Source organism: Ambystoma mexicanum, chromosome 11 (genome assembly GCF_040938575.1).
Source record: "Ambystoma mexicanum isolate Mex_15411 chromosome 11, UKY_AmexF1_1, whole genome shotgun sequence".
NCBI lineage: Eukaryota > Metazoa > Chordata > Amphibia > Caudata > Ambystomatidae > Ambystoma > Ambystoma mexicanum.
In genome coordinates, this window is record NC_090934.1 from 999,214,691 (window position 1) to 999,286,779 (window position 72,089).

The 72,089-nt window shown below is 45.4% G+C and overlaps 1 protein-coding gene across 2 annotated transcripts; it reads left to right on the forward strand.

Annotated features, from left to right (window-relative positions):
• Positions 1 to 20,830: 20,830 nt before the first annotated feature.
• Positions 20,831 to 56,687, forward strand: WDR76 (WD repeat domain 76). Of its 2 annotated transcripts, XM_069624189.1 has the most exons (13): positions 20,831 to 21,139; positions 28,726 to 29,019; positions 36,845 to 36,937; positions 38,311 to 38,369; positions 39,493 to 39,622; positions 44,324 to 44,413; positions 47,549 to 47,595; positions 49,211 to 49,364; positions 49,682 to 49,840; positions 52,415 to 52,632; positions 53,582 to 53,734; positions 54,452 to 54,508; positions 55,609 to 56,687. In XM_069624189.1, the coding sequence occupies exons 1-13, from the start codon at positions 21,062 to 21,064 to the stop codon at positions 55,862 to 55,864; spliced, it is 1,788 nt and encodes a 595-aa protein (XP_069480290.1). In that variant the 5' UTR covers positions 20,831 to 21,061; the 3' UTR covers positions 55,865 to 56,687. The 2 variants fall into 2 exon arrangements, with proteins under 2 accessions (XP_069480290.1, XP_069480291.1); XM_069624190.1 differs by lacking the exon at positions 28,726 to 29,019 and having other exon boundaries at positions 20,933 to 21,139.
• Positions 56,688 to 72,089: the final 15,402 nt, after the last annotated feature.

Here is a 72,089-nt window from a genome sequence, read left to right on the forward strand (position 1 = left end):
CCATGGCGGACCCGTTACAACACTGGTACCAACCATGGTGCTAATAGCGCCATGGTTTAGCGCCGGTGTTGTAATGAGGGCCTATGTCTGCAAAAAATATGGTGGAAAGTAGAGGATTTGACTGGAAGGAAAAAATCCATACCAGCTAGGTCATCCATCTGGATGAGCACGAAAGTGTATATTGATGGGAAGCCTGTTTTCTGGCCCCACTGGTTCTTGTGTGGGGTACAATGGATAGGGGATCTGCTTGTGAACAAGAAATGGGTGCCTTTTCACACATTGGGCCTCATTACACGGATGGCGCTAAGGGATTACCGGCCCCGGTAAGGGCACCGATGCCGGTAATCCCTTAGCGCCATACTACAAGGTCCCTCAGTGGGTCCCGTCCTTAACGTGTGGCCAGACCACACGTTAAGGAAGGGACCTGCTGAGGGACTTCAGGGCAAATAACGGTACCACTAATAGCGGTACCGTTATTTGCTCCTTCCCCATTCCCATTGAGCCCTATGGGGGTTCAAATGGGAATGGGGAAGGGCCTTGGTGAATGGGGAAAAACCGCCCCGCCGACCTTGGAATGGGGCGGTAATTCCCCCATTCACCAAGGCGGAATCGGTAAAATACCGGCGGCAACCATGGCGCTACTAGCGCCATGGTTACCGCCGTCCGTGTAGTGAGGCCCATTGTCTGCGTTGAAGAATCTCCAGGACTGCCCCTATGGTGAATATCGGAAATTGGGAGCAGCACTTGGCGAAGTGGAAGTAGAAGAGGATGATGTTCTCAGAACGCAGCAGAAGGTTCTGAAGGGTCATTGTGCATCGGACATGTATAGGTTCCTGAAGGCCTATAGGCAGCCTAATGAGCACCTCCTTGTTGCTTGGTCAGAATCGCTTGGCACAGAGATCACAGTGGGGAGGTGGGAGAAACTATGCGGAAGTCTGACCTTAACCTTTCCGAAGCTTGGAGAGAGGGTACATCAAATTAAAATTCTAAACAATATTTACTGGATCCCTGTTAAAATGTATGCAAGAAGGTTGGTTGACTCTGATGCCTATTGGAGTTGTGGCCACAGGGTGGGCTCCTTCGAGCACATGATATGCAGTGCTCCAAGGTGAGGTCATTCTGGCTGGAAGTCACAGGGTCTTGGTGACAAACCTTGATTTCGATTTTCAAACTGTAATTCTGGGGGATTATGTTCTTTTGGAGGATATGTCCTATCCACAGAGATGTTGTTTTTTTTAGAGCTGCACTCTCTGCAAAGAAAATGATACTGAGGGAGTGGGGGAGTGTTGATTTTCCCTGCAGTTAGGCCTGGGATGAGGACCTAGCAGAATGTCCCTGCTGAAGAGGGTCATTTTCTGTAAGCAGAAGAAAATGAATTTGTATGAGGGAATCTGGGGGAGGCTTTTGGAACTGGAGTGACTTATTTTGATGTGTGCTCTATTTACCTTGCCTGTTGTTTGTACTGTCTTATTGTAAAAATGTTAATAAATATGTGAATTCAAGAAACAGACATGAAGGAGGTGGGGCTGGATTTTCGAGTGATGGGGATGCTCAGAGATAGAAAGGGAGGGACATGTAGTTATGACTGTTTTTGTTGTTTTAGCTGCGCCCTAGATAATGGCTGATGATGATAGTAGGGAGTTTATGCAGTGCAATGCAGGAATGAATGGCTTTAAATGCGTTAGAGCATACATTAGTTGCCTTGTTTTGATAAGGTTTTTTATTTTGCATTTTTATTGAGTATGTATACAACATAATCGTTTTATTGTAGTGTGCTTTTTGTAGTGGGTTGGAGATTGCAAACAGGCGAGGATTTGGACAGCGATTATAATGGATTAGAGAGAAAGAGAAGAGAAAACAATGGGCATGTTACAACTCTTGATACTGCATTTTCTTTTGGTTTCTGAGCCCCATCTGATGCGATGAGACTAGATTAAAGCTGAACACCCTTGCCAAGCAAGGACGCAGAGCTGTGAAATGCATGTTATTCCTCAGGCTGTCCGGGCTGGCTCATGAGCCCCTCCTGAGAAGTACACAGCTGACGACACTGCTGGATCGAATCCCCAAGGCTAGAGGCTGCCTTGCAGATATATTTCTCCGGAATTGACCTTTTTGTTATTATATGTGCTGTTTCATGGGTGGAGAATGGGTTTAGCCACTCCATATGTATATAAGGTTGGGCCAGGCTTGGGGGAGGGGAGTGCTGAGCAGTAAGCAGTCCTCTCATGCACGGGTCTGCTTGCATTACAGGCCGTTTCGCTCTACTTTTGGTCTCCTGTGTATTATTTGTGTCCAAGTGGCTGAGGTGTTGTGGGGGAGCAGGATGAGCCTACAACAGAGGGTATTCGAGAACCTTCAGGTTCTCGGCTTGTTGGTGTGCTGGTGGGTGTGGCTAAGTTGCCTAGTCTGATTCTTTGAGTGCTGCTCACAGGTAGGATTGACACCATCTCAGAATGTAAAGAGAGGCAGAGTCTCTTGTAGAGGAGACTGTGGAGGTGATCACATGCTTTTTTCTAATGGTCTGTGACACAATTACATAGACACAGGTAATTGTATTTATGTTTCTTTATTGGCGAGACCCCGCAGCCTCTAGCTACAGCTCCCCTCGCTCAACGGCTCCTGCGGAATGTTGATTCTGAACGTAGATCAACATTCCACACGATGCCTATGCACGAGCCCGTGCGTATTACAACATATCCTCTTCCCTTAGATAAAAATATTTACAATTTTCTTAGCAATGGAAGATGAAACAACATAACCTGACATGTCATAAATGCCACTTCTTTTAACCATATAACCATCCAAGAATCATGGATACTATTCAATGTCCTCCACTCTTAACAAACATAATCCCTAAATTTTATGGGACGCCCACAGCTCCTACCCACGCGATCCCTATTTTGAACTAGATCAGGTTCCTGAGACATAGCATTCTGAGCTTCCACATTTACCTGTGGATCCACAGGACCTTGGCTTGGTACACCCTCTTGCTGTTCACTCCCAATGGATTGAGACACCACAGGATTATAATCCATCGCTGTTTCCTGTGTTTCCTCCTCCCACTCCACACCATCCTTATCCTCACTTCCACGTCCATCCACCGCCACACGCCTCTTACTCCACACAGAGCCATCCTCCAAATGCACATATCCTTTTCCCACTTTAATAACCTTCCTCGAGGGCATAAAAGTGCTGTACCCTTTATGAACTAATCTAGGATTCTTTATGTACACCTGATCCCCAGGCTTTACATTCAACTCCTTCCTACTCCTTTGTGAGGATTCCATAGTCTGCTGGCGCTCTATAATGCTACGATGTATTGCTTGCAAATCCATCTCGCATGGGCCACCGCCCCCCATAGCCAATGTCCTCAACCTTGTACCTGCCTTCCTGCCCCTCATTAGTTCAAATGGAGATCTTCCCGTTAGCACGCCCGGAGTCCTCCTATATGCAGCCAAATATTGTGTCACAACTTCTTGCCACTTCCAACCATTGGCCAACGCCAATTGTATGGCTGACTTAATCGTGCCATTAGCCCTTTCAACCAGCCCATTTGCCGACGGATTATACAAAGCTGTCCTATAATGCGAAATGGCATGCTTTTCCAAGAATTCTCTCATGGCACTAGAAGTGAACTGCACACCATTATCCGTAACTAAACTTGCCGGTAAACCCTCACGGTCAAACACTCTTCTCAGAAAATCAATTACCGTACTGGTCGTAATATCTGAACACGCCGCCACCTCAATCCACCTGGACGTATAGTCCACCAACACCAACATGTACCTGGATTCAGGCTGCAGACAGTCGAATGGACCCATAATGTCCAACGCCAATTTCGACCATACCTGCTCTGGAACCTCAACAGGATGCACCGGTTGTGGATGCAGTACCTTACTCTTATCACTGACAGAACACGCTTGACACTCTTTCACTACCTGTTCCACATCCCTGTCCATTGACGGCCACCAATACTCCTCTCTCAATCTCCTTTTAGTCAATGATCGGCCCAAATGACCTTCATGTGCCAACTCCACCATTCTCCCCCTCAAACTTATCGGGGGTATCAATCTACTACCCCTCGAGACACCCCAAGGACCCTCTGCTAATTCCAGGAGAACCTGACCATAGCCTTTCCCTTCCGGCCTCTCCTTCACAGTGTGCCACCCCTTCACCAAACCTTCCTTAATCCACTTTAACTCAATGTCACCCTCAGACTCCTGATCCCACACCGACCTCTCCACAGCCGAGGTAACCAAAGCAACCTGACACTCCTGCACATCATCCTCCTTCCCTACTTCCCCTTCATTAACCTGCTCTACAACTGGCAACCGGGACAAACAATCCGCTACCACATTCAATTTCCCCGGAACATACTGCAAAGAAAAGTTGTAATCTTGCAACTGTACCGACCACCTCGCAATCCTCGGGGATACTGCCATGACTCCCTTGGAAGAAAATACCTGTACCAACGGTTTATGGTCCGTTCTGACTACATAAGGTATACCCCACACAAATGTCCTGAAATGTTTTGATGCCCACAACACTGCCAGAGTCTCTTTCTCTATTACCGAGTACCTGGTTTCCACATCTCTCAAGGTCCTCGAAGCAAAAGCCACCGGGACCCATTCCCCATTGATGCATTGCTCCAACACTGCCCCTAGGCCCACCTCACTTGCATCCACCGTCAACGCAGTTCTATTTTTTGGGTCAAATGATTTCAGACATGGAGCCTTCTCCACCTCCCTCTTAACCAACTCAAATTCTGCCGCACACTCCGCAGACCATACAAATCTTACGCACTTCCTCATAAGAGCTCTCATGGCCACAGTTTTTTCCGCGTAATTTGACACAAATTTAACATAATACTCTGCAAGACCCAGGAAAGCCCTCAGCTGATCCTTATTAACCGGAGCTGGCGTATCCCTCAACACTTGTACCAACTCCCTTTTTGGACTTACACCTCGTGAACTCAAAGTATGTCCCAGATATGTGACCTCCTCCACCCCCACCTGACACTTTGTTAATTTTACTGTTAGGCCACTCTCTTTAAGAATTTGCATGACCTTCCTTACCCTTTCATCATGTTGCTACTTGCTGCTGCCCCAAACCAAAATGTCATCTTGAAAATAGCTGACACCCACCACCCCTTCAAACAAATGCTGCATTAGCCTCTGAAATACTGCCGAGGCCGAAGCCAAACCAAACGGCATACGACAAAATCTGAACGCCCCAAATGGAGTCACAAATGAAGTAAGAGGTCTCGACTCAACATGTAAGTCAATTTGGTGATACGCCGTTGACAAATCAAAAGTCGAAAAATAATTAGCCTCACCCAACGTCAAAAGCAACTCATTAATATTTGGCAAAGGATGCCGATCCACCCATATGCTGGCATTCAACTCCCGGAGATCCACACACATTCTGATGCTGCCATCACCTTTCTTCACTAAAACCACAGGAAACAACCACTCCGAAGCCTCAATGGGTTCTATTATTCCTGCCACCTGCAACCTAGACAATTCCGCCTTAAATGCCTCCCTCACTGCAACTGGCACCCCCCTCACCTTATGAACTCTAGGCACTGCACCCTTCTTCAACACAATGCGATGCGTAAAGCCCTTAAGCTTTCCCAGGATGTCAGAAAATACTTCCGGAAACTCGCTCATCAGCACTGTAGGCGTTACTCTTACATCCTTCTCTTGCCTTCTCTCCCCGACACTGAGAACCGGTTCTTTTTCACCAGGATGAATTTGTATTTTAAGTGCAGCCTGCTCGTCCCAACCCAACACACTTGTCCCTTTTTTAGCCACATACAATTTACCTAAAGTTTGCCTTCCTTTGAATGAAAAATTTGACCAATCATAACCCAGTAGCTCAATGGAATTTTGCCCATATGCATACGGTCTAATATCTGGAGCCAACAAATTAGAGATCGGCTTACCCAAAACCTCTTGATACATTTCCGGAGACACAAGTGTATAAGGTGATCCGGAATCCACCAACATCTCCACCTGGTGCTGGTCCACCAATACTGACACCCATGGACCCTTCCGCCCATCACCTTCCACATGTAATATGACAGTCTGTTTGGGACCCCCACCTGAAACTCCCTCCAGGCCCCTAGTCAACTCTTCTGCAGATACATTTGCGACCACCTGCCCTTTACACATACGTGCAAAATGGCCCATCCTTTTACATTTCCTGCACTCTACATTGCTAGCCGGACAGAATTTCGAATCCACTGTATGACTTGCCCAACCACAATTTTTTGCACACTTCTTTACTTTTTTGTGCTCTATTCCCTTGTGCAACCCCTTTGTCCAGTGCCTTCTTGCATTTTGACACCACCGCATGCACCGTCTCCCTATTTCCATCCCTTTCGGTAACCATTTGTACACTCGCCTTGGAGGCTTCAATAGCTCTAGCAATCTCCAAAACCTTATCCAGTGACGGATCACTCTCAATCCACAATCTCTCTCTGATTTTTTGATTTGACGTTTTCATCATTATCTGATCCCTAATCTGTTCCTCACCGTTACCCGGGAACCCACATGTAGCCATGAGCGCACGTAAGGCAGTAACATATGAATCTATGCTTTCCGTGGAACCTTGTGCCCTAGAAAAGAACTTATACCGTTCTAAAACCACATTTACTCTTTTTCCAAAGCGTACTTGCAATTTCTTCAAAGCTGTCTCATATGCACTTACAACCATTTCCCCTTCACCTCCCCCTTGAACCATTACATTCTCTCCAGGCAGGTGACGAAAGACTCTCAAGCCCTCCGTACCAATACAATTAAGCAAAGCAGCCTCCTTTTCATCATCGTTAAACTTTGCCCCACCAGCAGCCCGCAAATATACTTTAAAAGCATCTACCCACTGCTCCCAAGGCACCACTGGTTCTCCCGGGCTAGGCAGAAATGCTGGTGGAGGCCTAGCTGCTGTATGCAACATGGTCAACTTTGCTGGCTAAGAACTTGTGCCCACCCAAAAATACTTATATCCACTTTTAAGTGCCCCTAAAATCAGAGACACTTCAAGCCAGTAGGCTCCACATCAACCCCGATGACGGCACCCGGATGTCTTCCCTTGTGGCCTTGTGCGCGTGCACCCCCACGCATATGCAGTACAACCAAAATCCTGGCACAGGGTGAGTCACAACCAAATCCACGATGTGGGATCCACCTTACCAGCAGCCCCCCCGGCCACGTAGCTGATGTTATTCTCCTCTTGTTTATTATTGTTCCATCCACCAACGCGACAGGCAGCTGCTTCCTGAATCACACTGCACCTGCTCCTGCAGCCCCTCCTGCTTCCCTGGAGCAACCGCAGGCAGCTCTGATCATGCAGACGTCACCATAGCCCCGCCTCGTATCTACGAAGACACTATCGAGGCGGAGCCCACTGCCGGAAGAACTGCTGGTGCCTGTGCTCCCGCCGGGCCCCCACTCAGGCACGCCACCGGGGGCGGGACCAGCTGCCGGCGGACCTATCAGGTCGGCGCCCACTGCCGGGCGAACTGCTGGTGCCCGCCAATGCCTGTGCTCCCGCTGGGCCTCCAACGCCGGAACCAACTGCCGGCGGACAGCGAGTACCGGGCCAGCTGCCGGCGGACTGCAGGTGCGCTCGCACACCGGCCTCCGATCCAGGGCACCACACCAACTGCCCCCGGCCAACCGGCAGCGACAGTTCCTCGACCTCCGCGCCTGACGGCAACTAGCGGCAGCCCGGCCGCACCCCGCCTGGGCGCTCGAGCGGCTCCTCAACCTCCACCGGGGCTGGACCAGCAACTGCCTGTGCTCCCGCTGGGCCTCCAACGCCGGAACCAGCTGCCGGCGGACAGCGAGTACCGGGCCAGCTGCCGGCGGACTACAGGTGCGCTCGCACACCGGCCTCCGATCCAGGGCACCACACCAACTGCCCCCGGCCAACCTGCAGCGACCGTTCCTCGACCTCCGCGCCTGACGGCCACCGGCGGCAGCCCGGCCGCACCCCGCCTGGGCGCTCGAGCAGCTCCTCAACCTCCACCGGAGCTGGACCAGCAACTGACGAATGCGGGGCGAGGCGCCCGCGGACAGCCGATGCAGGCACGCTCACCTGCCTCCGATGCGGGGCAGCAGCTCCCCGCCCGAACTGCTCCTCGACCACCACACCTCACGGGCAACCACCCGCCCGGCCTTCAAGCCCGCAGCAGCAGCTCCAGACGGTCCAGCGCCAGTCGGCCCCGTCCGCACCGACTGCGCCACAGACGATGGGGAGCCAGACAGCAGGCTAGCACACGCGTGGAACAGGGTCTCGACCACAATCCCGGTCCTCGTCGCCAATGACACAATTACATAGACACAGGTAATTGTATTTATGTTTCTTTATTGGCGAGACCCCGCAGCCTCTAGCTACAGCTCCCCTCGCTCAACGGCTCCTGCGGAATGTTGATTCTGAACGTAGATCAACATTCCACACGATGCCTATGCACGAGCCCGTGCGTATTACAACAGTCTGCTCTATGAAGGAGATAGTTAGGCCGTTCCCTAATTCCTTGGTGTGAAGTATGTTAGAATCCATGTGCTGAGGGGCTGTGATTTAGAATCTTTTATGAGGTCTCTGGGGCTGTTGCGTCTGTAAATGTGTTAGTGAATGTTGTAACTTAAGCCCCGCCTGGGCTTGTGGAAAAGTCACATGCACCATGACATGTGGGAGACGGGTCATCATGCTAATAAAAGGTGCGCATGGCTGTCCGTGTGCCAGTGTTCGGACCACCATGATTCCTGCCTGCAGCGTTTTATTGCAGCATGTGCTACCACTGCCCAGCCAGGCAGAGGCCCTGCCTACAGAGCTTTGCATTCGAATTGCCGGTCCCTAAGCAATATAACAGATGGCGACAAGGAGCAGTACGGACCCGGCGTGCTGCACAGCCGTGGTGTGCACACCACCATGGGCGTCCGCTTTGCGAGGCACGGTTGCTAGGCAGACCGTGCCTGACAACCGCCGGTCATCTGACGACATTCCGCCGGGTGCAGGCTCATGCTGCTTGATTCCCCGTAGCATGCTACGTAATGAGTGAGAGAAAAAAAAATCCCCCCAAAAATTGTCGGATCCACCCGCCGGCGAGGCCCAATCTCATATGTGTTGGCGCTGCCGTAGAGCCCGGAGTGCTTCGGGTAGTGAAAGAGTGATGATGCGGCCACCACCGCATGACGGAAGAAGCCACGCACACCTCGCGGGGAGAGGTGCGGCAAGGACCGGTGCCGCAGTCAAGGGTAATGCTCCTGCATGGGGGAGAGAGATGCAGCAAAGACCGTCACTGTGAGGTTGGACAGTGTACTCCTGCATGGGGGAGAAAATGGGCGTGGTACAAACCGCTGCCACTACAGCTGTCGCACAAACTCCACAAATGCCAGGCCATGCCTGACAACCATTGGCCACTCCAGTGAGGTCCTGCCCGATGCAGGCCAATGCTGCCAGAGAGCCAGGAGCACTATCATCCATCGACCTGTCCATCCTATCGGCCCCGCTGTGCAGCATGGGCCAGAAGTGGTTCTGCCCCTTATACTTCTTCACTGTTCTCCCTGTGGAGAATCCGGCCGGAGGCCACCAATGCCTCCCATGGTCGCTGCTACCAGCCACTCCGTCAGCAGGGACTACCGTCATTCAAAGACCGGTATCGCAGAACAGATTTGGCCCCTGGTAACAAGGGCGCGGCTTGGCCTGCATGCGGTCTATGGACATGTTGCTCCAGCACTAATAAAAGTGTTGCCCCTTTTATGTGGGTCCCCCAATGCCCCATAGACAGTGAGATGTCTTGATGCTGTGCTCCGGCCCGTCGAGTGGGCTTAAAATGGGCTCAGTAAAAGATAATGTCAGTGTCCACACAAATCTATGTCTCCCAGTGGGCAGTGATGGACCTTGGTTCTGTGCTCCCCCGTCTAGTGGGCATAAACTGACCGCAGTCCAAGAGAACATTGTTGTCCGCAGCCATTCAAATGTGTAATCAGGGACGTCATTTCACCAAAATGCTAGGGGTAGCGGAAGTGACATCAAACAACCCTTGACTGCTGATGACATCATAGGAAGCGATGTAATTTGATCACACCTCGAAGTGACATCACAGGAAGCGATCTAACACGATATTTCACCCCTTGACAAAACAGGTAGTGGTATCACATAGCAACTGTTCCTAAGTACACTTCGAAGAATATGGTAACGATACCACTGTAATATGATATACATTTCATACAAGAATTGATCACCACATGTATCAGTAATATCAGTGTGTATAGGCCCATATTACCAAATCACTGTAAATGCAGGCAGACGTCCAAGGCCAATGATAAGGATGTGTTATTATATGGCACTTACGCTTAAGTGCTTGATATAGAACAAATATATATAAAATATCACCCAACCTGTGTTGGTACTCATTTATCAACCTCAGAAGGATGAAAGGCTGAGTTGGCCTTGCTGGGATTCGAACCTGCAGATGACACACACATCGCAGCAGGGATCGCTCAACCCACCGAGCTATCTTACCAGCTTTTGCTATCTTACAGACTATAGAAAAATAAGCTATTACATGTCTGAATGTAACAAAGGATGGTAACTGAGATTTAACAGCAGGCCAGTTCATCTGCAGGTCTGGTGCAAAGTTGGCCACATGTCAAGCCTGCATGGATCTACTTTTCAGGCTTCAGAGGTTGGCAAAATGCATGCCATTGGGAGGGTTCCTAACTGTGCATTAAAGAATTTAGAGTAGCACAGGGAAAGCAGGGTATTCTGATCACTCATTACCTCATACATGCAAACAAACATCCTAAACAGCATGCTATGGCGATAGGAAAGATAGACACATTACAACAAAGCATTAATTGTGGCACAATGAAATCAGGGGCCATTTATGTTCTATGGTCAAACATGTCTACACTGTACACAAGCTTTTGGGCACAAGGATTTTGTCAAGGGACCAAGGACACCGAGATGGAATGTCTTGTAATGATTGTAACAGAGACAACGGCAGAAAAAACATGTATATGTGCAACTTGCAAAAAGCAAAGTACATAATCCGAAATGGATGCTTATTCTACTCTCAATGCTTTTTGGAGGTTTTTGTCTGGATTGTGAATTTGAGGTGTTTAAGAACAGACTAAATCAGTGACTCACCCACTGAAGTGTGCCTGAAATAAACCTTTAATGAGTCTAGCAATCATTGTATAGAATTCCAGAAACACAAATTATGTGTTATGCCTATTCTTTCGTATTTAGGGTCACTGCTCAAATTGTTAGACTTGTGAAACCCCCTGTTTTTTTAAAGAGGCCGTACAAGAAAGCTGTCTGCTCCAGAAACAAAGACCTGCATGGTGCTGTCCACAGCCCAGCAGCTTCAATTAAAACAAATAATAATAAAGACATTTTTTTATTTTTAGGGGTAGCAAGGGAGTCCTCAGAGGTCTCTGGTGCCACCGCTGGCGACCAGGAAATGACGTCCCTGTGTGTAATGTATTGTCTGCTGCTTTGTGTTTGCCTAAGGGTGCATAGTCCACAGAACCATGGTGTGACTTTTAAAAGCTGTCACCCCGCATGTAACAAGTGGATTAAAATGGTCACAATAAAAGTTGGAAGTTGGGATCTCGCATGTGTTACATGCTTAAAGAAGACCCAGCAAAAGCTGTGTTCCTTCATGTCTAACATGCTTAAATGGACCCAGTAAAAGCACAGGTCATGCACAGGGATGGACTGGGAACCAAAAGAAGCTATGGAAATCATTTTTAAAGTGGCTCCAAATTGCACATTTTCAGCAAGCCTAAGCCTTTTCCTATAAGAACATGTGGAAATAAAATAGGTTACCACACAAAAGAGGCCCAAGGTGCAGAGGACTACCAGGAAATCCCCAGAGTTCCCTATAGGCCAGTCATGGGTACTCCACCACTCTTGGACTAGTAAAGGGTTTTACATGGCTGCGCACTGCCCAGCGCCCCATTGACTGAGTACTAACGTATGTGATCAAAGAAACAAAATGTGAGCGCCCTGGCAGAGTGCTGTGGGTGAGTGCTGTCTCGCTGTCCTGCCGGAGCTACAAGTGGCAAATTTGATATTGGACCAATTTTCTTCTTGCATCGTTTCAACTTTAACATCGCTGCAAGTGCTGGTTTCTTGTGGATTTTTACTGTTCTCCGACATTCATTGAATCCATTGGCCCAAACAGTAAGTCCCGCCGCCTGGAACCGGAAGCACATTTAAACGGTGGGGTGCACGCGCAGTAGCAGAGTGCTGTGGGTGAGCGCTGTCTCGGTGTCTGCGAGCCGGGGAGTTGGAGCCAAGGCAGCTTTGTTATTGTGGGTACACCTAATTTACTTTTTTGAACTAAGTTGAAAATGGCAGCCAAAGGACAAAATCTATTAGATATAAGATTTTTTTTTTTTATTTGTATTTGGTTAACTTAATCTTTTACAATGATACAAACACAAACCCTCAACAAACAGTTCACATTGACAAACATAAAATCCTAAATCATAACACAATTCAATCAGACAAGAAACACTTAAAACACTTAAATATCAAACCCATCAGCACCAATTTTAAAAGAGACTTTAAAAGAACACCATAGAATACCGAGAGAACAAAATGCATCAGTCTCCTTACAAAAACATTTAAATTTCTGACCTGAGGCACACAAAGTCTTAGTCCAAAAATTATAGAACAATCTCACATCTTTCTAACATTTGGATTACCACTATTATTTTCTGCTGCAAGTAACCTTCAATCAGACTTTCCCAAAATGATTCTTGCAGACAATATATATGCTTGGGGATAAATCTATTAAAGAAGAGCAATCTAGCATTCCTTGTGCCATCACAGGACATAAGCAGGTGTTAGGTGTATTGAGCTTCCGGGTTTTTACAAATATGACAGAGTTAGATATAATTTTAGGGGTGGCCAGGAACCATCACACAAGAAATTAATTCCTGACAAAATGTTATGTATGTATTTGGTGCTATGTTTATTGTTCCACCATGTCCTTTGTTTTAAGTTACACCCTTGGCATGGGATGCTGTACCTTAAGCCCCTCTTGGACTCGTGGAAAAGTCATGTGCACCATGACACGTGGGAGACGTGTCATCCTGATAATAAAAGGTGCGCTCATTGGACAAACATCTAGCGAAGCTGAGTAAGAACTTCTGCCAAGGACTCGATCAGAACCCAAACCCTCTGACAGTGTTTCCAGGTGCGCTTATTATAAGCGACTTTGGGCTTCTTTTTGCCTAAAGTCGCTTATAATATTTGAAGGTTGTTTGTCGCGTTTTTTGTCCACTTGTTTGAGCAGATGTACGCGTGTAATTGGGCTTGTTTGCATGGCAGCCAAACCCATTACACGTCGCACCTCCACATCGCGTCCTGCACGGGAATGTGAAGCGGGTTCAGTAATAACACCCCTGGAGCAGCATAGTGTCCTTTATGGCCTGCAATTACACCTTTGTCTTCCTCGAGGGCTGCTCTCTCCTTTAACACATGCTTAGACATTTGGCACTGATGGGGAATTCGCATCTGAAAGGCCCCTCACGGATCGTTACCTCAGTGCCCCATCAATGCCAAATGCCTGAAAATATGCAGAACAGAAAGCCTCTTATGAAAGGAAGCCATGAAAAAGGATTGTTCTGCATTTTTCACAATAGCAAGCAAGAAGTTTGTGACAACCATTTCAACACAGTAGTGGAAAAAGAAAATGTAGTTCCGACATGCATTACTTCGCATTGTCATACTTCTAGTTTTCCATTAATTCAGCAAAAAATAAAGCTGAACCAAAAATCTTTTGACTGAGCATTTTATTTCTCAGAATTTATTTATTAAATGGTTGCTTTAAACTTTGGTAGATTGCAAATACAATTATCAGAGCGCTCAGTTACCATCCCTTTGCTTGAGAGAGCCCTCCAGTGCAGGAATCTGCTATTTGACGGTTTTCCCCCACATGTAATTTAGGAAAACTACAAGTCCCAGAATTCCAATCAAAAACAGGACTGGATGGCTTTCCCGCAAATGGTAATGGAAAGGTTTAGCGCTCTGCTCTGTATGGCAATACTAATTTGGGCCTTGAAATACAATTTTTTTTACAAGGTGCAGCATGAAATATATGTGTTGTAATGCCCAAACTGTACAGTCGGTTAACATTCCAGCTTCACTGTTTAAACTGTGTGATCCTGGGAAAATAAACCCTTCTAGTAAACAGCACTGGCCTGAGCAGAGCCAACATTAATTTCCCCCCTTTTTTCTGCCAGTCAACAATGAGCCTTCCAGAGTACTGCCACACCAGGGAATGGGTGAATCTTTGCTATGCCCTGTTATGCTATGTCTTGTATAGCATACAGTCTATCACTGTCACGGTTTCTTGGAATTTCAGGATCTGCAGGAGGCGTGGTATGGGGCTAATTTAGGAGCAGGCAAGGTTGCTTTGTAGCACTGTTTTATGGCTGCAGATATGAGAAGACAGGGCTCTCTCTATTCATTTAGTGAGCTGTCTGGAGCAGTAGACAATTTCATATGATATGATACGGCATTTGTAACACGCTTACACACAAGTGTTTCAATTTGCGCTAACGTAAATTGTTTGATTGTAGTGCAGGCCGGACTGGTGTTTGAGGAGTGTGGAGGATTGAGTTTGTGCATCTGTGGTGAGCTAGGTTACTAGGGATGTTCAGTTTGGACACATGCCTTCTGGTGGTGTACATTATATTGTGTAACCTGTGCTGTTTCTACTTAACACAACTTAACACTATTGCTGTATTCTCTCTATGTATGTTTATGCTTTTGTGTTAAGTTTCTTACTTTTGAGACCTTTCTACAGCATTTTAGGTGTGCGCTTGTTTTTTTCCAGCTTCTTTTGATGGGAGGCAGCTTGTTTTGGGCTTCTTTTGGAAGGGCATTCGGCTTATTTTTTCTTTCCGACCTGGCAACACTGCCCTCTGATCAGAAGACTCACTGCCACCACTGCAAACCCTTTTGACCGCTACCTGCGGCCTATCGCGGCGAAAACCCTGTGAAACCAGCCCTACTGTGACAAGACCACTGTAAAGTGAAGCGATCCGGACAACATTAAAAGCTTCAAGATCCTTTATTCAGGTCAAGACTGTGGCGACAGCAGGCACTGCCTTTCAAGGCAGAACTCAACTGAAGCTTAAAGAACACACGCAAATAATAACACTCTGAGAACCCACATCCATCACCGTGGAATCAGTCATAAAGCAAGTGAATGGAAAACTGTGATTGATCTACATCCACATCTTGAACTATGTTACATGTAATTCATTGCCCAGTGCGTGCTTACTAATATAAACATAAATAAGTAAACTCAACACATCTCCCCCCTTCCAATGACATAGAGTTACCGTGATACATAGTCTCTCAACCAAAGAGGTTTTCCTCTCCTCCTTTCTGCACTGGTATTAACATCTCTGTCTTGTTGTACACTTTTATCAACTCCTCCGGAGTCATATACCAACTCACTGTCGTTGCCGTTGTCATTATCATTAACATTTTGTTCATCCTCTACTGCTTGACCATTGCTATTACATTTTACTAATCTGGACATGGACCAGCATTCTCCACCTTCCATTCTGACCACATTTCCTCTTACTACAGCTATTTTCTTAGGCCCAATGAATTTGCTTTCGATGCATTTAGGGGACAACCTGGGGTTTTTTACATATACAAGTTTGCCTTCTTTCCATACCAAACTCTTGGATTTCTTTTCCATGTCAAACCTTTCCTTGTATTCACTTTGGGCTTCTTTGATAAGTGTCATAATCTTATTCCTGTCAACATTCACACTCTTGGCCAAGTTAAGCCACCCTGGACAGAGTTTTGTGCCCGGCTGTCTGCCCTTGAGAGACATAAAAGGTGAAACTTTGGTAACTGTGTGGGGTGTCGTGCAATAGTTCCAAACCATCTCTCTCAACACTTTCTGCCAATCCAAACCAGCTGCCATTTCTAACTGCAAACCTCCCTTCACAAATCTATTAGCCCTCTCTACCAGCCCATTAGCCCTGGGTTGATAAAATGCTGTTCTATAGTGCCTTATGCCAAATTTTCTGAAGAACTCCACCATCTTGTCAGAACAAAATTGGACACCATTATCTGAGACTAGTTCCGTGGGGAAACCTTCCCTGTAAAATGTTTCTTCAAAAAATGATATCATTTGGGCCGTGGTAGCCTCACCAATTGCCTTCCACTCTATCCACTTCGAGTGGTAATCTACTAGCACAATCAAGTACTTGAGATTCTTCCCCAAATTCTGCAGTGGGCCCATCAGATCCACAGCCACCTTTTTCCAGGGTTCATCCGGAACACTCACAGGTCTCATGGGTGCTTCCCTAACCACTTTACTTTTATCCCTCCTCTCGCACTCTCTGCAGTTCTTAACACACCTCTCTACTTCACTGTCAACTGCCGGCCACCAAAATAATTCCCTGATGTATCTCTTGGTTCCTCCCATCCCTAGATGGCCTTGATGGGCTATACTCACCAATTTGGATCTAACGTTACTGGGTGGGATCACTTTATTACCCTTCCTGAGTTTTAGACCGTCTTCTGATAGGCTCAGCTCATCCTTTATACCATAGAAGCAGTCAAACTTCTTTTCCACAACATCTTTGTGAGACCACCCTGTCCTGGTCCATACTTTGACCTGCTTTAATACAAGATCCTCACAATCAGCAATCTCCCACTCATCTTTACTTATGGCATTGTATTCAATCTCAGAAATACTCAAACCTTGCTCTAAAGGTACTTCCTCAGCATCTTTACCCTTCACCGGTAGCCTAGACAAACAGTCTGCTACTACATTGTCTTTACCAGCTATGTATACTACCTTGAAATCATAGGCTAGAAGTTCAATCATCCATCTAGATATTCTAGGTGATCCTTTGGCCCATTCCACACTACCTAGTAGTTGAACCAAAGGCTTGTGATCAGTTTTTACCGTAAAGGTTTGACCCCATAGATAGAACTTGAAATGTGCCACAGCCCAAGAAACTGCCAGTGCCTCCCTCTCAATAACAGAGTAGTTTTCTTCTGCTCCCTTCAATGGTCTAGAGGCAAAAGCAATTATATGTTCACTTTTACCAGAGTCCACCTGAGACAAAGCCGCACCTAGGCCCATATTGCTTGCATCAACCGATAAAATAGTTTTCCTTCCTGCCACAAACCCTCCCAAAGAGGGTGCTCGTACTATGCACTCTTTTATTTTTTTAAAGGCTTCTTGGCACTCACTCGACCGCACAAACTTCACATTCTTTTTCAACAACTCTCTCAACGGAGTGGAAATGGTGGCAAAGCCATTTACGAATTTATGGTAGTACTCCGCCAGCCCCATGAATGAACGTAACTGATCTTTGTATTGTGGCTGGGGAGCACTGCTAATGCTATCAATAAGAGACTTTTTAGGAGCAATGCCATCACCAGAAATTCTATAACCTAAATAGTTTACTTCTCTAACAGCAATTTTGCATTTTTTTCTTTGTACAGTCAAACCAGCCTGACTAAGACAGCCTTCAAAATCTCATTGTGTTCTGCCTCATTTTCAGCAAACACTAGTATGTCATCTTGGAATACCGTCACTTTCCTTAACCCTCTAAGAACTTCCTCCATCACACTTTGAAAAACAGATGCAGCGGAAGCTAATCCGAATGGCATGCGACTGTATTTAAACACTCCCTCAGGAGTGATAAAAGCAGTAAGATGCTGACAATCCTTGGACAAAGGAACTTGATGATATGCTGCTGACAAATCAATGATGGAAAATATCTTCGGCTCCCCCAGGGTGGAAAGGGTCTCGGATATGTTGGGAAGGGGATGTCTCTCCACAACAATGTTCCGATTGAGGCTGCGCAAGTCAACACATAGTCTCAGATTCCCATTTGCTTTGACTACCAGAACAATAGGCGATAACCATTCAGTTGCTGTTACTGGCTCAATTACTCCTTTGTCCACCAAATCATTTAACTCATCACGAAGATTACTTCTCATCTTCAATGGCACTTGCCTTACCTTGTGTACCACCGGTTGTGCACTATTTTTAAGCTTAATGTGGTGTTCGAAATCTCTGAGCTTCCCTAATTTCTCAGAAAACACCTCAGGAAACTCTCTGGTCAAGACATCTTCCACTTCAGCAATAGTTACTGGTTGAGGGGCATTCGCCTGTATTCTTACACCCAAGTTCTTTTGATCCTCCTAACCTAATAGAGAGGCTCCCTTTTTTGCTACCAGAATGTTAGCCTGGCATTCTTTTCCTTTGTACCGTACATTTGCGGAAAATTCTCCCAATACCTCTATTGTGGATTCTCCATATCCACAGGCTCTAACATCAGTGGGGCTGATTATGGCATCACTCTTTTTCAATATGTTCACTAAGGTATCCCGTGACACTATGGTCCAAGGGGAGCAAGTGTCAACTTTCATGACCAAACTGCGCCCATCAATAAGGAAGGTGTCTGCCGGTCCCTTCACCTCACCTGAAATGGCTGAAATTTCAAAAACAAACTTGGGGCCTGGTTCCTGAGTACTCGATACTTCCTGAATATTGTAATTTCTCCTGACCGATTCTTCATTGCTGGGCCTGTTCTCCACTCTGGGTTCAAGAAGATTGATGGAAGCAGCTTTACACACATTTGCAAAGTGCCCTCTACTCTTACACTTAAAGCATTCAGCGAATCTGGCAGGGCACGACGGAAAGTTGGCACCATGTCTGGGGTTACCACATCTAGTACATGCATTCCTCGCAGTCCAATTTCCTTTCTTCCCTGTGGGAATGTTTGCCCACTTCTTCTGATCTATGGCACAGACCGACATGGCTGGTGGAATTTGTTTGTCACTCTTGAGCTCCTTGACATATAGGGACGTCTGTTCAATGCTCCTCGCTAATTCAAGTGCCTCATCCAGCTTCATATCTTTGGCCAGTAACTTCTCTTGGATCCTGGCGTTATTGGTGCACCTGAGCAACTGATCCCTGATTAGAGAATCAGTCAGGTGCTCAAATTCACAAGAGTAACTCAGCGACCTCAAGCATGCAACATAGGATTCAACAGACTCCGACTGTTCTTGTACTTGCTGGAAGAATGTGTGCCTTTCGAAGCTGATGTTTTTTCTGGGTTCAAAATGGTCCTGTAGTTTTTTGAGAGCCAATGCATACTCATCCGCATCACCAGCCTCCAACACCTGGTCCCCAGCTAGCCCGTCGAAGATCCTGCGTCCTTCCACGCCCAGGTTGTGGACCAAGAGGGCCTTTTTGCGAGCTGAGGAAAATCTGTCTCCGCCCATTGCCACCAGGTAATTTTCAAATGTGTCCTTCCACCTGTCCCACCTGATGGGGGGACGGCCTGGTTCATTGAGAAACGAATTGGGTGGCGGAATTGATGCAGCCATGGTAGACACTGCCTGAGCTTCTCAAACTGTGATTCCAGGGACTTCTTACAATTCAATTATATGAACTGCGGGGAGTCTTCAACTGTAGTGTTCAGCCTTGTGTGCACTCTCACTGTGTAAGGGCAAGAAAAAAAAATATTTACTGGGGTCCTTTAAATCCAGCCTGAATGCACATATAAACAGCTTTGCTGTGCGAGCCCTCTTGGAGCAGCTGATCAACGCGAAACTGGCGCTCCTACGCCACTCCCAGGCGTGGGAATGAAGTTGCTAGGCAACGTTGGTCACGAAGGGAGGACCTGAGTCCACGGAGGCTGACACGCCTCCAACAGTGCGTGCGTAACTGCACGCGCCGGCTCCCAGGCAGCTCCCCCTTGCCAAACGCTGACTTGCCTGCTGCAGTTCTGTTGGACGCTTCCCTTCCGCCGCCGTCCTGCTTCCAGTGGGCCGCCTGCTGTCGCCGTGCAGGAATGAGCAGTTGAAATGGGAAGCGCGTTGGGGCTTCAATCAGGATCAATCAGCACAACAAAACCAAACGAGGCACCCAGATGGGTCCGCACATCCCATGCTTGTCGCCAATGTAAAGTGAAGCGATCCGGACAACATTAAAAGCTTCAAGATCCTTTATTCAGGTCAAGACTGTGGCGACAGCAGGCACTGCCTTTCAAGGCAGAACTCAACTGAAGCTTAAAGAACACACGCAAATAAAAGTCATAAAGCAAGTGAATGGAACACTGTGATTGATCTACATCCACATCTTGAACTATGTTACATGTAATTCATTTCCCAGTGCGTGCTTACTAATATAAACATAAATAAGTAAACTCAACAACCACACAGACCATGAAGAATCCTAATCCAGACTACACACTCAACCCAAGAAGATGGAGGCAGTAATGCTTATTTTGTTGGCAAGACTACCTTGTAGACAGTTAACACTTTTGGCGTTTTAGTCATATGCACGTGCTGAACCGGTGACCTTTTTCTCTCGTCATTCATGATCATTTCACGGCGTCATGCCATGTACTATATTATATATCCCGTACCTTTTAAGTCTCCCCTGGTCTTCGGGCCACCCTTTGACCACTGAATGAATGAGTGATCCTGAGCGGCGCTCCCACGTGCCTAAACTCCTTTCCCCTTTTCAGCAAAGACTTCATAGACTGAAACAGCAGGGGAGCCTGGAAATGTACGGGGTACCAAAGGTTACCTAACACCGGCATTTTTGTCAACAGCACTGCAGCATGGCGGAACCTGCAGGCGTACCATACCCATACCGTTTATACAATTGGGGTTCTTTTATTGCTTTTAAAGTCCAGAGCTGAGTGAAAAGGCCTTGCTTGCCTGTGGGGGTGGGGGCGGTGCATTCTTGGGTGGGGGCGGGGTGAGGGCTGTTAGGTAATGTAACACATTCTCGGTTATGCAAGAGCAGAGTGGTTTCCCTGGAAACTGTTCTCCCGCCCCTGCGGGCAGGCTTGTGACGTCACTTTCGGGGCCGGCTCGTTATGAAACTACAAACCAAGCTGGCGGGAAAAAGAAGGGAAGATCGGCTCAGAGACACGGTCCGAGACAGGGAGGCTATAGCGCGAGCTCCTGCATCCAGAGAGAAGCGTGAGAACGACGAGGAAGAGGAATAGAAATAGAAAGAACAGCGAACATGGCCGGTGTGATGGTGGAGCGGCTTCCGCTGGCAGAACAGGAGAAACTCTCCCCTGCAGGACTACAGAGGTTTCAGGTAAGGTGGCAACTAGCAAGACTGACCCTGCCCTTCCCCAGCCCGCTGCTGGCACAGCCCCGCCACCAGGGCATCTACTTAACCCGCTCTCTGCCTTCCTGCCCCCAGTTCCGGACAGCTTCCGCCATGACCGCCCCTTTTCAAGTACCTATCATCCTACCTGTCATCTCATCGGCTTTTGGCGGGTGACACTCGCCATGGAGTCAGTTCACCCACCCGCCCGCCAATCCCCGTGCCCACCCATAGGCGTCAATGGGGAACTCGGGTGAAAACAAATGTTATATTCTACCGCCATGGCACCCATGCTCCTACTGCACCCCTCAACCACCCCTGCTGCTCAAACCGTGGTCCAATATATCAAGCCCAGTGTGTTCTGCTCACAGCAGCGGCAGCCCCCATTCAGTGTCGTGCCCGAGCTATGTTGCCTCCTCGCCATCCTACAGAGCCCTACACCCCCGCCCACCCCCCCTCGTCCCATTTACTGGGTCATGCATGGTCCCTTCTCCGGCTCTTCTTATGGCGCTGCAGCCCACCCTGGCCCCAGTTGCGTCCCTGGAAATCAGTATTGGGGGGGGGGGGGGGGGTGCACAAATAAAACAAGGCGGGAGGGGTGGTGGCACATACAATAAGCGTCAGCAGGCCACACGGCTTAAAGTGTACCTATATTTTACCGAGCTGGTTAATAAAGATGCATGTTCAGATTAGGTTTAATGCAAGTTTTACATCAAGTCAATATACGTCCTAAAAGTTAACTTGTGTTCACTAGTTGGCAAAATGCCCTTGCACTTTGCCAGAGTAAGAGATGGCCTTCTTTTAATTGAAGCAGATGTCACTCCCAGCAGAGCTTCAAATAATGTGTGGTTAGAGGTGGTATTTAGCAAGAGACATCCCTTCCAGCTCAGCTTTAAATAACAGCTAGTCAAAGAGTCAGTTTAACAAAAGAGATCTCACTCATACTTCAGTTTTGATAGTCAAGGCCAGTCTAACTTATGCAATATCACACAAAGGCGCTGCATCCCGGGGGGGGGAGAGGAGGCAACGGCTCCCTTGTTTTTTTTGTTTTTTTTAGAAATGGTTGCAGGAGTCTCACTTTGCGCCTGTAGAACTGTCTGGCTGTACATCCCAGTGGTGGCTGGTGACATTTTTAATTGGAGGGCTGTAAATATTCCCCCAAATATGCTAGTGTGATGGATGGAGAATAGCGAGTATTAGGGGGGGGGGCTTCTCACACCCTGAGCACATTTTTAAAATAATGGCTTAACATTTTGCATTTTACTGCACACTTTCTTGAAAAAATTGGTTTAAATGCTAACATTTTGCAATTGGTTTTGTAGGGTAACTCATGAAAAAATCCAATAGATGTAAGTTACCAACCATGCAGCCGAGCATTTCGGCGAACACATTTTCGTGATGCCTTTGCACATCATAGATGCCTGGATTAAAAAGCATCTTCACACTGGCTGCACCAATAATGCCAGTATTACCATATAAGCACGCATTCCTCTTTTCTTAGCCACGCAATAACACTTAAGTTGCTTGCTTTGTCGTGGATGCCCAGTAAAAAATGCCATGCCTGCCCTCTAGGCCGCACAGCGCTTCGCACAAGAATGTTTATTTTTTATTATTGGGCATCTATCATAGAGCTCACACAAAAAGTACAGGTCAACATTCTTGATTAAGTGAAAGGGGTGCTAATTAATTGCCTATCATGCCCTCCAATTCTGTCCCCTCAGTGGTGGTCTATCCCTAGATTACATTGGTGTACCGCCTATCTAGGGTGAGGGGACAGAAGAGGCTGACCTTATTTAGACTACAAATGTTTAGCCCAAGCCCAGAGCTCCACACGGAAACGACACTATCAATCCAAATCCTGGCAAGACGGTGTATGTCTGGATAAATAGTTTAAACAGGAGAAATAGGATATTTAAAACAAAACGTAACTTGGCAGAGGGTGACCAGTTATCAGTTGGGCATCCCTTCTAGTATCCGGTTGACTGGTTTCAGTGTCTCAACTGGGTGCCGCCACTTTCTTTAGCACCTTTAGGGGCTCTTATTATTGATGGGGGGGGGGGGTGAGTGCAGGGGGGGAAGCACCATGAGTGCAAGTTGGCACAGTAAGTTTAATTTCCCTCACCCACAGGGCATTCACTACCTAATACGATGGGTTCTACTTGTTTCTAATCAAGGGACGAGAAAGGTGGCCTCATCGGGTTTTAGGGTGTACATTTACAACTCTGATATTGAGTCAGTCTCGTCTCTAGGTGCAGACGTGAGCGTCCTCCGATGACGCAGTATTTATTCCATCAAAGGTGGCCGGTATTCCATCAAACATACCATGCCTGCCCCCTTGTCACTCCCAGCGCCTCGTCCACATACATATACTTACGCATACTTAAATTAAATGTACCTTCTACCCCAGTCGTGATATTTTCTCACATCGCCCACGTAGCACAAATAGGAAACGGGAAGCAAAGAGCACTTAATGCGGCCAAGATCGCTGATGAGGAAATGCCCCACTCTATTTGTATGTGCGAGGAGGCGCAGACGCTCCCCCTCGCACATACACAAATGCAATCCCTCAGCCAGCATCCCCAATGGGCCATTCAAGGTTGGGGAAGCACACTCCAGACGTTGCATGGCTCATTGGACATGCATGGATGAGGAACAGAACACAACCAAATGGAGCCCCTTTTCCCTTTCACAGTTCAAGCCAAAAAGCAGCAGCAGGAGTGTTCTGTGTTTACACTGGGCTGGCTCCTAGGCTCCTCCATAATGGGCGAGACTGCCTGTGGGTCAGTGTCCCCTTACCCATTATGGAGAAGCGGATACTGTCTATGTACAGGGTCAGTGTGGCTGGAGATGAAATACGGTTGTCATGTACACTAACTGCACTATTAATGCATTGATTTTGAACATTAAAAGATCCATAGACATGACCTACAGTAGAAGGCTACCAGGGTAGCTCAGCAGGTTGAGTGATTGTTGCTAAGATCTTATATATTTAAAACTAGCTGTAAATGTTATCACTTTTTGCAATTGCCTATAATTTAAAAAAGAAGTGCTATAAAATGTGTTCAGCCATGGGCTGGTAGCTTGCTTCTATGCAGAGCGAGGACATTTCTGCCCCCATAATGAAAATCAAAAGTTGGCACCCATGAACCCACGGTTTAATTTCCTAATAATGGCTGTCGGCGCATTAGAAGAATTCTTTTGCGATTAAGCAGTTTGATAAGCATATAAAAGCTTTAGAAATATATCCAGTGGAAGAAAAAAAGGGGGCACACAAATCTCAGGGTATTTTGTGTGGCAGTCTGACAAAGTAATACATTTGAAAGAAAAAAAGCGAATATAGGTTTGAGAGGCATGTTTCAGTTTGGAAATGTCTTTTTTTTTTTTCTTCTTTTCTTGACAAGTGTAAGCTGCACATTTGGAAAAGTCTCCCTCGCCTAGCATTGCACCAACTCAACGCTCACTGCAAAGTTCTGAGCGCCACCTGCAGTTTTCTTTTGTTTCAAATCTGCATTTGCCACTTATTGGTATTATAGTTGGGGCCGCGGGTATCGATACATAGACTCCTATATCACTGGAGGGAACGTCGACTGGCTGTAATGGGGAGATGGGAGGGCTGCCAACACTTTAATATAATTTAAAAAAACGCATGCCTACATGGTGAGCAACATGACCTAGAAGGTAGGAGAGGTCATTGTGCAGGGGCATTTCTTCCTCCTCTTTGTTGTTCTTCCTCCCTTCTCTTCTTTTCTTCTTCCCAAACTCTTCCAACTAAAGACCTACAGTCCAATAAATACCACCTTGATAAACCCCACCACGTTATTGCCCACACAGAGCATCCCAGTCCCACGTTTGCCCTCCCAGGGACACCTTTCTTCCTGTGCCCTAATTACCCAATATCCTACCCAAAAATAGAAACGCCTATCAAGCTCCTCTGATGATTGATTGGGAGAGCCAAAGTCTGCAAACGGGACACCTGGGCTCCTAAGGTGCACCCTCAGGCTTGCCTTTTGTAAGTGTCCTGCAGAACACCAAAGCTGAGGTCTATAGCTTGAAAGGGTGGGGGGGGGGGGGGGTTATGTAGATGGGGGGGGGGGGGGAGGGTGGAGCTTCCTTAGTTGGTCAGTGTTATCAAGTAGAATGGCATCGGGGCAATCAAATAGTGTATGGGGCACCAAGATGTAGAGAGACTGGCCAAAAGGTCTCCCTATTGACTGCTAGGAGCATGGGATGCCAGACTACAGTGGCACTGCTCACGTCACATAGCGTAAATTAAGCTATCCTGGAGATTGTAGTAGGGTGTGCAGGTGTAACCTTACACTTTTCCAATCCATACAAATATCCTAGGGGCTAGGAGAGTTCTGGGCACGTAGTTTAGGAACCCACCGTTGCAACAGGTGAGGGTAGTGGTCACTACCAGCGGAAAACGTGCCACATGACCTCACAGGTTTCCCTAGGGGTGGCGGCTGGCCTGGTGTAACAGGTTCGCACAGATAACCTTTTTACATCCAGTTTTCGCCCAAGCCTCCTCTGTTCACACGACCTGGGGTTTTATCTCCACGCAGGTCCCGTGGTACCCGGCTGCCATGAGTCCTACCCGGGCCTTTGTTTATACCAGCACCGCCACACCTGCCCCCTGATCCTCTCCAAATTCCAATTGGTGGTCAAATTGCTTTCTCCTACCCATCAGAAAATCCTAGGGGTTGAACAAATCTGAGGCCAATTCCCAGCGTAGCTGGGAGCAGCGCCATGGAGGTGGCGTAATCTTTGTTTCTAACAATGCATAGAGCACTTTGGTTGAGGCCAGAGAGCCACTATCAAAGCTATCTACATTTGATTTATCATGGGAATGTTCAGATGGTGCACTTGCTCACTTGGCAAGAATAAGAATTATTATTATTATTTTTTATCGGTGCGCTTGCATTGACGTTGCACATTGTCCAAGGACATTAATAAAGATGTGAGGTTTCTGAGTTCTTCAGGTATGCTGGCCGCTGCCAAGTTCCAAGGAGAATTTGGGGTACCAGCAGAACTCTTCCATCAGACCAATCCCTGTCGGAGCCTTAGAATCTGTCTGAGATGTTCAGAAGGAGGTAGGCTTTAGTAGAAGTGGATAGCATCAGTACCAACTTTATGGGCGCATATGCAATGCCAGGGTGTGGCAGGGAGAGTCTCTAATGCTTGTCTCCCCCTGAGATACTGAACTGCTTCTGAGTAGTGACTTTTCAAGTGTGCTCCCTATACTCTGGCACAGTGACTTGAAGCTGGCTTCCTGGTTGTAGTGCGCTCTTGTGCTGTAGCTCACTTCAGGATTCATATAGCTACGGTCTGTGCTTGCATTGTTGAAGAACTTGGTTTACCTGCTTTTAGTGGCTTTACATACAAAGATTCTAAATGTATGCACGTTTCCCCATATGAATATTAATGAGGGATATCTTGAAAACCTGTCAGGAATCCGGCCCCCGAGGACCGGAGTTGTACAATCCTGGGCTATGAGATGGAAGCATTAATAGCCTGCACCATCTATCCAACCAATTCTGCCGCCTGCGTTTACTCCTATTAAAATATTTGTATTTATTGAGCGTAGAGCTAGCTTCAGGAAGTAATAGAACACTTTACAATCATAAGTGGACGAACCCTGTGAGGGGAGCTAACTGGAGGGGGGGGCGGGCAATTTGTCAACAAGGGATCAACAAGCAACCAGGGAAGGAAACCATGGTGAGCAAATCACTGAGTCTCGGTTTGTCTCCAAATCTCAGTGAATTTCATGGTTTCCTAGATTTCAGAGATCTTGCCAGTGAAGAGGTCTGTCTTTTCCTAGTTGGTTACTTCAAAGTAGGTACCGCTCTCTGATTCACTACTGGGGATCCTGCCACACTGGGTGCCAGTAATCTGGACAATGGCCTTCGCCCAGGTGGATAAGAATATGTAGGTGCCTTCAAGACACGTCAGAGGCCGGGGTTGATGGGAATAAAATCTTAGGCTGAATACAATCTTAGACTGAATATAGGGGCCAAAACCCTATGTAGTTTTAAATCTTATTCTAACCCTTTGGGTCGGCCTCTGGCCAACTCGTAGAACTGGGTTAAAATCTTCGAAATCTCTGTGCTGTATGGTTGGAGTTAAGAGGTCGAGGGTACCATGTGGCAGGGGGCAGCCAGAGTGCAGGATCACTATAAAGAGTGTGAACCACACCAATGAGGGTTGTGCAGTGTGCAGGTCTTGCTTAGAGCACTGCCCTAGTCCATCTTTATAGGCTGGAATTGCTGGGCCTGTAGGAACATAGTAAATCTATGTTGTGTGGCAAGCAATCACTTCAGGCAAAGGGGCCTCTGCGCATTCTCCTGTTGTGCAGAGAGCTTAGCAACCCATTGAACAGATGATGTTCTTGGCCAGCAAGGCTGGTTTAGGCCATCAGAAGACATTAAAAAAAAAAAAAACATGGCCAGTTAATTAATGCAAAAAACCGAAACATTCTGGCGCAGTGATGCCACTGAATCCCACGATGTCCCTACTTCTGATGCATTTGTGTAACTTGGAGGCCACTGCACCAAGGAGTCTTCCTGGTAACACTGCCAATGGTGTTCCACCTAACTTCACCACTCCTGCTCTCAATCGGGCCTCCCCGCTATACCCCTCTAGTCGCCCTTACCCACCCTGCCATCCATCTCCCCAGTTGGTGCAACAATTGACCTACCTACAGGACTGAATCTTGTTATATACCGTCATCCACCATGATGCTCCCCTTTAAAGGAGTGTTGCCCCAACTCCCCTCATTAAACTCTTGAACATGCTTCCAGTTGCATTGTCTGCCCCCTTCGTTTCACCAATGCCGGGTAGTTCCATCTTTAGCATCCTTTCCAAATCTCCCTCCAACGTCTGAGGTTGTTTCATCTCGGGCTTCCTCGAGACAGTTCAAGCCACTGCCTCTGCTTTCTAGGTCTCCCTCGCCCTAATGTGATTCTTGTTCATTTGTGGATCCCTTCATAGGCAAAATCCCTCATAGCAGTTTTGTGATCTTGTCTATAGGTATTGAGCTGATGCTGGCCACCCTCTTTCAAAATACTTTCCTCTTTGCTTTCTTCTTTAAACACGACCTAAGGATTTCCCAGCACCTCTACATCCTCCTCCACAATTCTGTCCAGGTCAGAGATCTTTCTTTGGCGCTGGTAAATAGTTGAATATTTGCCGGTTGGGAAGTGGGGGGAGCAGACCTTCTTTTGTTTCCTCTATTGCAGACAGATGTGGTGGTGATGGGTTTCCTGAGCTCTAATAAATCTCTCCATTCTCATTGTGTGCAGATCTTTCAAAAGCGGTTGTCTGGCATTGCCAGCCTTTTATCTGCAACTCTTGCCATACTTTTTCCTTCAACACCTGTCTCGCAGCTTTTCCTTGGCTGAGTGCTGTTTTCTTGCTGGTGGATTTGCTGCACTCTGTTATTCCAGCCGTGCAACCAGAGTGTCTTAGTGTACTTGTCGTGAAACCCACAGATACCTCCACCCTCAATTCTGACCTGCACTAGTATGTATGCATTCCCCTATTTGAAGACCCTTCTTTTTCTGATTTTGTTGGAACAGGAACAAACTCCCAAAGAAAATCCACCTACTGAGAGTACACCCCGAAGGTCTGTGCGCATTGCCCTGGAGAGACTACCTGCTGCCCTCTCTGGCACGCCAGGACAACTCGCACAGAAACGCAAACCACAGAAACGCCTCCTGGAGGAGTACTCCAGGAGTGAGGAGTCTACTTTGAAGAAGATGACAGTCCAAGGTCTGGGCAAGGCTCAGCCGGTTCAAGAGCAGACGCAGAGTGTAAACGAAAGTGACAGCGATCCGGATACTGAGGACTGTGATGCAGAGGAAGGCATTCTGGTAAGATGGCTCAAAGGTGGCATTCCCAGACAGCCAAAGGGCAATTTGATATATTTTTGATTTTTTTTTCTCCAGAAAAAGCCATGCAGGACTCTTCTCCCTCCTGATCCTCCGCCCCCCCACCTGATGGGTAGAACTATAGGGTTAAGTCCCATCTTATTTGGAGCATCATTGGCCGTCCATATGTGACAAATCAACTTCCAGGGCACCCATGGTCCAGTGCCGAATATCTAAACCATCAATCAGCCCCACACCTTTAGTACTCCACAATCGTAATGTTCAAGGATACTTGGTCTTAGCAGAAAGGGAGCAAGGAGTCGTAAAATGTCACTAGGGACTTCTGAGAAGGACGAGGGGAACAGAACTACACTGTTTTCGTAGAAGCTCTTGGTGCTTGACGGGGTTGAATCAGTACCTGGGCACTTTGCAGCACCTAAGACAGATTTCCAGACGGGAGGCAGTGAGGCTGGACAGGCGGCTGCATGCTGACCTACACAGCGGCTCAGGGTCGGGAATAGTCTCAGTGCTGGTTAGGCGGGACAAACACTGGTCGAGGCGTCTTGGATGATGTTGGCGACAACAGTCAGTGCTGTAGTTGTTTGCCATTTGAGGGGCTCGACTGTCTCAAAACTGTCCTTTCAGGCAGACACTGGTTGATGCTTGTCGATGCACTCCTCCTAGCTTCTTTGCTGGGCTTGTGCCATCCTTTAAGGCGGACGGCGAGGAGATGAGTGTTGCAAGTAGCGGCCTTGTCCTTCCAGTTTTGTTCAGAGACTCTCGAGCACTTCCCACCTAGTAAGCTTGTTGCAGCGCGTGCTGGCTGGGTACCGGTTCTGGAGCTCCTAGAGGGTCCTCTGGATTCATCATTTCCCTCTGTTACCTAGGGGATGCTTATGGGCGGGATCTTGCTTTGCTCTTTGAAATCCTGGCCTTCCTTCTCTGGCGTGGTAAGCTGTAAGGCGGACTATACCTTCAGCCAGGGTTCAAATGAGCCCTTGTTACTGCTTGCAAAGTCTTCAGATCTGCAAAAGAGTGACTCAACCCTCTTTTAAAGCCAAATGGGCCCCAGTGATTGGTTCAGGCTAAGCCTACCTTAATGGACCAATTCTGGGTCCCGACCAACAATCTTCTGTTATGCGTGAAGTCATAACCAGAGTGATTTGCAACAGGAAAGGTAAAGGGGTGAAAACATGTGCTACTATGTCCGACTCATCTTCCTGTCTGTTACGGATCAACGGGTCTCTAGTTCATTGACCTGTGGTTCCTGATCAAGCGCAGGTTTCCCTTGAAGTTGTGGTGAGAACCAAATCATTCTCCTTCCCTCTGAATGGGTTCGCCCTGCACGGGTTGCCTAATGTAATGTAAACACATGTACCGGACATGACGGCTCACTGTCATTGATCCTTTAGGGTGGGAGCTGGCTTCAGGTTGACACAGATGCATCTCGAAGGGGTGTTGGTGTTCCTGTCATTTGTATTTATTTTATTTGTATAGTGCACAAGGCTAGAGGGCATATCTTAGATCAGCATGTACATGTTTAAAGTTACAGCAAGCAAAAATATTCACAAGAATAGATAAGTTACAACAATCTGATAACAATCATAAAGTAATGTACGTAGATTTGCAGTGTGATGGGCAATAGGTAGGCAGGAGATGGGATCAATTGGCATGGTGAGGCTACTGGTCACATGTAACGGAAAGCCAAAGTTTGGCTTTATGTTTGAATAGTGTGGAGGAGGGTAAGGTTCTAATGGTGAGTGGCAGTGTGTTCCAGAGTTTGGCAGCTAAGACAGGGAAGCTAGCACCTCCAGCTGTCTGTAGTTCGTATCTGGGGATCGTGAGGCCTTGTGTTTGGGAGGATCTGAGAGATCATGTCGGTACTTGCTGGGAGAACCGGGAGGCTAGGTAGATAGGGGCTTGGTTGTTAACACATTTGTGAGTAATAACCAGAGATTTCAGTGATATCCTCTGGGCAACTGAGAGCCAGTGTACACTCTTCCTAGTTTCAGTGATGTGTGCAGATCTAGGAATGTTAAGGGGTGCTCTGATAGCATTATTTTGGGTGATCTGAAGCTTGTTGAGGTTGCGTTAAAGATATAGAGCATTGCAATAATCAAGTTTGGACATAACCAAGGTCCTAGCAAGAATAATGCAGTTCTGAGTGGAAAGGAATGGGCGGCAGGCAGTGATCAGCTTACATGTGTAAGGAGAGGTGGCAACGACCACATTAGTTGGTCTGTTGAGCGAGGGTGTGGAATCGAGGTAGATTCCTAGTGTTTTTGTCTGTTGAGCGAGGGTGTGGAATCGAGGTAGATTCCTAGTGTTTTTGTATCCTTGGATACTTTGATAGTTACCATCGATATTAAAAGTGTTGAATGAAGGGTCAAGCTTATTGAGTCTTTGTTGGGTGCCAAGGATGAGGAGCTCTGTCTTGTCATTGAGACAGAGCTCTTGTTGAGCCATCCAAGCTTGGACTTGTAGATGTTATTCAGGGCTTAGTCTGCGGTGTATTCACCAGTGATGGGGATGTGCATCTGGGTGTCATCAGCGTAATTAGTATAGGTGACGCCCAGATAGTCAAGCACGTCAAAAGTGGTTTAGTAAATACATTATAAAGTGTGGGGGATACACAAGACCCTTGTGGGACACCACAAGAAACCAGAGTTGGAGCTGCCGACGCGGTAGGGGAGAATACTCTCATATGCCTGTTGTCCAAAAAGGAGTGGATCCAGTCAGTCGCTTTTTCAGAGAAGTGGGCAGCTGTTTTCAAGTGATGGCAGAGGATTTGGTGATTGACCAAATCGAAGGCAGCTGACAAGTCTAGCAGTAGAAGGAGGGCCAGTTTGCCTTTCTCTTAGATCCTCGATTGGAGTTTTGAGATTTAATAGGGCTGTTTTAGTCCCATGCTTGGGTATAAAGCCAGATTGTCTTGTGCCGAGTAAGTTGTTGGTTTCACGATTCTTCTGTATCTGGATTTAGGCTGCTCTATCTAATATTTTTAGGAGGAAAGGGACAGTGGTGATGGGTCTGTAGTTGGATGGTGTCGCAGGATCCAGTGTGGGTTTTTTTAGCAAGGGGATGACCCAAGCGCCCATAAAGTTGTTGGGGACAATTCCAGAGTGAAATGAGGAATTTATGAAAGTGGTGATGAAGGGGGCAAGGTCATGAGCCGATTCCTTGATAGGTGCGGGGCAAGAGTCACCTTGGCAGTTCGAAGGTTTGAGGTTACTAATGTTTTCCACCTCAGGAATAGTGAGGGGTACGAAACTAAAAGGGGTGTGGGTGAAAATGTTGGTGGCTGTCTTAAGTGTAGGGAGTTTAGATTGGGATATGGCCGAGAGGGAGTTTTGTTTGGCATTGATTTTGGCTTGTAAGGTGGATATTTTAGTGAGGAGGGCATTTTGGATATTATTGCACCATGTACTCTCTTTGCTACATGTGTCAATGATAGGCGAAGGGGATTCTAATTCTTTAAGAATTTTAAATAGCTCCTTAGTGTTGGATTCTTCTTGTGAGATACACTGGTTGTATGTCTTTTTTTTTTTTTTTTTTTTTTTTTTTTTTTTTTTTTTTGCTTGTAGGATCGCTTCTCCAGAGTGCTTCAGCCTTCCGTTTTTCTTTACCCAGGGCTCTAAGTTGTGGTGTAAACCAGGAGTTCAAGTGGGCTCGTTGTTTCGCTTTCCGCAGTTTGAGCGGTGCTGTGGTGTCAAAGGCTTTGAGCAGTGTTTGGTTGAAGGTGTCCACTAGGACGGTGGGGTTGTTGTGCTGTGAGGCACAATTGTTGAGAATAGGTAGGATGAGGGGGGGTAGTTTGTCCATGGTGGTGTCCTTTATGTCCTTGTAGGAATAGGGGGGAGCTATTTTAGGTTTGGGAGAAGGGCTGGTGGCAGGTATTGAAAGATTATGATGTGATGGTCAGACCAAACACAGGCGGAGTTGGAACTTATTGATGTGCTGCAGTTAAGGTCTGCAATCCAATCGAGCGTTCTGCCCTTGTTATCGGTGGGTTCGAGGATACGTTGCTGGAAACCCAAGTTGGAGGTGATATTGTCAACCTCGGTGGCCGTGAGATCCTTAGGATCTGAAAGGCCAAGGTTGATGTTGCCTAGTAAAAGCACTTGGGAGTTAGGCTTGGTATTGTCAGTAAGGACCGATGTAATATCCTTTGCGAAGGAAGCAATGGGTCCTGGTGGTCGGTAAATGAGGTGTAGTGTAGCTGTGTTGGTCGGTGACAGGGATAGTTTAACTGATGGGGATTCTGCAGAGCTGAATTTGTTGTTGGGATGAGTCTCTTGTGCCGGTCTATAAATGCGACGCCGCCCCCTTTGGAGAGGTTGGATTGGCGGTCGTTCCTAATGATGGAGTAGCCCTCTGTGATGGCAAGGCCCAAGAGTGGGCTTTAGGTGGCATGAAGCCATGTTTCTGTGGTGGCGATGAAGTCGAGGTTTTGGACGGTGATGAGGTCTGAAATATCGAGGGCGTGGGCAGTAAGGGACCTAGCATTGATGAGGGCTCCCTTTAGTTCTTTGGTGTGGGCGGTCGCATGGTGGTCAAGTGGAGTATGCAAGGTTGGCTGTGTGGTGATGGAGTGTGCTGCGCTGGGTGTAAGATATGTGAGGCAATCTGGATCTGAGTCTGACGTTCCTGTGTTGGAGTAAACACGGTTGATTAGGAGTGGGTTTGGTTGCGAAATGTTGAAGCCGCAAGGCAGGTTCATTGAGATATGGGTTGGTAGGGTCGATAGTAAGTTGGTTAGTTATACTATTTTGTGTGGATGTGACGGTAGGGGAGAGAGGGTGAGAAAATGGTAATGTGTTTTGGAGCATGGTGGTGGGGTATGTACTGAGGTGGTGATGGAGAAACTCAGCAGTGGCGACAGGGTGTACCCGGAGCGCAATAACTATTTGCCATGAGATGATCATGTGTGAAGAGGAAGCTGGCAGTGTGCTGCAGCATCGTATCCCGGCAGAGGAGGGCTAGTGATTAGACTAGGTAGTAGGTGTTCGCTATGGAGGCGCAAAGGGACATATGCAATAAAAACAGTGCTGTTGTACCGTGTGTCTCTAAGGAATCTGAACATGCATACTAGACACATATAAATGAGCATGCCATGCAATGCAATGCAAGGCAGTACGGATGAGATGGGAGAAGGCCCAATAGTATGGTTACTAACTTCAGTTGTTAGGGCGTGGCTATGGGCTAGTTGCAAAATGCAGATCGATGACTAGGTGCAACAATAAACATAATGCTAAATTCAAGTATCACGCACCACAGTAGGCTAGGTGCTTGATGCAGAATGTCTCAGCACAACGGTTCACAGCAGGGCGACAGGCTAGGTCCTGAATACCGGTGGTTAGGCACAACAGTGAGCTTAGAGCTGAATTGTCAGGGCACATAGGCCATAGTCGAGGCACAGCAGTAGGTTAGGTGCTAAATACAAGTGACTAGACACGACTGTGTAATAGATGTTCAGTTAGGGTGTCAGGGTGCAGCAATAGGCCAGATACAAAATACATATGATTAGGTGCCGCAATGAGCTTGATACAAAGTGAAAAGTGCCAGGCACAGCGATATGCTAACTACTAAGTACAGCAAGTAGTGACACGTAATCTTGGTGCTGAATTTAAGTGTTAAAGCGCCGTGGCTGTGGCTCAAGGACGGACAGTAAGTAATGAAGCAAGATAGAATAACAGCGGTCTGCTAGGTTAGGAATCGTACAATCACAGTGACGCACTTTACAAATTACAAGGTACATAGAGTATGGCATAGGATGTAGGCACATGTAGCAGGATACACCAAATCGGGTATAAGTCAGAAATCGGGGCATGTGCTAGTACAATAGATATTACATGGGGTACGTTTGTTCGTATTTAAATTGGTCGTAACATAGGCCTGGAGGTAATGCCTCAGTAGTCTTCACGTAGTCCTGAAGTGAAGGTGGCGCAGTGTGGGTGTGGGGGCGAGTATGGACAGCAAGTTAGTGAAGCCACACGTGAACCTTCTGCTGCGAAGTTACAAAGGGGATGAGGTGGTGTAGTGTGATCACGTAAGAAGCGCAGGTACAAGGCTCTTACCTAGATACGATGATGATCATGTGTCGGGAATATTAGGTTAGGTCTGTGACCAGGCCTGCTTCAATTAACTCATCAGTATGTGCTGCTACCAACAGAACTGACAATGAACAGGGCAGATCCATTGAGCCATTGATATTTAAATAGGGTGCCCCACCCTCCCCTCCCGGGGTGCTTTCATGGGCTCCTGGCCGTCACATTCCAACTAATGGGGACTGGGCGAGGGATGGAGCTGTAGGCCGTGTCCACCCAGAGTACATGGGTCTGTTTTTGTTGTGAGGTGAGCATGAGACAATCTGTGCGTATTAGCCCCACCGTTTTTAATCTATCATCATTCAAATTTCTTAAATAGAGGCGAGTGCACGTTCGATATGGTGGTCGAATTCCTCACACCATGTACTCGAGAGTACCTCACAGACCGATCATGCACCTAGAGTCTATACCTTGAGAAAATGTGCATAATTAAGAAGCTCATGTCCAGCTGAAATAATGTATTTATCACAATCGGGGGATTTGCAAAGATGGACATAGACAAAGGTAAATTTGATGAGCCTAATATATGTTGAACCAAGTTGTGGATTTTTCTTTAATCCACACATGCTTTTCCTGTTTTTCTTATATGCATTTCTCATGGGTGGATCAAAATCAATTGATTATAAAACTTATGTCAGTAACTGGCAGCAAGCACATGCACCAGTTCGTCGTTGTTGGCTATTCACACACAAATGTGTGCCATACTGTGCTGGATTAGTTTATGTACGTTATGTTTATAATGTATAAGAATAAACCATATATCTATGGTGCCATGAAATAGTTTAGTCTGACTGGTTCTAACTACTGACCAGATGGTATTGGGGGGGCGGGTGGGAGTACACATTTTTTTCCTACATGTCATAATGGGGAACTTTTGGGCTGTTCACTCTTGAGAGCCTTTGCAAGAGAAGCCATGGGGAAGTTCCTGTATGATTGGTGTTCCAGTGAGGGGGGAGTCTGCAACAGAGGGGAGCCAGTAAACTGCACTGATGGTGTCTGACTAAGCTAGGTTCTAGGCCAAGGCTAACCAGGGACCATTCCTGCTTGGAGCATTGGGATTATGCCAAGAATGTGACTAACCAATGTCGGAAATGCCGCCTGAGCCTGTTCAGGTTGTAGAGGTTTCCTGCTTGGTGATGTGGCGCCTGCCTCTTGAGCAGAGCATTCAAAACCTGATGCTTTTGGGACTTCCTGGTGACGGGATGGGAGCCTTCTCTGAAAGGGCTTTGTTCCCCAATGTGAACTATGGTTTCTAGCAAGTGCTGAGTTTGTCTGACCACCTGATCCTACATTAGGAACCAATTGCCTCTGAACCCCTTGTTCCTGTAGGAAGTTTCCCTGAGCTCTGTGAAGCCTTTAAGATCTACGTAGCCGCAGTGTGGGTGCATGAGGGCTGTACTAAAGGACACGATGTGGGCCTGAATGCCATGAGTACTGTAATGAGGAATGAGTGTCCCCAGCTTTACCCCAGGATTTGCGATGTATGCCCTTTCGCTCCTCTTGTATAGTGGCAGAATCTGGTAGGTGGGATTTCAGGCTCTTGACCGAGTGAATTTTCTCAGTCTGAGCCTCTGACTCTTTAAAGGAAGGATGTTCTCATTCCTTGTATTAAGTGGCGAGTGTCTAAACCCGAGTCTACGACTCCAGTTGCAAGATATTGCGCGGGTCCTCCATTGGAACTCGTTACTCCTTCTGTAAAGGGCTGTTTCTTTCTCTTCCAGAAAACCCCGGCTCCTCTGTCTGAATACGAGATGAAACGTTTGCAGAACATCCAGGACAATGCAAAGTTTTTTGCTGCATTGAATTTACTTGAGGTTGGTTTATATTTTTAGTTGATATAAAAGTAGTGCAATAGTTGGGGAAACTAAATACTATTCAACAATAGAATCGTTTTTTCTAACTTGATTAAGGGTTGGGACGAAATTGCCTAACGTGAAATGACCGACCTCACCAAAAGACCTAAAACGCACACCACGAAAAGTAACTACCAAAAGTTCGAACCTTTTGTGTTGTCTTTGTCTATTGGTGGGGTCAGTCTGAATTTTATTTTTTTTAAAGACTGCATGGGTGTCCCCCGCAACACCCTGCCCACTAGACTGTACAGTATAGTGAGCAGAGGTTGCGGGGGGATACCGCTGCAGCTCTCCCGATGGAGGCAGGGGGGGTAGGCCAGGGGCTGCGGGGGTGTCCCACGCAACACCCCGCTCACTATACTACACAGTATATTTTGTCACGGTCACCATGGGGCGAGTGCATTTCTCTTAGGCCACGTATGTTTACCAAGGAACCCGTCCTGCAGGTCTAGTGGGATATTAAGAATTTGCAAGGCCTGCTCATGTATTACCACCCAATCGGGTATGTTCAAGATTATGCCAACAGCATGCCCATACACAGTATAGTGAGCAGGAGTTGCGGGGGAAACTCCTACAGCTGCCCGGGAAGAAAAAAAGAAAAGGACCCTGCAGCGCTGGTTCCCGATCACGGAAGTGAAAGGGAACCGGCGCTGCAGTGACACGGCGTGAAGGCAAGGTAAGTATGGTGGTGGGGGGTGTGTTGTGGGTGGAGGTGTAGGTTTGTATGGTTTTGTAATGGATGTTTGCATGGGAAATGTACGACGTTTTGTAGTGCGTACATTTCCCATGCGACTATTTCCGTCGCGGGTTATTCCGCTGCGGAAAATCACACAGATCTGATTACAAGATCATCTAGATCCTTGTCAACTACTGCCCCTTAAAAATCCCAGGAGAGAACGGTGTCCCATGGCCCTTTTGTGTGGCCCTTTTGTGCACCAGTGCTGCACACTGCTCCTTCCCCAAGTGTGGCTTTGGAGCACAATCCCAGGAGGCACACGACAATTTTTTTGGGGTAAGGACTGAGTCTATTTGAGAATGGCTGTGCCCATAAGCATTATATGCTGTTGTGGCCACCACCTTAGTATGTCCTGTGCTTGGACACAGAGCGGACTGCACTGTGCTCAGAGCCAAGATGGGCTAATGATGACTATCCTTGGTAGGCGACTAGAACTGATAGTGCTTAGTACAGTGCTAGCTAGAACCGCATGCCATTAAGTGGGTGTCTAAAACTGACAACCTATTCCTGTTCACTGCTTCTTCATCCATGCTTGTTTCTCTTTACAGTTATAAAGCTCTGTTGAATTTGAAGTTTTTGCATTTTTTTTTTTCGTCAGACTGCATCAGCTCTTAAGAAAAAGACAAAAACGCATACTCCATCTCGTGGACTCAAAAGGTAAATATATGAGGCCTTGCATCCCCATCAAAGGAGATCCCTTTCATTGTACTCTGGCGTGTATGGGGATGTTTGAAGATTGTATTTTCCATTTACTGCAAGCGAAGTGTAAATGTCAAATGAGTGTTACTTTGGATGGCAGCATTGTATCAAATCCGATGAGTGCTTATGATAAGTGGTGTGCCGTGATTTGGAATGAGCCTTTCGGGGCAGGCCATTCTGCCGCACCACTGTGGCTGCAGAGACGAGCCAGCCAACTCGACGCTGCTCATTTGGCGCAATGGTGTATTGGGCACAGCTGTGCCGAATTCTCCCTTGTGCCGAACAGGCATAAGGAATCCGTGAACGCAGGTCTCTGGTGTTCAGGGCTTGACACTTAAGACCTTAAAAAGAACATACTTCTCCTGCAATATGATTGTATGGTCAGTACAACAATTTTGCATCCAAAAGCTATATGTTGCGTTTGGTGTTGTGACTAAACGCCAAGCCTTCAAGAGCGGAGACAAGGGTTCCGAAACCATTAGGTAGCGGGAGGGAAGGGTGTGTGTGTGTGTGTGTGTGTGTGTGTGTGTGTTTTTTTTTTTTTTTTTTTTTGGCCTTCAATGATCTACTGCTGGGGCCAATAGATCTGTGTCCTGCTGACAAGGGATCTGCAGTAAAAGAGCTGCTCTTAAATGTGCAGCGCCAAAATGTCCTGCTTCGGATGAGCAGCACCATTTACAGAAATCGCTACTAAATATTTTGTCCCTGTCACCATGGGGCGAGTGCATTTCTTAGGCCAAGTATGTTTACTAAGGAACTCGTCGTGCAGGTCTAGTGGGATATTAAGAATTTGCAAGGCCTGCTCATGTATTACCACACCACCCAATCTGGTGTGTTTTAAGATTATGCCAACCGCATGCCCATTTGAATGGGCTGGATGCTGCCACACATGTTTTAGTTTTCACCCTCGCTTTGTCTTTTGTTTCCACTGACCTGCCAGGAAGAAACCTTACTAGCCCAAGGCCAAATCTCCTGTGAAGGACATGTCTATCTTGTTGCCGTTGTCTGTAAAGGGTGGCATACAGCATTCCTATTCATCCTGTGTGTGTTTTACTAACACACCACCTTCTACTTTCTCTAGAACGGTACCGAAAGTGCAAGAAGTAGAGGGTGTTCGGCGAAGGTCCATGCGATTGCAGAGGGTCGATCCATCTGGGACACCGCTGCCGGAAGCACCAGTGCAATGGGATCCTCTTTCTGGTGATGATAACGTAAGATTATGGCGTGTCGTGGGACTTCCTAGAATTCAGTCTTATTCGCGCTCTTTCTTTCTCTTCTCCGCTGCAGCCTTCAGACCACATACTACACCTGGCACACTAAACTAACATGTCGGGTAGTTAAAATAGCAAAGTTTCTAACCCACTGCAATTTGTGATGTAAATTTGAACAATATATAAACCACATGAAGTGGACTATTTATGAGTTGGGCTGATAACTGGGGAATCTTCTTACAAACTGTTTACATCTGGCATCAATGTAATATTTTTTTTGGTCTGGTTGACCGCATGCAGTTTTATTATGCCGAACAGAAGTTGGAAATTGTGCTCAAGCTGGCATTTTGGTTATAAAAAAGCTTGCGACCTGGCGTTTGCGGGCTTGTGGTGTGCATTTGCAGTAATAGCCCAGCATTCCTCAGTATTGACCCCGGACACTGGTTTATGTTCAAGCAATTCTTTGCTGAAAAAAGGCTGGGTTTGTGGGGAATTTTTACATTTTATTATCTTTATTTTCTTCCCCCCTCCTCATGATTGAAGGATTTGCTTTCTGAAGACCCTGGCTTCCCTCTGTGGAGGTTGGTTGTAAGCTTTGTTTTGAATTGTGTTAAGGAACCTGAGGGGCTATGTTCTGAGACTGAACACTTGTGGTTGTAATGTAATTGAAGTGCGATTGACCCGCTCGGTAAAGGGGCTGTCACCCTGCGCCGCCAGAAACATGTAAGGAAGGTCTCAACATTTCACACTGTGATAGAGTTTGCCTTGTCGCAACTTGTTTGAGAACATAGGGTTCACCCACACCCTAGAGAGTTTACTAACAAACAAGAGAAGAACTCAATAAGTGCGCCAGAGCTTGTAGTATTTGCGATAATGGTTAATCTTTTATTTTCAATTGGCGTACCTATCTTGTTGACACGTGTTTCAGCCCACTGTGCCCTTTCTCAAAACCGAGCTGATGAAAGCAATCGCACTATTCTAATTTTACAAACAAATATCAAAAGAACAGTGACATGAACATTGTTGTACTCAAACATTGAAAACAAAATCAAACATTGTTGTATTTAACCACATTAAGAAACATGAAATTCACGAGTATAGACAGAAATTAACGGAATGGTGTAGTGTCTGGTTGGTTAGGGAGGGAGAAAAACATATTTTATCAATTTCTTTGCAAGGGATGCATGCTTACTACATCTAATGGCAAAAATCCGAAATCCTGATTCAAAAGTGTTAGTGTATAATGGTGTACAGCTCATTCCAAATGGTCCTGGTTGATGGTCATTTTGCTCATGTTACACAAACTTAACCGTGTGATATTCCCCTCACACTATCTAACATTTACTGGCTCTGTTACCAGTAATTTGCATTTGTGCACTCGGTTAGTTCCCATGCTCGAAGGCGTGTGTGTTTTAAACAAATCTTTGCAAATTCCCACTATATAATTACATGCAATTCAAGGCTTAGTGATAACTTTATCTGTGCTTACTTGATTGTCTTCCAATGTATTCCATAAAGCTATCTTTTCATACTGTAACAATTACGTCTTAAGTTAAAAATAAGCCTACATGAAAAAAGTAGTAATAGAGCGGTTACTCACCACTCCGTTCAAATCCGAAAATGTTTATAAGGAAAAAAATGCATCAAAACCTAGAGCGAAATGTTTTCTCCTTTTTACCGCTTTTGTTGAAACCTAGCTGTTATATATCTTGCATAAGTTTTAGATTATTATTCACCATCACGTTTCCCCCACTTCTGGGTGCAAAGCAATGCTTTCCTCCCGATCACAGGAATGCCTGCTTGTTTACTATTTCTGCTTCAGAGATTCATTACGTCATCACGCATATGCACAGTGAAGTAGCACGTATTACATGTTCGTCTCGGTCGGTATAGCAACCATATTTTGGGCTAACCATATTTTGGGCTATCGATGTCTTTCTATTTAGGCTATGTTGTGATTTAATGGAACATTGTCGCCATGCCTTGAGCAGACATTGGCCTAAACGGCCTATTGCTGAAATGGATACTTTTAAAAAAAAAGTATGAACGATGGCCATACTTAAATAAAATGTCTGCCTAAAGGCTAGCCAAGTTAATTTTTTTTTTACTTTATCATATTTTAATACTGCTGAGTTGGTTTATATGCAGTACAACCTTTTTAATTTCATGAAATACAGTCATCCATAGATAATGGGATAGCCTCGCTTTTGAGACACCTGCCCCCTAGTGACAACAGAAACTACTTGTGTATAAGTCACCATGATAGAGAGAATAGCAGATATTGGACGTTTACTATACATTTTTCTTGGCGCCATTGCAGTTTGAAAGTATTCTATTTTGATAAATGTATTATTAAATAGTAATAACATTTGTATATAATGCTGAATAGCAATCAAGTCCTCAATTTACACTGAAACCTGTTATCACAGAGAAACTTGTCTTGATGATAGATGCTCCAAATTTCCACCGTTCTCCCTGAAGCCCAGCAAATGGTACCCATATGTATAACTCCAATTAATATGAGTCCATAAAGAGTTTCACATATTTAAAGACATTCAGCATGATTAATTAGTATACTCAACCATTTATACAAATCTTGTGATCTATGTTTAGCCCAAATTCAGTCGATCGCAGTTGGCAAATTAGCCTTGCTTCGTAACGTAAGTTCCTTGTTTCCTCCCCTTTTTGTTCAGGGATACCTTCTGGAGTCCTATAAATAGTAAGTCTTTCTTGCAGTCCAGTTGATGTATTTTCTGCCAATGGTAGTTTCGGATCCTGGCTTCCAATAGTAGAGAAATGTTCTCTAATCCCCCTTAGCTCCCGATTTTTGTGCTGTCTATGTAGCTTTTTCCGCAGACACATTATTGTGTAACTTCAAATTTAGACTTGCGATTCATCTCATTTTATTACCTCTTGCGTTCACAAATCTGTGTTTGTATAAGCATATTTACACATGGTACATGTACCACATTTGCGGAACCCTTTATTTGATACTTGAAGCCATGACACTGGTTGTCTTGGACATATTAGGTAAGATGGACTCTGTTTGTTCTTTGGCGTTAGAGCTTTAGTGAAAATCACTCTAGGCTTGTATCTTTGAAGATCTTTATCCAATTGAAGTAGGTACCCATTCTTATTAAGTATCTCTTTAGTTTCGTTGCGATTCTCATACTATTAGTAATCTTAACAGCATGTGTGTCCGTATTCTTTTGTTTGAATGTCTGTTCCATAGTTACACCTCTAGGCGTATTTTGTTTTTGCCCAGTTGGTCCGCTTTCTGAATAGTCATAGGCAAATATACCCTTCTTTGAAATCTATCTGCCAGTAGGTTGCATTCCTCTTCGAAACACTTCAGATTAAGAACAATTTCTTCATGCTCTAATGAACGCCCCTGTTGGTATATTTCGTGTCAGATTGTTGACAGCTTGTAGCCTAAATACTTCTGTAGGTTTGCGATATGTTCTGTATCATCAGATACAGAGTTCTTTAGATCTAGAAAATCTATTTCTTGGCTACTTCAATTCCCAGTAAAACGAATACCAAAATCATTTTAGTTCAATCTTTGGATAAACTCTTCTGGCTCATCCGATGATCCATTCCAGATCAGTCGAATGTCATCTATATATCTGGACCATGAAACGGGTTTCTGCATATAGATTGAATCGTTGTAGATCACGGCGTCCCCAAAAATGCCCATTAAAAAAAATGTGCGAGTGCTGGGTCATATTTGTTGCCCATAGCCACCCCTTGTGTGTGCTGGTAATGGGTATTTTTAAAGAATACTTGTTGTGATCTAGTGTCGCTTGTAGCATCTCCTTAAGCATTTCCACATGCTTGTAATGGGATGCTGGCCATTCTGTAAAAGTATATTGAAGTGTTTTCATTGGTAAATGATGTTTGATAGAAGTGTATAAGGAGCAGACCTCAAGCGTAGCCAAAAGAAAACTAGGTTCCCATTTTATGTGTATGATGTCATTCAAAATGCTTGTAGTGCCTTTAAGATATGAGGGCAATTGAGATACCAGAGGCTGTAAGATATTGTCCAAATATTGTGAGTGGCTCTTTTGCCCATCCTATCGCACTCAAAATTTGCCGAGCCGCTGGGATATTGTGTGTGTGTGTGTGTGTATATATCTATCTATCTTGGGCAAAAAATACATAGTAGGTAAGGTGGGTTCTTTGATAGTCAAAAATGCCCACTCCTGATCGGTTATAAGGCTTTGTCTGTGCCATTTCAGAATTAGTTCCTGTAGAAATTCTATTTGTTACTGGGATCCAATAGTAAAATCTTATAGCACACAGGGATGTTAAGATGTAATTGAGCCATTGTCTTGTAGTCACACCGAATAATTACAATATTTCACCCTTTATCAGCCTCTTTGATTACTATCGGACTGCCTTGCATTAATATGTCAAGTGCTTCCAGTTCCTTGTTCAAGAGATTGTTTTTCCATTTGTGTTTCCTTGTTTTACACTTGTCAATTCTATTGATGTCGCATGATTTGCTTTCTGAAGACGCTGACTTCCCTCTGAGGAGGTTGGTTGTAAGCTTTGCTTTGAATGGTGTTAAGGAACCTGAGGGGCTGTGTTCTGAAGACTGAACAGTTGTGGTTCTATACATCCTTTTGTGTGGCTATGTTTGCCCATGTCCTCCCAAAATGGTACAAAGAATCCCTTCAATAATTTCTCTTATCCCAACAGCCGATGAAGCCAGCCGGACCCCTGGACATGACACCCGTGGATGAGGCAGAAATTCTGGGGTTTCTGAAAGTGTGGAAAGAAGCGAGTTTGGTAAGCTGGGTGGACTGAGCACGTGGACACTACCTCTGGTGTCTCTTCACTTTGAGGTGTATTGTGTTTTTGTGTGAGCTAAACCATTTTGGTCATTGCCTGTCAAGAGTTGCTACACTGGCTTTAGTTCTCAAGTTTTTTGTTGTTCTTTTGGTGCTGCTTGTGGGGGGAGGGGTTCATTTTGAGATTTAATATCCTTTCCAAAGTTTTCACGCTTCCATCTTTTCACCAACAGAAGTACTCTTTCTTTAAAGGTATGGTACAGGGTAACATTGATTTCTTGCGTTCCCTTTTCCACTCTGGGACATGCATAGTGTACCACTAGCGAAAGGAAATAATGTCTTGCAAAGATTCAAAGTAGCTTCCTAGTGCAGCTAAAGAAAACATCTGTGAAGTAACCAGTTAAATCACAGAGAAAGTTTATACTGGGAGGTTTTTGAGGACCATTCTGAAGTGGAATTGGTTATGAATGCCTCTAAGCTGTACACGGGGAGCTTTCCATAGAGTGGCCATGCAGTCTGAGCAGGTTAGATCTCCAGCTAGTTTACTTTTTGTAAAACGCAAGAACGTACAGGGACAGATCTCCTAAAATTGCTTTGAAGGAACATTGACACAATGTTGCAAAAAGCTGTGTGTGTAATACAGAACCACTTGAAGTGTTGCAGGGACTCTACTGTCATGAACAGTAAACAGCCGGTCCGATAGCACAGCGAGTAGGGTGCTCGCTTTGACATCTGTGCAGAGCCTGCTGACGCAGGTTCGAAACCCGGCAGCGCCAAACTCAGCCTTCCATCCTTTCCGAGGTCGATAAATGAGCACCACACACCGTGGGTAATGATGAGCAGCGCTCCGATACCTGAGGGTTCGTACCGCTATATAAATGCTAAATTATTAAATTAATTATAAAACGTTCCGGGCATTAACTTTGACTTTGGATGCCTCCTTAATCAGGGTATGGGGTACCCATGTGGCTGAGCAGAATTGTGATGGTCCAAGCCCTTCCTTACTGACCCACTTACCCACCCCATATGAAAACGTGGGGAGCTCTGCATGTTAACCCCTCCCTACGCCCCACCACAAACATTTTTACATCTCTCCCTTATATCGCTGCCAAGGTCGTAAGCATTCCGTGACATGAGTCAGTTCGCCTGTTTTGCGTCCCGTCTATTGATATTGATTGATATGCTTTCATGGTCTGAGAACCTAAAGGAAAGGGGCATTTGGGATTTCTTTGGTCCTAAAAGCCTTATTCCATGTGCTTGTTCCGTGATCTAGGCAACATGGGTACAAGTGGAGCTAGTTTGTTCCAGACAAAACATACAAACTGCTTATAAATTGGTGAGGCAATTTCCACACTGACTCCAGGGTCCTGGCTGGCTAAAATGTAATTGTAATCTCCTGCTACTGTGAGTTAGTTTGTCCAAGATCTCCAAATGGCTTTTAGGCATGAGGAAATGTCCCACCTGTGCCACTTTGAAAGATGGTGTACAAGTGTGAGGGGGGGGGGGTTCTCTAACATTTGTATAGCTTCACACCTACATCAACCCCTAATCTGGAAACCTAATGTTGGAGTTATACTTTAATCTAACTTTGGGGTGTAGTGAGGTGGGGGGGTGTTCGCAAGGTGTCTTACCACTAGAATCCTTCGCACAAGTACATATGGAATAGTTTACTATAGTGCTTTAACTCCACAAACGTAAAAGTGGAGCCAAAGCTGGTGATATCCTGGGGTACATAATTACACACCGAGTTTAAATGTATATAAGCAAGCCTAAACCCACATTTTACGGGTCACAAACACTGTGCCTGTATTGGAATTAACTCTTTGTAGTCATAAAAATCTGTTGCAGAAGTCAGAACCAGGAGTTTTTCAAATGTAAAGTTTTGAATTGCATTACAGTGCTCCATTTTCTGGGGCATGGCACTATTTGCTTTAGAAAAGCTTTCGCACCAGTTAACTTAGTTAAAATGGCATCTTTGAGTTGGCTCTCTGGAGCCTGGATCTGGGGTCTATAGCAGTCAACTCATGTCTTTGTACGCTCTGTAGTGGAAGACCCTCCTCTCCCTGGGAGTTCAATCTCTATGCTGGGCGTTTCACTGCACAGCAACAAGGCAAGAATTTGCCAAAAGGATCCCCCGCCCTTATCGTCTGCCAGCCATATTTTGGTTTAGGTATTTAATTTTAAGCGAAACTGCCTCACAGGTTTCATCCAGTCCAATCTTTGTTGTGTTACAATAGCCAATCTCTGGCCACCATTTCATGTTGCTGGCCATTGTGCTGCCTTCCTTGCCCCAGGACCAGCACCCGCGTTATTTGAAGTCTTCCAATGAGTGGAAAACTGTAGCCTATTTGGTTATTTAACGCTCCCAAGGCGGTAGTTGATTGGATGTGTAGACCTCAATTGTATCCTTAACGATGCTTGTAACACCTGAAGTCGATGCAACAGGCATTGCTGTATTTAAAAAAAAAATGCAGTCATTTTTATTTTTTTAGTAACGGTAGCTTTAGTGGCGGAGATGACTTCACACACACTGATCAGTGATTTAGACACGGTTTTAGGTGCACCCAGTTTGTTCTGTAAATTGTTGAATCGATCCTTATCGGAAGGGGCAGTGAAAAATTTGCTGGTTCATATTCTCAAGTCTCCTTGGTTGTTAATGATCTGCAAAATGAGGCCGTTCCTTCTCGTGGATCTACAGTGGTATTTTGCGTCCAGAATTGACTGCTTCAGGCAATAGTTTGTTTTGGTCAAATGTACGTCAAGCCAGCTTTTGGGAAAGAAAAATCTCCAATAAATCGGCAAATGTAGATTTTCTTTTTCCATTGTGAGGCCAAATTCGTTTTAGCTATGACACCATCAGGAGCTCCAGCTGGTGTTTGCAGGAAAACCCCCTCTGGCCCGCAGAGTTCTTGTCTTCCATCATTCTGCCTCTTTTACACAGGGTCTGGCCTTTACCAAGACTGTTGCTTCTCTGGTATTGCCCGTTGCAGGTTCACCTCTTAGTGGCATTGTCACATAATCTGATATTTTCTTCTTTGTGTACCAACTTCTTTCTTTTCCCTTGCAGTAATGCCTGTCTGTGATGTTTGTGTACTGTTTGATCTAACCTGCGTTTTCGACCTTTTCTCTGCAGGATGGGCCTGCCGAGGCCTTGAAGCAGCCACTGAGCAATTTGAAAGGGTATGTAACTTGTTGCGCATGCACTCTCCCTCCGGACCTTGCAGTACTAATTGCACTTTTCTCCCCTCTGGTTATTTGGTCTTTTTGACTTTCCTGCTATCTTGTTCTGGGTGGTTCACCCTTTTACTTTGTCATTTGTCTGTATTTGCCTTGGCTGTAGAGCTCTTCTGATGTGTTCCTGTTTTTTTCTGTCTAGATATTGTGATGCTCATCTCAAACTCGATGTTTGTTGTGTGTATAAAACTCTGCTTTTACTGAGGCTGCCGCAGTGCGGTGGGGAGGGGTGGGAGTGCAGCAAGGAGATTCAGGAGAGCGTGCTGAAGGTATATAAAGAATGTTGGTGGAGGCAAATATGCCTATTGGAGTGTTAAGAAGTCCTAAATTAACTTGGCTCGCACAAGGGTTTCTTAAGGGCCACATTTACTGGGGGGTTATCCTACATGTGCTGGTTAATGAGATTCCAGTTGGGCTTCTTTCCAGATTTCACCTCCACCTAAATACAGGTGCACTCATTGCCATTGACCTATGCTCTTCACGATGGCAATGCTATTAGCCACAATGTGAATCTTGGTGGCTGTCTCCCAACATGCATTGTCCAGTCTAGACTTGCTCCGTTGGTTGTAATTGGAGTGAAGCCTAAAGTAAGCCCCTCCAGTGCAAGATCATAGCCTGTAGCTTGGTGCTCCTTCTTGCTGGCCACCTCTGCAGTTCAGGATAATGACTAGTCGGGCAGTGAAGTCAATCCTATTTGTTAATTGGTGAACTTCACCGGGGAATTGGCTGGACCCCTGTCGCATCCGTGTGTTTGGACTAGGAGCACCCATTTGTGGGCCTCTTTGACAATGGCTGTGTTTCCCATTGCTATATTGATCTGCTCATGTCGAGGGAGGCTTGCAGGTGAGTCGGTCCCTATTTGTACTTGGGGGATGCAATTTAAAAATGGGGCCCCATTTCAAATCCTCCTAATCCCCTCTCGTACAGACATCCTACAGGGCACTCTGCTCCTTGTTTTAGTCTGCGTGGTCTCTGTTTGAAGACCCTGCTACCGGGCTAGTTTTTTGCCAACTGCTTCAGGCCCATTTATGTGCTGTGCTTGTTTGGCTAAATCTCATTGGGAACCTTGCTTCACTGCTGTGACACTGGCTGCCACTGTCCCTGGGTACATATCTCAAAGGCCACCGCCTTGCTTTGTTTACCTGCCCAAGTTTGGCAGCATGATCTGGTGTCAGAAGAATGCGGATCTTGAGCCCTGGTGCAGTTAACTACTCTACAGTGTGCTGCTGCCATACACTCGGGAAGACCTAATTCTTGTCTCTTGAGCATGCACCTCCCGCCATTCAGATCAGAAGATTCACCACCCTTGGCGGGTGGGGGGGGGGCGCCTGGGGGTCTTTATGCCACCATTTACCTAGTGATTAATGTTAAAGGACATTTGTACCGCGCACTATCACCACCGGAGTGGAACTAAAATGTTTTCAGAAATCCCTGCCAAATGAGCTTTCACTTGTCATCTCACGGTTGGTTTTTCTCAGCATATGAATGTTGTGGTGCAACTCGTATATTCCTATTCGCCAAGCTGCATGGTGATATTTACTCTCCTGATTACCCTCTCCAGGTACAAGTCACGCCTGCGCAGCATGACTCTTGGGGAGGAACAGGTTGCCAAGGTGACGAAGAACCGGATATTCTCTGTAGCCATTCATCCCTCAGAGAGCCGGACGCTTGTGGCTGCCGGAGACAAGTGGGGCCAAGTTGGACTCTGGAACCTGGTGAGGAATTTTTTCTGAATGTAAAGTACCCTTAAGTGGTATATAAGCGTTGTGCGTGCAGAGTTTGTGATGGAAATTTGGGAACATTGAATGAATGATGCCTTTTTTATAGGAGGGGAGGGTGTAATCCTTTTTAGATATGGGCATGGATGAATCTTTGTGGTTTTGGCACTGTTGCCTAGGGCCCTTGTGGTGTGGACATGCTGCACTGGCCTATTTTTGTGGATTTGGTCGTGCTGCTTGTAATAAGTGTTGTGTGGATTCCTGTCACTAAATCTTCCTACCAGTACCCATGTCCTCTTGTCTTCCTGTTCTAGGATGATCGATCATCTGATGATGGGGTTTATGTGTTTGAGCCTCACTCCCGCCCAGTGGGGTGCCTGCACTTCTCTCCTGCTCACCCTGCACACCTCCTCTCCGTGAGTTACGATGGAACCCTGCGGTGTGGTGATGTGAGCAAGGCAGTGTTTGATGAGGTAAGATTCCACCATATGTCGGTTTCCTGTGCTTCCAAAGTTGAGGTCTTCAGCTGCGGGTAGTTTATTTGGTGAATGTGATTGGGCTAAGACCGGAACTGCTCTTGTCGCTGGGGACCCCTACCCGCCACCCCCAACCACCAGTTCTGTATGCAGAAGAGGGACTACAGATCAGAACTTTCTATCTCGAGAATCAAGGGGTCTTTATTTGTTAATGAGCTGGTCTGTTAGAATAGTCCTTCAGACAATCTATACTGATGCATGTGTTTGCTTAGTTGAAGGCCTTAACATCCATTTTCTTGTTGACTTCTTGCAATGGGGCATGGCCAGAGCAAGGGATCAGTTCCATTTGGACATGTGGCACGTTAAGTAGCCTCTTCCCTTGCTTAATGAGACCATTTGATGTACCCAATCACTCCTTCATCCACATTCTACCACAACATTGGTGGTGCTGTAGGTGACTGGCTAGGATTCACTCTCCGTAGCCCCCACCATGAGCTGCTCCTGTGCCAGCTCGTATTCTCTCGTGCGATCAGAGGAGACTATTTCCATGGTTCCTTTCATTGCATGCATATTTCAATGTCCTTGCCGGTTGTGGATGAGCTTGCTTGACGGCAATGTCCAGATCTGTGTGTCGCGTTCAGATCTCCACTAGCTGTGCTTGAAAGTTTGACATTACTGTGAACGATCTTGGTCTGATGGCAGCTAAAACGTTTTGTCATTCCCACATGAAGTGTTTGAATGTGATTGTTGGTTTTATTTTTGTTCCTTTTTGTTTTTTTCTGGGGTTGTTCTAAGTGCCAAATCAGTGTGGGTAACTTGTCTGAAGCACAAGACTCAAAAGCCTGAAATGTTAGTGTACATTGGGCATTGTAGGCACTTGAGCTTGTGACCGCACCTTCTTAAGGATCTCGTCCTTCTTAATCTCTGGGGAGGAGGATGCTTTTTATGTGAATACATAAAAGAATCTAGGGCAGAATTGGTATTTCATCTGGATGGAGATGTATGGTCCAACTTAACCATCGCCACAGTCCAGCCATTCGCATATATTCACACACTACATACACCCATTGACAAGAAACTGGGAGATTGTGGAGGACAGTGAGCAGAAAATGTCTTGCCGCAGTGAAATATAAGAGCAAAATCTAAACTGCATGTGAAATGGTACAGATGTCTCCCATCTATAACTATGGGGGAGCGGGTGGCTATTCGATAAGTGCATAGGCTCTTGGTGCTGGTGTGAGCATTGAGAACTCCAGGATGCAGCCACCCTTACACTGAAAGTGCACCATTCCACTGCTCAATACCACCGCCCTTTTTCTCCTCCTAGCCTTGGGTGTCTACCCTATTTTAACATGCGGCCTAGCATTTTCGCTGCATTTTTGCAGAAAAGATCAAACATTTCCCTCTCATCCGTGGCCCACAGACCTTCATCTCAAAGTACCACTCTGCCCTAGATTTTGGTGTTTGAGTTTGGCATTGCACAACTGTTAAGTGAAAATAGAAATGTGTGTAATGACCTTGGATTAGAGAGCTGTTATGTAGTGAACAGTCTGTAAATCTCCAACGGTACACTTTTTGGTTTATGTGCCCTAATGAATGGGCTACACTTCATGTGTGATCGGGCAGGGTTCTACAACCTTTGGCTCACCTGATGTTTTGAATTTGCCTTCTACAGCCTAGTCCATGGTGAGAGTTATAGGGGAGCAGCCTCTTATGTTTGTATACTCTGCTTATCCAGAGATGGAAGGTGAGGGACAGAGGGGGTGTCGCTTCTGCTCACCTTAGTAGTAATAGTAACATAGTTTATTTATAATACAAATTCATAATCGGCAGGTAAAATGCACATATAGCAGCATCACATCCCGTACAGTGTGTATATGACCTTACACACACACATTTTTAAATCCTGCATCAAACATCCCAGAGATTCCGACATTACTGTCTTGCGCTTGCAACAAAGGAAAATGTGCCCCTGTCTAAAGTTGCCTTTTTAAAGCAATCAAAAAAAGTTTCTGGGTAAAACGAACCATGTACAAAAAATAATTAATGCAAATTTGATTTGATGAACATCACACCTGCAGACAGGGTGCTGCTCCTAATTGCAACTGTTGTACAGAAACAAATATTACTGCAACTCGCTGTATCTAGCCCAACCACGTTATCTGATAAATTGACTTCAGCTGTTGCTCTGGCAGCCGTTCTAAAACCACGGAGACTGACTTGACCCAATTAATTCACACAGGTCAATGAGGCTCAAGTGAGTCTGTAAAGGGAGGGTACCACAGACCTTTGTAATAGTGGCCGGTTTGATATCTTGTGGTACTGTAATAGTGGCCGGTCTGATATCTTGTGGTACTGATCACAAGTGTTGACACATTTTCTTCTTTGCCGGGTGGCTGCAAAGTCGCTCTGTACAAACCTCTGGCTGTCGATGACGTTTCTCATGTTCAGAAGCCGTGAAGCGTGAAAGCTTTGAAGGTAGACTGGTTGGTAGTTCAAAAACACTAGAAGATGGCTTTAGGCATGGGCGCAGATGTTCCTCATTGTGGTGACTCCTTTGTTTACTCCTAGGTGTACCGTGATGAATCGGCCAGCTTCTCCTCCTTTGATTTCCTATCTAATGACTGCTCCACCCTGATTGTGGGGCACTGGGATGCTGACATCGCTGTGGTGGACAGGCGGACCCCAGGAACATCCCACGAATTGTTGGGACAAGTGAATTCCAAGACTGTGCGCACAGTGCACATGCATCCAGTGGACCTGAACTACTTCCTGACAGCAGGGGCCGGGTGTGTGTCTTTATTTTCTGTGATAGCTTATGCGTGTCTGCTGAACTATAAGGGCACTGTGCTCTTTATGAATGCAAAATTATATTTGAGAGAATGTTTTTCAGTCGGGCGGGCTGTCCAAGCCTTTGATACTAGCGTGGTTGTAGCATTTTTTTGGTGCTTTTTAATCACAGTTGGTCTTCTGTTTGTTTATTTGTAGCGCGCCAGACCCGAAGGTATCCGGGCTCGTGGTCAAGAATACTTTTAAATTTACAAGTTACAGTTGCAGATTAGTTACAAGAGGAAAGGTCAACAGCATGAGGATAAAAGTTCAGCACAGTAAATATATACACAGTCAATGTACAGGAAAATGTCAATCCGTAATAAGGAAATATATATATATATATATTTTGCAAGGCGAGCAGCAGGGTTTCAGTTAGGCAAGACTCAAGACGTCAGGGAGGCTAGATTATGGGTCGTTTTCTTTGAGCCATTTAATGAGGTTTAGTCTAAAGTGTAGGTAGGACAGGTCAGACCTTAGAGGGGTTGGCAGGGAGTTCCACAATTGGGCCGCTTTCACCGGGAAGCTGTTTCCTCCGGCAGTAGTCAATTTGAATGAGGGGACAGCTAGACAGTTGGTGTATGCTTCTCTGGTGGGTCTGTTCGTGGTTCTTCTTTTGACCCTTTCTATTAGATATTTGGGTGCTAATTTCTGGCAGCTGCTGCATGCTCCATCTCGTGCTTTTTGTCTTTCCTCTTTGTGGCATTAGAGGGCCCGGTCCTCTACAGCGATGACTGTCACGTTGATGATGCATGATTCCCTCCCCATGCCTCTTCAGAGCCTTTTCATAATCTCACATGGGATTATCGGGTGCATGCTTAATTTCTCTAATAGGAGTCAGGACTAGTGTCTATAGCTAAAGCCAAAAACCTTTTTAAAGCATTAAAAATGTAATCATTTCTGTTTCAGGGATGTTTCAATTTATGACCTCCGACGCATGAAACCGAGAGGAATGCGGCCAGTGGCGTCTCTGAGCGGCAATACCAAGAGTGTAGGCTCTGCATACTTCTCACCAGTCACTGGTAACCGGGTGGTGACTATCTGTGCTGACGACCGCATCAGGTAATCTGGAGAGCTGCTGGTTGGGATACCTTGAGAAAAGTAATTGCAATAACTGATTACATGGAATATTGTAATTGCGGTTACTGCTATGGAATATCTTGCAGTAACTGCTATGGACCACTGAACTACGTTCCAATTGTGGAAGGAAGTAATAAAACCTTATCCACTTCGTGAGAGTCTCACTTTCCAAGTCTGACCTCCATGATTTTGTCCTCCGTAAGCACCCACATCGTAACCTCTTGTGGAGATTTTAGGATTTTGCAGCACATGAGCCTAACCAGGAAATGATCTCCTTATGGATGGTATATTGGAGGATTACTACAGCCCATTATTTCGAAGGTGATTTCCTCCTTGGGCAAGGATCTGCGGTGTACGCACCAGGGCTTGTATTTGCATTTAAACATTTCCGACAAGTGTTTCGACTGCATTTTGAAAGTAGATTGTATACATTGCACACCGCCCATAGTAATTTATTTGTCTACAAGCGTGACTTTACCCAGTGGGTTCTGCAACCCTGGCTCCCCATATGTTTTGGACTACAGTTAGCCCTAGCCAGCATGGTCCATACTGTGGGATCATGAGAGCTGTAGTCCAAAAACGGAGCAAGAAATTTGCAGATCCTTGAAGGGTGGGGTTTGATTCTAAATACTCCTTGTGCTCTAGGACCTCATTTACAAAATGCCTGGCCATTTAATCTATTTCTTTGCTTTTTGCCAGGGTCTATGACACCAGCAGTCTGCATGCGGAATCGCCCCCAATTCTCCTGTCCCTGAAGTAAGTTGGCGTTTGTTGAGAACACAAAGTGCTGCACCCTTTTGACCTGGTCTTTACTGCCTTCTTTTCTAAGGAAGGGGGGAGTGGGTGGGTGGGGAGGTGTACACTTTTTCTCCTCCCGACCCCTCGCATTTACTGGGCCTAGTCATTTAGTGGAAAATTGCGCTTCTGTTTTTGCCTTGGTATGTCCGATTTAGCTTTCATTTCTAATTTCTGAAACTAACGTTTGGGTCCTTCTGATCCACATGAGCCGCTTTCATATAAGAACCCGTTATTTCCGGTTTAATTTCCGGTTTAGGAGGTGGTGTTATGTGGGATAGTAAACTGCCAGGTCACACTGCAGACATCGCCTGCACCAGAACGAGGTTTGAATGATTTAGTCAGCTGAGCCCGCCCTCTGACTAAGGTTATTCATTTATCGAGACAATCTTCATAATGTCTGGACTGCATTAAGTACCCTTGACGTTTCTTTGCAGTCACGGTATTCTTTCTGTTACTTTCACGTCGCGATTTCCTTTCCAGTAAACCCTTTGTCCGCCCCTCTGCTAATCTTGCTCATTTGTTCCAACCATTTCTATATTTCTAGTCTTGCTTCCATCTTAATCTCGCTCACCCTAACTCATTTCTAGTTTGGTGTGTTGTGCGACAATTGCGACACCGTAAGCCGATTGCATTAAGGAACATATATGGCGATATGGCATTTGAGGAGGGCACCCATTTAGCTGGGTGTTTGGTTATTTGCGCACCCATTGACTGCCCATGGCCGTGCTAATTCCCTATTGGCATCCCTCCCAGTTCCTGCCCTTGCCCACCCAAACCCCAAGTTATGCTTTGGTCCTGATTCCTGAACACCGCACAAAGGCTTCCTCCAATGTCTATACAGACAGTAACACATTGCTTAGGAGACTTGGCGTCCTGTGCTGACCTTCCTGGGGTGATGAGTCACTCCTCGCCAGACACGGTCACTTCATTGTTAGCATGTGTTCAAATAAAATTAGTTTATTCAACCAAACCACTCTGGTAAAGCTATTAGATAAAAATTGATTTGTACTTTTTAAAAAACTTTTCCAATTCTAATGTTTCTTGCTATCCCATTTCAGGCACAATAACAACACTGGTCGCTGGCTTACCAGGTTCCGGCCGGTGTGGGACTACAAGCAGGAGGACTGCTTTGTGGTGGGTAGCATGGCACGCCCCCGTCAGATTGAAATATTCCACGAGAGTGGCGAGCTCGTACATGCCTTCACCAATGAGGATTACCTGGGATCGGTGTGCTCCATCAATGCCCTGCATCCCACCAGGAACCTCCTAGTAGGGGGCAACTCAAGTGGCCGTCTGCATGTATTCATGGACTAACTGGCACTGGGTGCTTGGGTTCCTGTGCTGGAGGTGGTTGCCTCTCGATCTCTTTTGTACTGTCGAGGAATGCTTATGGTTTGGGTGTTCACCTGCAAGTCCCTTTGTTTTCATATAATTCAGCACTTTTTTATTTCACCATATTTCCTGCCTGATTTGTGGACACCCAAGTTGGCTCTCGTCTCAGTACAAACTGTCCGAGTGAGGCTGGTGAGGACTGTCTCAGTCTAATGCCGAAGCCTAATTGGACTACACAATCGCCGAAGACCCCTTTGTGTTTTGGGTGACCTGGTGTGGTGCAGTTTCAATTAAAGTTGAGTGCATGTCTGTTGTGTATGGTGTTGCACGTTGAGATTGCCCTAAATCCACTCCTAAAACGTAAACGCATTTGTTTGGGGGGAGATGCCATGGCCTGTCAGCAGTGACCGTCGCCATAAACTGCTTACCACCCTTTAAAATTTGCAGTATTATTAAACTATCAAAATTAAAGTGGCCCAGAGGAAGGTGGAAGAAGAGTTGACTTCAGAGTGCAAATAATCTGACACTTGCACTCCTGGTGGAACCAGTTGACGGAATCATGCTGTTGACCTTCAGAGTTTTGCGTTTGTAGCACTTCTGTAATTTGGGTCAGAATATTATGTTAAATGTCTGTTTCATGCAATGTAAGTATGTCTAGGCCTTGTACCTGCTTGACCTTCCAGGGGCCATTTGCTGCATGTGCTGTTTTTCTGTAGTTTGATAATCCTTGTTCAAAATCCCCCCTCTGTGTTTGTTCCATCTTATCAGTATTTTTTTTTTATATTAAAGAATTTATTTAACGCTTCTGGTGTTACTACAAACCTCCTGCCGCTGATCTTGTTCTAATGGATAACGGTCCTCTTTTGTAGCATTGAATTGTACTCTCATGATATGTTATATTGCAATACAGTAAAGGGGTTGACAGTGGTACATCACTGCTGATCTACTTGAGTGCTGATAAGTCGAGAAGTGGCTTGGAACTGCACCAATGACCAGTTCCTACACATTTCTAAACCGAAAGCCTTAGTTATGCAGTGGAAAGGAATTTAAGTAAGCAAACTGGGTGGTTGCTTGTGCAATTTGTGGTTCTCTGGAAGCTGCGCTTTATTTATGGTGGGAACAGTTTGTTTTGGCCTGCATGACTTTTGGTCAGCTTGTATTCTGTGGGCAGTATTGGTCTCTTTTGCTAGTGTTCAGCTTAAGTCGGTTTATTAAATTACCAAGTGTATTACGAAACCTTAAGTGTTGCCCAGCTGGCGTTGGTGGTCGAGCATTGTCAACGCAGTGTAAATTATAGACCCTAATGCACCATGTTGATGCATAATCCTGTGCCACTATTTCTTTATTACCATGCTAGACTTGATTCCGAAGCACTGGATCCTTTGTCCATAACATGTAAGGAATCTGTTTATCACTGTATTTCAAGTACGTACTCTGAGACAGTGGTGCCCAAATTCAGAGGGCCAATCAAGGCCACCTGCCTGCACATCTCTCATACAGATAAGTTTGAACCCTTTGCTAGTCTACATTGTACCTCCAAATCCTGTACCTGCGTGTTTTTGAAGGTGGTTCCAATCCGATGGAAACTTAAAATCGTCCATTGCTTTGTACAAGCTAAATGGTATACATTGAGCCAGCAAACCCGTTTATTTCCCTCTTTGTAGAGGTAAGGCCCCTTTCTTGTTTTAAGTTTATTTATTGTGCACTAGCCAAAACAATAAAGATTGCCAACGCTGACAGCTCAGGAAGTCTTCATTCTATTAAAGACAAGGAGGCAAGCATTATGCTTTATCTTTCTTTAATACTGCCACAACAGCTTTTCAACTTATACTTTTAAACGTCTACATTTGTGCTTTTTTTTTTTTTTTTTTTCTCCTGCCACAAAACAAAAAATAGCCAATCTGAAGTTTACAAGTTTCAAACCAGAGTCTTACATCTCGAAAAACTCTCAAACTCCAACTCCCATGCACCTCCAGGAGTGCAGTAGTCCTGACCCTATCCCATGCTCCAATGCGGTGATATGTCATCCTATAAGAACCCTACTGTCCCAGGTCCTTTCCTCTTTCTTTCTTGCCTTGGAAATCCTCTGAAACGAATCCAACTCTATTATGAACTGTCAACAACCAACTTCTAACCGAAACTGTGTTCTTGGAACCAAACAGCCCTGCTTCTCAGACTAAATAGAGTACTTCGCCGGTACAGTGATTGAGCTCATGCTGCTTTCTGATCATCTCCTAGAAAAAACAAACATTCTTTTTAAGGGCGGGTGATGAGACAAAGTTGAACATGTGATATCAAAATTATAACATCAACTTTTGAGTCTTTCTGGGCGGGATATAATGCTCGCCTCCTTGTCTTTAATAGAATGAAGACTTCCTGAGCTGTCAGCGTTGGCAATCTTTATTCTATGACAAGACAGGAGGCTCGCATTATGCTTCTTCAAAGCTAGCCACCACCCTATTTGCCAAATCCGACACTGGCTTGAAATAAGTCTTAAAGGTAGACTCGGAGGACCAGTCGGCCGCTTTCATTATATCTTGGAGTGGCACTCCCGCTGCAAATGCTCTAGATGCCATCCCCCCTTTAGCTGAATGCGCCCCAAACTGTGACAAGTCGCTACTGCATGAAAAGATTTTCTATGCGATATTAACAGCTGTTACGCCTCGCCGTCTCAGCAGTACTGTCTGTTTCATAATCTTTAATACATTGAGCTACGCACAGTTTCTTATTTTTGTAAAATAGGGGTATGAAATCACTCAAGTGTCTGTTTTTGTTCTTTTAGCTACGGAAAATGGTACTCCCTCTGGATGGAATATTTTCCTGTTTATCTCTAGCGCTTTCACATCGGAAACTCTTCGGCATGCTCTGAGACACAACATTGCCAGCTTGCCAGAGAGTTGCGATCGAGATAAATCTTTGTCTGGCCATGCCAGAAACAGATGAAAAACTTCCCTGACATCCCATAATGTCGTATACTTAGGTTCTGGGGGCTTTCTTAATTTAATTCCTCTCAAGACGCAAAACTGACAGATGTTCTCCTATAGCTTTACCATCTACCATGTCATGACCTGCAGAGATCGCGGACCGCAGTACACCTATCGTCCTGAAGGCACTACCTTCTTGGAATTTTATTGCTAGGAAGTTCAATAATTGAACTACATGGGCAGAAACGGGATCCAAACCATGCGCTGTGCACCAGTAAGCCCAACTCTTCCATGCTGTCTTATAGCTCCCGACGGTGGAAGGCGCCCATGGATCTCTGATGCAGTCTGCAGCGAGTCGCGAAATGCCTGGCAATTCCCACTGTCTCCTGAAACCTTGCAAGCTATCAATCACAGGTTGCCTGTTGATACTAGGGGATGAAATCTCCCGATTGGGTCTAGTAAAAGGTCCTGCTGCTGTGGAACTATCCTCAGAAAATCCGTAGAAGGTTTCATTGGTACTGGAAACCAAGGCTGTGAACTCCAGAGGGGGAGGACTATTAATAGGTCTGCTCGCTCCCTGCGCACTTTCGCTAGTGCTCTCGAGATCATGAGAAACGGAGGGAAGGCATAATTCAGTTTTCCGTTTCAAGGTTGGAGGAAGGCATCTGTGCCCGCTGCCCCCGGGTCTATTCTCCAACTAAAATAAGTCTGCGTCTGTGCGTTCAGTCTGGACGCAAATGGATATATATGAACGGGACCCCAGAGGTTCTGTAATCTGTTGAACACACTCTGGTGTAGTTTCCAATCGCTTGAATCTACAAGATCTCGTGAATAACAGTCCGCTCTCTCGTTGAGCGTCGCTGGCAGATACTCTGCTGTGACTGCTACTTGATTCTGAAGGCAGTAGTGCCAAAAGTCTTTCGCTAGTTCTGCTAGCATCCTCTATCTCGTTCCTCCCAGCTTATTGATATAACGCACTGCTGAAATGTTGTCCATTTTGAGCAGAGCGCAACATCGAACTTTGTCCTTCGTAAATGCTTGCACTGCAAAGGACCCTGCTAAGAGTTCGAGACAGTTTATGTGCATTTCTAGTTCCTGTTTTGACAACCCCCTCCCTCCCCCCCTGTCTCTAAGTTCTCACTTCTGGCGCCCCATCTGGACCTGCTTGCGTCTGATTCTATGATGATGTCCGGTGAGTCTCCGAAAATCGCACAGCCATTCCAGGCCTCCATGTTGGCGAGCCACCAGTGGAGTTCCGAGATCGCTTCTGGGTCTAGGGTCACTAGCTGGTGATATCCTACCACCTCTTGTAGGTGTCTCATCTTGCGCCTCTGTAGAGCTCGATAATGGAGCGGACCCGGAAAAATCGCTTGGATTGAAGCCGCTAGCAGGCCATCTACCCTTTGCGAAAGCTCGAAGAGATATGATTTTCTTTGCTATAACTGTTCTGATCTTTCTTTATCCCCTTCACCTTGTGATGTGGTAGCTCTAGGGTTGCTTTTGTTTGTGTCTATACTGAAACCCAGGAATTCTATGTTCTGCACTGGCACTAGCTGGGATTTGTCTAAATTTACTAGGAATCCTAGAGAGGTCAAGAGCGTGAATATCCATTGCCTGTTCTTGGAAAGCGTGACTTTGTCCGTACCCATGACGAGAATGTCGTCTAGGTAAATAATTATGCGAATGCCTCGCTCTCTTATGGCTGCTGCTACGGGTTTCATCAGCTTTGTGAATGCCCAAGGCGCAGATGCTAGTCCGAACGAAGACACGTGAAGTGCCATATCTCCCCTTCCCACCGAAACCTCAGATATTTCCGAAACTCTTGAGCTATCGGAATTGTTAGATAAGCGTCTGAGGTCTATTCGAGCTAACCAGTCCCCCGTCCGGAGGAGATCCCGAAGTAGATGAATGCCCTCCATCTTGAAATGGTTGTAAACAACCCATTCGTTCAGCCTCTTCAGATTTATGGCAGGGTGTACTTTTTCCCCCCTGTGAACAAGAAACAAATTGCTGAGGAAGCCTGGCCCTCCTTGCGTATCTTTTTCTATAGCATTTTTGTCTGCTAATTGGAGAATTTCGCTGTACAACAATCTCGCCTCTTCTCGAGGCATCTGAATAAAATGGGGTTCTGATCTGGGTTCCCCACAAATTCTAGCTGTAGTCCTGCTACTGCCTGCAGCACCCATGCATCGCGCGATGCTTGCCATGCGCTTAGAAACTGGAGGGTTCTCCCTCCTACTCGTACTCTCATTGCACTCACCTCCTAAGGCATTTGGTTGCCGGTATGCACCGCTCCCTCTTCGTCCTCTGGGAAATCTGGACCTGGACGTGAAGAATGTGTCTTGTTTTCCTTCCCAATATTGGGCGCGCGGCCCCTGGCGTCTGCGTTGATAGTTAAAAAGACCGGACGTACAACCCCCTGTAACGTCCGATTCCAGAAAAAACTTGCGTGGGGAATATCTTTTTGATTGAGCTTTGTGCTCGTTCAAGAGCTGAATAAGTGCCCACGAACGGTGCCATTTCTTTAGTGAATGCCTCGCCGAATAGTAGGCCTCTTGCTCCTTCACCTGCCTCATACAACGCTAAGTCGCTCAGCTTACTGTCGATCTTAAGAACACCTCTTCTCTCGGCTGACCGTGCGCAATTCGCGTTACCCAAAATGCATACAGCTCTCCGAGCCCAACTGGCTAATACGGAAGCATCTACAGGAGTACCTGTGTCCTTCGCTTTCTCCGAGATCCATTATTGGGCAGGCTAGGTCAAGGAGCTCATCTTGGCACCCTCGGTCTACGCCCTTACGTATGTCTTTTGCCGTCTTTGTAACGAAGGTGACCATTTTGGGGTCAAGTTCAGGAGTGTCGGCCAGTTTGCCTGGCAACTCCGGTCTAGGGCATTCTGAATGCATCTGCGATCTTATTTCTCTAGCCAGTGGCTTGTGTATACGTTGAGCCATGTAGGCTGCCGCTCTGGGCGATGGGACCCACTCTGATGACTTAGGGTGTCTTATAGCCTCCGGGTCAAACATCTCTGAACTCTCAGGTTCTTGAGGATATATCACCTCTTCGTAAAGGTGATCCTCTTCTACCTCATCATCCGGCATGTAGCCTTCATCATTTTCCCCTGGATTACTCACCTCTGGGGTTGGGGGGGGGGGGGGCCTGTCCTGGCTTCTTTTCTTCTCCAGGAAGGCTCTTTTAAGCCTGGCGACAGGGTCGCTATTCTCTTGGGGAGTGGAATCCTCCCTATCCTGATTGCTCGCGGGGGTCATGGAGTGTTTACTCTTGCGAGCCGCTTTCCTCCCCCTGGGTTCAACCCCATCTTCGGGGGGTCTGGCTGACAGCTCTTTATCTTGGCATTTTGCCTTTCTCTTTTTTGCAAGCGGAGCTTGCAGTTGGTTAAAAACAGCTTCCAGTATATCCAGCCTTTGGGTAATAGGCTGCACTCCTTGAGACACTGCTCTGGTCAAGGAATCTCCTAGTACTTGCTTCAAGCTCAGTGACGGGTCTGTGTCCTGTTGGTAAGGACTTTCTTCCCACTCCTCTTCTGACCATTCTGGTGAGGTAGGAGTGGCACCGGGACTTTTGTAATGAGCCATAGTGTTAGCAAGGCTAACTGCTGTGCTGTCAGCAAGGGATTAATGTTAGTCACCTTTGACAATTCTGCCTTTCTCTCCTCAACTTGCAGGCTCTTTAGATATAAGAGGCAGTCTAGTATGAATCCCTTTTTGCTCCGGTGGAAAATTTGGTTATATATATATATATATATGTCACTCCGCTTTTCTCGTCACTCGGCATACGCAACACAATGAAAAACTTTTCCGCTGCCGGCGGAAGACCTACCAAGGGATGACGGGAATTCAGCTCCTCCCACTCCCCTGGGTCCCGCCGCACGTCGTGTTCGATGGCGCGGAACCGAGGAGCGGGGCCGGGAGCCTGAGGCGAGCGCGTACGCTCGCTGCGCCGGCCCCACCTCCTCTTCACAGAAATATCTCGCGGTGCCCGCCGTGAACGTGTGAAAGAAACTGAAGCACATTTTCGATAAAGTTCACCGTAAGAATTGTATTTACCTTAGTTTACAATCGCGCATCTTATGCGTTTCTCATGCATAAATTCTATACTACGCTGATATAGCTATTATCTTAAACAAGAGAGTGAATTATGATGTACTTATCTCATGCCAGCAAAAAGAAAGAGGAAAGGACCTGGGACAGTAGGGTTCTTATAGGATGACATATCACCGCATGGGATAGGGTCAGGACTACTGCACTCCTGGAGGTGCATGGGAGTTGGAGTTTAAGAGTTTTTCGAGAGGTAAGACTCTGGTTTGAAACTTGTAAACTTCGGATTGGCTATTTTTATTTTGTGTCAGAGTAAAGCACAAATGTAGATGTTTATAAGTTGAAAAGCTGTTGTGGCAGTATTAAAGAAAGATAAAGTATAATGTGAGCCGCCTGTCTTGTCATAGAATGACTTTTTACACAGTATAAAATACAATCCTAAGAAAATGCATACACTTAACATCGGAAAAAAGAAATGGGATACAAACATGACAGAAGTACAATAAAATGCAAAAATGAAAATAAGATAAAAGGGGAACATCAAAAACTTGAGAAAAGGTCAGAATAAGAAAAATAACAAAAAGAAATAAAGCAATGAATTAATAAGAGCAAAGCAAGAGTCCTCAAATTATTGACGAGGCATTCAGTATTACCCCTTTATCTAACAAATTAAGCTCTTAAAACTGAAACCACCTCAGAAGTAAGAAACACATGACTACCAAACATTAATCTGTCCCAGAACATGTCTGAAAGAGAGTTGGGGGGTCATGCACAAAACGTTTAAATCTTGATACAAACCAGGTCCCATTGCACTCAATCAAAAGATGGCGAATTGACTGAGTTATGTTAGCTCTGCACTTGTCGCATAGGTCAGTAGGATAGAGGTCACCAAAATTGGCAACAAGTTGAGTCTTAATCTCAGGAAATCCATCCGAGTTCCCGTGTCTGAGGATTTCTTTAGATATTTCGGCAAAAAAAGACCTAGGTTTATCAATTAGCGAGGGAGGGGGTGGGGGGGGGCAGGATAGTTTAGCACTCATTTTTTCAGTAGTTCTAATCCAGTCCATCCGATGTAATCTTTCCTTTTTATTTTCAATGGATTTTGAATAAGGGTATCAACATCTGAGTCAGAGAGGAAAGGACCTGGGACAGTAGGGTTCTTATAGGATGACATATCACCGCATTGGAGCATGGGATAGGGTCAGGACTACTGCAGTTCAGCACATGTAGACCTCAAGGTATTTAATAAGAGATTTGATGATTTTGACTTAGCAACAGCGACTACCTCGTAAAGGGATGATTTAGGGGGAACTAGAATAAGTCTGTAACAAGAAATCCATTTCCACTCCAACCAGTGTTTCAAGGAGATGAGGCCAAGTTTGAATCTTAAACGAGATCGGGACACAGTCTGGAAGACCCAGGGACGACTTCCAAATTTTACTTTCAATCATGTCCCAATCAATATAATAGGCCAACAAATTACATTCCCTACCAAAAGTGACCACTGGAACCACCTTCCCAACATAGAATTGCAAGAGCGAAAATTTACAATGCTGTAGGCAGATTTTCTTCATCTGCACGACCAGGTTGACTACTTAGATGTATTGCAGAGAGAAGATCACGCCTGGTGGGAAAAGCTGTTATTTTAGACCCCAGATAGATCACCTCTTTGGAATTACTGAATGATCTAACTGCCAAACAAAGGGTTTTATCTTCCTTAATGGATGTTTAAAGACGATGATCTTTGATTTTTAATTCATTAACTTTTGCATACTCGGTGCATTTAGTAAGCGCTGCAGCCCGACTTGCGTCTGATCAAAGACAACAATAGCATATGCTAACCAATTCATCTTCAGGTTACCAAATCTAGGACCCGCCAAACCAGACTTCCCCAACCATTCCACCAGGTCTGATGAAGAACAAAAAGGGGTGCCAACAGGCAACCTTGGGGAACCCCCCCTCTTTCTGAAAAGATTGAGACAAGACCCCCAGTTTGGACAAATTGACTCTTAACGAGGATCCTTCATGCAGTTGCACTAGAATAGATAATGAGTCTGGGATCCCCCACAACTTTAATTTGGCCCATAGTCTATTTCTATTGATTCAAAGGCCTGGGACAGGTCGACCCAGGCTCCAAACAGGGGAGCCTCCCTTTTTAAGAGAATCAGAGCTCAGACAGCCCAGGATTGGTGTGTCCAAAGAAGTGGAGAGTCCCCTCCTAAAGCCGGTCTGCTGGTTCGGGATGATACCTTTTGACCTCAGCCCATTCTCTAATTCCGCCAATATGAGGCCGGAGAAGATCTTCCCATCAGCATCTAAAATCAAAATAGGCAGATAGTTGAGGGAGCTAATCTATCGCCTTTTTATCGTTGGGATAACGATCTCTCTTCTCCATGACTCCGGTGGTAATTTTGTGAGAATAACGTTGTCCAACAGGATCTTCAAGACCTTTGACCACAGTTCTGGGTTCAACTTTAGGACTACATTGCTCGGGCCATTAGGCCTGGCAGCCCTGAGGAGGAACATTTTTTTAAATTAAGATTTCAATGTCCTCACGGGTGTAATTTAAGGGCCAAGCAGTAGACCGTGCTAACTTAGTAACCAGAGAACCTTTAGGCCATATACACCGGCAAAATGTTTAATCCAGGTAGACTCCTGTATGACGGTTTCTTGCTGATCAGAATTGGACCCCCCTCAAATCCCACATTCTACCAAATATTTCTGGAATTTTTTGAGCAGACAGCACTTAACATTTCCTCCCCATCTGTTGGTTCTCATGTGTAGGATTGTAGCCAGTTTCTTTGGGAGTTATTTAGAGCTCTTAATTCAAGCTCGAAGATTTAAGGATCCCTTATATTTTACTTTAAGAACAGTCTTTGCCACCTAATGACTTTTGTCTTTTAAGTTTTGACATCAAAGGAATATTTATGGGGCCTCAAAAGACTATTCTGTCCAAATGAGGGGGAGTTTAAATCCCAAAGGAATTCAAAAAACCTTAGGGGTTCCCATACCATCCCCAGTTGTTCAAAAGAAAGGTAATTAAAGGCCGTCTGCAGATGGTCTGTAAGAATACGACCGCCTCTCTCAAACCTAAAGACACAATTGCCTGCATTATTTACAATCACATCTTTGGTGTAGACCTAAGCCTGCTTTCTTTGTACTAGCATGATACTTGCTTCTAGAATATTATGATCACCCCAATTACCCGAAATACAGTGCAGGCATCAAAGAGTGGTTTAGAGACAAAGATATAATCAATAGTAGAGAATGCAGAGCCTCGTTGCCATGTATGTCTGCTAGGGATATCACCCCTTACATTGCTGTTCAGCATAGACAGATCCCAAGATGACATAAAATTGTACCAAGCATGACCATTGGAGTTTTCTTTTTTATTTTATCGCTTAGGCTATCAATTTGCGTCTCAACATATTGAGAGTTGAGATCAAGCATAACGACTATGAAAAGAGAAATTTACAAGGAGGTCTGACAAAGCTCCCAAGAAGTTGGCCAGCTGGGAGGACATTGGATTCCAATACAGATTAAACAAAATCCATTTGGAAGTCGTCTCATCTCTTTTTCTTCCCATTCTAACCACCAAAATACCATTCACCTCATTAAAGAGAAGGTTCGATGCAGTAAAGATCAAATTGTTATAGTACAATCAAACTGCCACTTGGACGTCCCTTTGACCCTTTGAGGTCCTTCTGCTGAAAAGAAGAGAACCCCTCTACCTTCAGAGTATCTGAACATAGTCTCCTGAAAAGCAATCCGATGGAAATTCTGCACAATGTAGCGCTTTTTAATGTCCACCAAAAAAGAACCACAACCTCTCGTATTACATGATAGACATCTCACAGCATCTGTCACTAGAGTTTCTGTTCGGGTAATCCTAGTTTAAGGAAGACCTGGGAGATGATTTCTGGGACACGGACCCAAATATTTAACCCTGCCAGAGTTAGATTTTCATAATTCGGCTGAGAATTGATTCAAAGACCCCTGGTCAGTCTTTGTCTTATCCCATTCAGGTGCAATTGTGAAATAAGAAAGCCTTTTGTGAACCAGTCTGCTTCCGCCCCTAACATTATCTCAAAAGCCAATTTGGAATTAATTTGCAATTTGTCGCTATTAACATCTGGATAATAAGGAAAGCTCAGTTGCTTAATGTCCCCGGTAGATCAAATTTCAGGGCTGGTATGGTACTCATTTCTTTCAAAACTCTCGAGCGGTTTACTGGTTGCAGATCATTCAAAGAATTCGACAAATTCGAAAGAAAAATTGTGAGCCCTGAATAATTAACCGGAGGTCCTTTATTTTATAGTTGGATGCTTGCTGCTTTAGCTGCCGGACGGGTTTGTGCAAGAGTAACAAGGTTTTTTTCCGCACCGTTGGTACCTCCTCACCCTTCGCTTTAACCTTGGGTAGCAGATCAGTCGACGGGACCATCTGGGGGAGTTGATTAGCCACAGGGCCCACTGCCCGGGGTGAGACCTGGTCCCCAATCGCCAAGGCCAAAGATTCTGCAGCGAGCAAGCCCAAAAAAAAAGGGAGCAATTTTCACTTTTGCTGGAATTAACTTTTTTCTTGTTTTTTCGTTTTAGGGTAGATTGGGGCAATTGTCCTTGGTAGTGATTTCTCACTAGAGTCAGGTGTTAAGTCTTCTAGTACTGCCAATTTTTTTTTCACCCCAGATTGATTCAAGCCTTTAGTACACTCCTTATTCAAGGCCATTAGATCGCTTCATTAAAAGGTCTTCAAGGAATCAATTTGTCTTGGCATCGCTATTTTCTTGCTGCAAGGGATTGATGGATTGAGTTATTCCCTTAGTAGCATCGGTGGCAGCTTTATGATGCCTTTTTTGTTTTTCCGTTGGATTTCTTAGACCTTTTCTTTGCAACCTTATTATTTGAAGTGGCATCCACTATTACACTTTCATCATCCTGGCCAGAGATCGACCTCAGCTAGTTGAGCTAGCTGGATGAATTCCTCCATCGTAGAGGTAGAGAGCGGCGTATCGTCCACGTCTATGGTTGGAATATTGGGAACTAAAACGGGATTACAGGTGGTACATCTAATCTGGCCATTCAGTTTAATTGCTGCTTCCAGTTTAGTATTCCGGCTCTCCATCTCCCCTTGGAGTGCGGACAGCTGATTGGTCGGTGATCAATTTTTCCCGACTGGGTCTGAAGCAGAGCGGACAGTAGTGAAGATGTTTCGTGCTTGGATTAATTGACTGCTGTTTTTAAGGCGACCATTGACGTTTCACTAACTTCCAGTTCTTTTGTAACTTCAAGGAGAATTCCAGAATGTTGCTGGACCTCTGATTTAATATTCTCAAAGACTTTCACCCGGGAACTGAGTACAAAGTTAATGGCGACTATAGAATTGGAACCCAAACCCTGATAATTTGTCGTCACTGGTGAAAGGGCTTTAGTGAGGGCGTCCTCTTGATTACCGGGAATTTGGGAGGCCCATTTTTTTAAGCATCTTGGGCTTCTTCCCAAAGGGCTGATAGTTCATTCAGTTCATAAGATGAGTCTGTTGCGGTCAGAGGGGCTTTTGCTATCTCAGTTTCAGCAGACAAAAAACTGGGAGCCCGAACCGCCTCGGATGGTCGCACTGAAGAGGAGTTATTCACTGTATTAGAGGCACAAGGGAAAACATTTCCAATTATGCTCTTCATGATGGTAGCCGTCAAAGTATAATTTTGATCTGAGCACAAGTCTTTCAGAGGGGGATTAACCGGGGTGGGGATGTTAGCATTATTTACAGACCCCTGCTTATTCGGCTCAAGCCAGAGGTGTTTGGAATCTGGAGGTCACTTGCAAACACACTCTGAGATGGAAAAAAGCCCCCCCCCATTTTTATAAGGTCTGAAAGATGATCCCCCTTCTGTGACAGCAGAAAGGTCAGAGCGGTTGTTGGGGGATGGGGGGGGGGGGGATTCAACTTTACACTTGAGATTTCATCCACAGCTGAGCTTCTGAGATTGTATACTTTAGCCAATTTTAATTGACTTGGCAGATTTAGAAAACGGGCCAGCCCTGTATAGAAAGCCAAAGAGCCTCACTCGGCCCCCGTGGAAGAGGGGAGGGGAGGGAAGAAGAAAAAAAAAACTGACCTGTCTTCCCTTCTTGCACGGCTGCACCAAAGAGTTGGAATTTAGACCAGATGGATTCCAAACAATATTCAATTACTTCTGTGAGCAAGTTTGCATCAAATTGGAAAAAGAGTGCCTCAACGAGTGCGACCAATGTGAAGTCTGCAGTTCCCACTTAACAGACGAAGCAGCTAACTAGCACAATGCAGGCACAACCCTGTACAACAGCTTGTAGCCAGTATGAGGAACAATTACTAGACAGTTGAAGACAAGACCCGCTGATCCCACTCTTGAAGTGATCAGCTAGATGACACACATAGGTTGGGCGCCAGGCAGCACACACCCAGAATGTTGCTTAAAGTGTGTATCTAAAAGGCCACCAGGTGGGTTAAAGGTATAACCCGCAGTTCCCACACAAACAGCAAATAAACACAGTGAGCCGGCCTGCCGTGCGACAAACACCCTGTATGTCGCTTGAATACAGAAGTCAAAAGCAGTGTCTGATGGGACGCTGAATAGAACACAAAACCCATTTGATTCGTAGATGGCTGCAGTAAAAAGTAGCAGTAGCAAAAACAATGACAGTGGCCCAGAGGCTTGTGAGGCAGCAGTAGATTAGAGGTCTTAACCTGAAGTCCTATGCTTTACAGTTCGTCATAACAGCGAAATGGCTTCTGGGAGTCCTTCGCTCCCGAAGACTCCAAAAGACTCCGCTTGACTCATTCACCCATTTCTTGATTGGGGCAAACCACCCACACCTTCTAGTTACAGTCTCTGTTCCAATTCGTGGCTATTTTTCTTGGCAAGAAGCAGGGCACTTTTTTTACTTTTCGTTTCGCTTCTTCCCCGAGCAGGCAGTATCCACAGCAGGCCTAATGAATTTGAAACTATTACATCCATTTTACAAACCCTTCCAGTTTCATCAACAGATGTCCAAAATCCTTCCACCTAGTTGCAAAGAGGCCACATGCATATATAAAAAAAAACTACTGGTGCAAAGTGACACCTGCAACATTCTGAAGTGTTGTGTGTACTCAACCGAGTGACCAAAAAAGCCTAGTATACGCTGCTCATAAATTTCATAGTGTTATCAATTGAAATCTACTTTTACAGGACATTGTTCTACCATGCTGATGCCCATTGTGTGACTCTAGATCTGTTAAAGTGAACCCCAAAACATTGCCATATTGTGTGTACCTCGGCTAGGACAGCCCAGGATTGGGGCATTCGTGTTGGAGGTCAGATATCCTCCTGTCCCATCAATAGCAAACGGAGAGCCACATTAATCCCATGTTCCTATGGCCTCTGCAAAAACCGAGTCTAATCTTTATCCACCATTCTGTTTACAAAAAACACTATTTGAAAAATCTATTTTTGTGATTGCGTAGCACCAACAAGTATATAGTGCTACATTAAAAACTTCACCCTGGCTATCTAACTAAATTCATCTGTGTATTTAATATGTCTAACTAAAATGTGTTTAGTGACCATACTCAAACATTGTAAACAACTGACTTTGTGATTTTATGTTTTTATTTTATATACATGTTACATTGTACAGTACATGCTCAACCTGTTTCTGTCTGCAAGATTGTGTTTACTGAACGTTTTCGGGCACTATTCTCAATCTTATTAATCTGATTTATTAATCTGAAGGGTGTTCTTTTCTGTGGATTTACACTTAATTTTGATCTAGTTTTTTATATATCACTTATGTTTAGGAGTATCAATTCTTCTGAGGACTGCATCTCAAATTCAGCAATTATTAGATTTAATTGAATTACCTATTATCTTTTTACCTATTTCATAGTACATTGATCATTTACTTTGTAGAGATTTATTTCCCTCCTTTTAGTATTCAGTTTTCTGAAGCACCACTAAATCTGCATTGGTCTAGATGTTATATAGTATCTACATTCCTGAAAAGACCTATGCACGCCTTATTTGTGATCGTGATCGAACATCACCTGGTGAGTTGGTTCTGAAACATGACCTCCGTACCTGGCATTTTAAAGGCTAATTGTCCTTAGAATTTATTTTCATCCTATAACTTTTTTTATAGCCCCTGTAGGTTTCATATTTTTGTCTTCGGACCATGTGTATTTGTCTTTAAAGACTTTTATTTACCGGTCTTAACGTGATATGTGCCATGTCATTGCACATCACTGTTCTTTGTTTTGTTGCAAACTAGATTGTGGTTGTGTTTTACATGGAAGTGTTATTTGTACTAATGTTTTAGAAGCACACACAGTCGCATGCTACGTAATTTATAAGGAGAATCCTGTGGCCATGTTTAAAATAATTATCCTTACCAAATCTAATTAATATTGGTTTGGTCTGTTTACGTATAGATTTTGGACCATCTTTATATTCCAGGTAGAACTATTCTTTGAGAAAAAGCAGTGGGGACTAAATACAAGAAGTATAGTTTTCAAAATATGTAACATATTGCTACCGTTTTAAATAATGTTTTACTTGTAGACCTATAGTGATATGGGCTTAAATGAGGAAATAGAGTGGCATACAATTAGTAGCAATCTTACATATTTGCACGAGAATAATTTAAATAAATTAGAAGCTCTAATGTGGAAAAAGGTTCTGAAATTGCATAGGTGCATCCCGTTGCCTCCGATTAGAATTGGGACTGCAATCGCTCCATTCTAAAGTAAAGCAAATGGATGTTGTTTCGTAAGATTTTAGTCCCTTGGAAGGGCTTGTTGTATGATGATTTAAATTTGGATCCTGTGTTTTCAAAAAAATTGCTTTGCCGATGAATGGTTAGCCTATTCGGATCATCTGGGTCTGGATGCAGAGTATTTGGCCTATTATCTGGGCAAAGTCTAACACAAATTGAAGGTCCAAGATTGGCTAGAGCAGAATGATGCTCTTAGTAAATGTAAGGTTCTCCAAGAATACAAAAACATCTTTAGACAGAACATCTCCCAAAATATGTGGAAAGGTTTCCTATTGATCAATGTGTCATTTTGCTTCAATATACTTTGTACATTGGATTTTTGGGGCACACTTGGGTATTTTGCTCTCTGAGATTCTGTAGATTGTGCAGGTTGCCCTCGGAAAGGGAAACTATTAAGCATCTTTTCTGTACTGCATAAAGACGAGGGATCTTCG

What these genes read in the sequence shown, in the direction of transcription:
- WDR76 (XM_069624189.1), top strand. Translation starts at nt 21,062, where the DNA reads ATGGCCGGTGTGATGGTGGAGCGGCTTCCGCTGGCAGAACAGGAGAAA. An exon ending in ATGCAGAGGAAGGCATTCTG is followed by an intron (nt 29,020 to 36,844) that starts GTAAGATGGCTC and finishes TTTCTCTTCCAG; the next exon opens with AAAACCCCGGCTCCTCTGTC. An exon ending in GCAAGGCAGTGTTTGATGAG is followed by an intron (nt 49,841 to 52,414) that starts GTAAGATTCCAC and finishes GTTTACTCCTAG; the next exon opens with GTGTACCGTGATGAATCGGC.